Source organism: Apium graveolens, chromosome 10, assembly GCF_009905375.1.
Source record: "Apium graveolens cultivar Ventura chromosome 10, ASM990537v1, whole genome shotgun sequence".
In the NCBI taxonomy this organism is placed as follows: Eukaryota; Viridiplantae; Streptophyta; class Magnoliopsida; order Apiales; family Apiaceae; genus Apium; species Apium graveolens.
This window is the reverse complement of record NC_133656.1, coordinates 138,958,514-139,030,602: the sequence shown is the minus strand read 5'-3', so window position 1 is coordinate 139,030,602 and position 72,089 is coordinate 138,958,514. Positions and strand designations below refer to the sequence as shown.

General features: G+C 35.1%; 3 protein-coding genes, 1 long non-coding RNA gene and 1 pseudogene across 12 annotated transcripts; 2 read left to right on the top strand and 3 right to left on the bottom strand.

Moving 5' to 3' along the window:
- Positions 1–11,432: 11,432 nt before the first annotated feature.
- Positions 11,433–29,924, bottom strand: LOC141691060 (thaumatin-like protein 1; annotated as a pseudogene).
- A 360-nt stretch (positions 29,925–30,284) lies between these two features.
- Positions 30,285–33,336, top strand: LOC141689260 (transcription factor bHLH62-like). 2 transcript variants are annotated; one of them, XM_074493506.1, is made up of 8 exons: positions 30,285–31,349; positions 31,432–31,647; positions 31,746–31,811; positions 31,906–31,974; positions 32,050–32,121; positions 32,211–32,312; positions 32,488–32,539; positions 32,989–33,336. In XM_074493506.1, exons 1-8 carry the CDS (start codon positions 30,528–30,530, stop codon positions 33,024–33,026), a joined length of 1,437 nt encoding a protein of 478 aa, XP_074349607.1. In that variant the 5' UTR covers positions 30,285–30,527; the 3' UTR covers positions 33,027–33,336. The 2 variants fall into 2 exon arrangements, with proteins under 2 accessions (XP_074349607.1, XP_074349606.1); XM_074493505.1 differs by having other exon boundaries at positions 32,211–32,399.
- Positions 33,337–43,876: 10,540 nt separating this feature from the next.
- LOC141692390 (peptidyl-prolyl cis-trans isomerase FKBP15-1-like) lies at positions 43,877–47,636 on the bottom strand. The gene is made up of 6 exons (XM_074497207.1): positions 47,498–47,636; positions 47,354–47,403; positions 46,694–46,756; positions 46,116–46,206; positions 45,745–45,849; positions 43,877–44,132 (listed from the first exon to the last, which is right to left on the bottom strand). The coding sequence occupies exons 1-6, from the start codon at positions 47,553–47,555 to the stop codon at positions 44,029–44,031; spliced, it is 471 nt and encodes a 156-aa protein (XP_074353308.1). The 5' UTR covers positions 47,556–47,636; the 3' UTR covers positions 43,877–44,028.
- Positions 47,637–48,385: 749 nt separating this feature from the next.
- On the top strand, positions 48,386–49,554 carry LOC141691058 (uncharacterized). Its single transcript, XM_074495805.1, has 3 exons — positions 48,386–48,991; positions 49,117–49,216; positions 49,448–49,554. Exons 1-3 carry the CDS (start codon positions 48,386–48,388, stop codon positions 49,552–49,554), a joined length of 813 nt encoding a protein of 270 aa, XP_074351906.1.
- Positions 49,555–52,807: 3,253 nt separating this feature from the next.
- On the bottom strand, positions 52,808–60,817 carry LOC141690609 (uncharacterized). 8 transcript variants are annotated; one of them, XR_012562764.1, is made up of 8 exons: positions 60,504–60,658; positions 60,007–60,053; positions 57,402–57,459; positions 57,139–57,288; positions 56,890–57,048; positions 56,391–56,552; positions 56,253–56,321; positions 52,808–53,218 (listed from the first exon to the last, which is right to left on the bottom strand). It is a non-coding gene; the product is annotated as an uncharacterized LOC141690609 (long non-coding RNA). The 8 variants fall into 8 exon arrangements; XR_012562762.1 differs by adding an exon at positions 60,136–60,201 and having other exon boundaries at positions 56,890–57,288; positions 60,504–60,655; XR_012562763.1 differs by lacking the exon at positions 60,504–60,658 and adding exons at positions 60,136–60,201; positions 60,344–60,358 and having other exon boundaries at positions 56,890–57,288.
- Between the last annotated feature and the right edge of the window lie 11,272 nt (positions 60,818–72,089).

Genomic DNA, 72,089 nt, shown 5'->3' with positions numbered 1-72,089 from the left:
ATCGCACGCAGGACACACTCGATCTACCGGAACTTGGTCGTCATTCGCTAATTTTTTAATTAACGTCTCGCCCAACCATTCAATTTCGCAATGTAACTTATCAAGGAATTCTTCAGATATAAATGAACGAGTAGCTCCAGAATCAATTAATACTTTTGAATTTACGGAATTCACCAAAAGCGTACCTGCAATTACACTAGGACTCCGCATTGCTTCTTTCATTGTCACGTTGAAAGTTCTTGCTCTGGGTTAATTAGGCGGCGGTGGAGGAGGTAATGTCAACACTTTCGGAATACTGGCTGTCATTGCTGGTCCTTTATAATGCCTAGCGATATGCTCTTTCTTTCCACATTGGAAGCAAGTAATTTCGGTTGTTTTCCTGTTGGACATTCGTTAGAATAGTGCCCTTTCTGCTTACATTTAAAACATGTCACATCCGCTTTGATACATACACCGGTGTGTTTTCGTCCACAAGTTCTGCAGTACGGTACTGGAACTCTGACAATTCCCTGCTGGCTAGGGGCTTGGAAATGATTACATGTCTTCTAGATACCTTGTCCTATTCTTTTAAAATTCAAATTTGTCCGGGCTTGAAATCCTGGTTTCCTGCTGGATCGGTCTTGGAAACTTCACTGTCCTCTTTCCTTTTGAGATCTTTCGCTTTCTCCTTCAATGATCAAGGCTTTCTGGACTACAGCGGTATATGTTGTTAACTAAAAAACTGCAACTTGCCTACGGATCCACGGTCGTAACCCTTCTTGAAACCTTTGGACTCGTTTTTCTTCAGTATCAACTTGTTCTGGAACGAACCTAGCCAATTCAGTAAATTTGGCTTCATACTCTGTCACGGACATACTTCCATGCTTTAATTCCAAAAATTTAATCTGCATTTGATTTCTCACATAGCGAGGAAAATGTTTCTCTAAGAACAGCTCTTTAAACCTATCCCATGCAATAACATCTTCACCTTCTAAAGCCTTTTTAGATTCTCATCAATAATTCGCTTCTCCTTTCAACAAATAACTAGCAAAGCTAGTCTTCTGGTCTTCGCCTACCTTCACTAACGCAAATGCTTTCTCTATTTCTTTCAACCAAGTGGTAGCCTTAATAGGATCGGCTGACCCATCATATTCTGGAGGTTTAACCGACTGAAATTGTTTGAAGTAACAATAGGTATAGCTGGTGGTATCTGAGGCTCAGGACGAGGTGGCTGTTGTAACATTTATTGTTGAATCTGCTGCTGTTGTTGCTGCATCTGTTGTTGCATCATTACCATCTGTTGTTGCATCAGATGGAACATTTGGTTCAGGGTATCATTGGTTTGTTCTTCGAAATTGCTGTTAGAAGTCTCAGTCCTAGTCTTTCTCTTTGGTGCCATTTTCTGATAATAAAACAAGTGATGTCTCTTTAACAGTTTAATAATTAATTGACAGTAGATAAGAAAATAATTTATCCTGTATTAACAAAATTTAGATAATGGTTCCAAGAAAGAAAACAGTTTGCTTAATATAAAAACCAAAAATGTAAACAGCTAAATGAAATGTTTGTCTCTTTTTTTTCGAAAGAATTTAAAATATGAAAAGCTGTAAAATAATAAAGTAAAAGTAAATGTTGTAAAACTGTAAAGACTGAAATTTAAGTAAAGGAAATTTTGAAAAAGTTCATTTTATATATGACACCAGCCTCAGGTGTAAGTGCTTGGTACAAAAAGTCTCATTCTGCTGGTCATAACTGCAGCTACAAGTCAAACTAACTACTACCAGTCAAACTACTACTACAAGTCAAGCTACTACTACACACATACACACTACTCACTATGTCATACTAGGCTGCATCTATATACATCTGTCCTCTGAAGTCAATATCTCAGAACCCCGGCGGAATACGCCTCAGCTCATCCCTAAGTATCTGAACCAAAGTCTGCGCCAAACGGAATATCCTGTAAAACTTCGCAAAAAAAGGCGGCCCCTCATGTGTCAAATCATCCAGCTCCCAGGTAGCACTCATCAAAGCAGACTGTAACCTATGCCTCATCATGTAATTTGGCTGTAAGGCAGCTAACGGTCCTCGGTCTCTCTGATCAAATAAATGCATGATCTCCCTACACTGAGCTCTCCAGTACTCAACATCATATCTCATAACCCTGTACTCATGGTATGGTACCATATATGGCTGTGCAACCTGACCCACTGACTCCTGTGACGGAACCCTCGGCATCCTTGCACCCTACTGTGGTAACCCCAACTGTAAATCCACATCATGCTCGCCCATCCCCTCAACTGGGATCATCAGAAATATGTCTGGCTCTGGGGCATGTACTGGTATAGGAGGCAATACTGGTGGTGATGGAAGCTCTGGATCAATCCCCAGTATAAACTGATGCTCTACCGGTAGTGGGATCATCGGCTCAAAAAACTCCAATGGATCAAACATCTTTATAGGGTAATGGACTATCCCCTGTACTGGAGGTACTGGCTCCTGTGGCAATGGTGGTGGAGGTGGAAGAGGAGGAAACATGACCTCAGATACTGTTGGCACAACTAGTGCGACTGGCCCGGTAACTGTCCTCTCAGAAAAAGCCGAATAACCTGACGATGCCATCTGATAATATACCAAAGAAAGAAGAAAGGTCACTAAATCAATCCTAGAACTATTACCTTTCTATCCTAATCTTATCTAAGTCCTAACATTATTCTTCCTATTTGACTATTCCTATCCTATGTGATCTTCCTATCTTATCTTAACCCTAATGTTCTTGTTTTCAGGGACCAAACCTACAGCTCTGATGCCAAACCTGTAACGCCCTCCAGACCCGGGGTATAAGTCTAGGGGTTACTAGCTAATCACCAAACATGTACAATCTGATAAACAAATAATAAAGAAATGAATCTAAACATCTTAGCACTAACCAGGATCTTTTTAGGTTGAAGTATGAAAACAAGAACCACTAACTACTTTATTACAAACCAAATTCAAAATCTTACAAACTCTCTTTATTACAAATCATTGTCTAACCAGTTTTAAACTAAGTTCATCTTTTATTCAAACGCACACACTAACTATCTACAATTCACCTGTTCATGCAACTCAAAGCTTTCTTCCTGGATTGGAATCAACATCTTGGGTATGAGAGGATCCCGAGGCTTGACCCGCTTCTTTACCACTCGAGTCCTGATGGGTTTCATATTCCTTCTTAACTGAAAACAATAAGGTGAATAACAACAAAAAGGGGTGAGCCAAAAATTGCTCAACAAGTCCACAAAATATAAACAGTGTTTAAGTGGTTTAAATGAAACGGTAACCTGGGCATATCTCCAAAGATATAACCCCGCGAGAGTAGAAAGAAGGCCATTACTGGCGAGTACAAACGAACTAAACTGGACACAACTTCGCATCTATACCCTGCTGATCAGCCAGGATACAGTGCAGATCTATATCCCACTATATAGATCTCGCCGGGCACCCAGGCACTACGGCCCATCTCAAGGATCCGGTTATGTCCCGGTCCTTAGGATTAAGTAAACTTAACCCCCAAAAGTATCATTATCCAGTCCATGGAGTAGCAACCGGAACAATCGGTATGCTTTGATATATTCTAATCACCAGAATATATCAATATTTGTGAGTAATAATTGGAATATGAACAAATGAATTCAAATGAAAAAAAGAAATCAAGAATCGAAATGAAGTATGAACAAGAATTAAAAGAGTGCAAGCGTGATAAGAATCTGAAGAAATATCACTATTCTGAAATTAGAATAGGGGAAAAACTTGCCTTCTGCGCGACTCACTGCAATTGTGTCACCTTTGTCTATCACCGACTCAACCTGCCTTGATGGCTTAGCTTCTGTTAGAGAAATAGACTGGTTTAGTCATTTCATACTTCAATTACGTCTTGAACCGACTTCACATCGTTCTTATTGTCTATCCATGCGCTTATGACTGACTCGTATAATACATATTAGCAAGTAAGACTCGATTAACCACATAATACACATAAGCACATAATTATTTTTAATAGTTAAAATAATTTTTAGAATCAAAATCGACTCGCTGACCGCTCAACTGATCATTATCTGACTCGTTTCCTATTTTTCGGAATTTTTCGGACTCTTCTCGGCACGCGATTCGACTGATAATCCAACGAATAACAAATTCAACAAGTTTTCTAGAAGACATTAGGCTTTAATATTATTTTTAATAAAAAGAATTCATTTTTGTGAGTCAAGGGGCTTTCATTTCGCTCGAATCGGACTAACGGTCTAATTAATATCAATTAAATATGAATAATTCAATTTATTATTCAATATAAATAATTATTACTAATTTTTAAACCCTAAAATATTTTTTAAATAATTATTTAAGAAAAATCAGAATTAAAAATGATTTTTCTATAATTTTTGAAATTAAAATGAATTTATTATGATTTATTGAAAATTATTTGATTAATTATCAAAATAATTAATCATTTTTAAATAATTAATAATTAATTAATAATTAATTAATAATTAATAAATAAATAATAAATAATTGAGAAAATAATTAAATCTGATTTTTAGAAAATATTTCAAAATTATTTATAATATAAATTAATTAATTAAATAATTAATTAATCAATTTATAAAATAAATAAATCTGATTTTTATAATCAATAAAAATAAAAATTAAATCCAGAAACATTTGTTAGAAACAGAATCTCTGACAAAACGGATCAAAACCGGGTCAAACGGGTTGGGTTCCGGGTCATGAAGAACATGACCGGAAATTATTCAGAATCCGGCCACCGACCAGTATTCCGGCCAACCAAAAATCAGGCCGAAACAACATCGTTTGGTACGGTTTTTGAGTCCAAACCATTTCAAATCACTTCCACAACACAACCACACCGTTCAATCGCCGGAATCATCCCTGGATACTATTCTCCGATCAAACCGACTTAAAACTCCGGCCAAACTTTGAATTTCTTCATTTGTACATGAAACTTAACGTTCTATAGTGCAAATCAAAGCTTACAACACGTATAATCAAAGCCCTAACAATTCAGGAACCAAATATTCACCAAAATCACGAAGCTATGCTTTGAAAATTGAACATAAACCCTAATAATCGAATATTACTATCCAGGTATCGTTTGTTCAATTAAACACCATTAATCGATTGCAAATAACATCAGGAAGCTATATCAATCATCAAAACATCATAATAACCCTAGAATCAAAAAGCCCTAATTCAAACATAAACCCTAGAAATTGAAAATCAAAAACTACGAATTAAAACATGAAATTGATGCTAAAAACAGAAAGAACAGATCAAAACCTTCAATTTGGGTACTTGAATCACACGATTTGATGTTGTAATCAGTGAGAAATCACGGCTTGAATTCCTGACCCGACCCCGTTCTTCCCGACCCGATTTCAGAGAATTTTGTGAATTTTGCAGATTTTTAATGATTAATTATAATTAAATAAATAAATATTAGGCTATTTATAGTAGTAAAATTAATACTCCTAATAAAAATTAAGGCCCTAATTCTACACTTTTTTAAAATTAATAAGCCCCTAATTTTATAATTTTTGAGTATTAAAATTTAATTTATAAATATTTTATATATGCAATATATATGCCAAAATTTCGCAAAATTTGTGAATAATGAAAAATACAAAGAAATGGTATAAATAAAAGTCCTATAATTTTATAAAAATAAAAATGTGATTTTTGTGGGGTTTTTAACACCCAATGGGGCCCGGAAATGTCATTTTTCGCAAAACGAGAAAATTTATAAAATACCTAGATGTTCAAAATAATGCGATGGTAAAAGTCGTTTGATGAAAAATAAGGTCCATTGTTTTATTTGAAATACCTGCTTTAAAATCATGATTCGGGTCGTAAAACGTTTGAAATGAAAGCTATAAATGAAAAATAAAATACCTGAAAAATATCTTTAAAATACCGAGACGACACAGAATGCACGTAACACATGGCAATTAGGGTTTGACAGATAATTCCACGTAAATGACACATTAACACACATAATTTATTATAAATATGATATAGTACATACGTAAATTTCCCATACGTTACATCAACGGATGTTGATCTTTGCCTCTCGACGGATGATGCAGATTGTCTCTCAACGGATGATGCACTTGGTCTTTCGACGGATGTTGAATTATGTGCTCCATTAGTTATAGATTTTTCTGCATTATCCTTAGATATTATTTCTTGATCACTTTCATTATCACTATCATCACAAATCATCTCAATATTGTCAAATTTGAGGTTTTCATGGAAATCTCCATCTTGTAGTCCTTCAATCTTTTTATCATCAAACACAACATGTACAGATTCCATAACAATGTTGATTCTGAGATTGTAGACTCTGTATACTTTTCCAACTACATATCCAACAAAAATGCCATCATCTGCTTTGGCATCAAACTTTCCATTCTGGTCAGTTTGATTCCTCAGGATATAGCATTTACAGCCAAAGACATGAAGAAAGTTTAATGTTGGCTTCCTATTCTTGAACAATTGGTAGGGTGTCATGCATTTTGCTTGATTAACCAAAAAGATATTCTGAGTGTAGCATGCAGTATTTACAGCTTCTGACCAAAAGTATGTTGGTAACTTTGATTCTTCTAGCATTGTTCTTGCAGTTTCAATAAGAGATATGTTCTTCCTTTCCACCACTCCATTTTGTTGTGGGGTTCTTGCTGCTGAAAATTCATGCATGATCCCATTCTCTTCACAAAACAATCTCATCACAGAATTCTTGAACTCGGTTCCATTGTCACTCCTGATTCTTCTAACTTTGAAATCAGGATGATTGTTGACTTGTCTTATGTGATTGATGATGATTTCACTAGCTTTATCTTTGGATTTGAGAAAATATGTCCAATAGAACTTTGAGAAATCATCCACAATTACTAGGCAGTATCTTTTCTTTGAGATGGACGTCACATTGATGGTCCAAATAAATCCATGTGCAGTAGTTGTAAAGATTCTTCGATTGTTGAATCAAGCTTCTTTTTGAATGATTTCCTTTATGACAGGCATCACATAGTCCATCCTTTGAGAATTTCACTTAAGGAATGCCTCTTACCAAATATTTCCTGACTAGTTCATTCATAGTCTTGAAGTTAGGATGGGACAGCTTCTTGTGCCATAGCCAACTTTCATCTTGACTTGCCTTGCTGAAGAGACTAGTGACAGATTCCGCATTTGATGAGTTGAAGTCGGCTAGATACATATTTCCTTTTCTCACTCCAGTGAAAACCACTTTGTTGTTTTTCTTGTTGGTCACAACACAGGCTTCAGAATTGAATGTAACTGAGTTGCCCTTATCACAAAGCTGGCTGATACTCAACAGATTATGCTTGAGTCCATCCACTAGGGCAATTTCCTCAATGATGACGTTTTCTTTAGAAATCAAGCCATATCCCACAGTATAACCCTTGTTGTCATCTCCAAAAGTGATACTTGGGTCAGCTCTCTCCTTGAACTCAGTGAGCAGGGTAGAATCTCCAGTCATGTGCCTTGAGCACCCACTATCCAAATACCAAAGATTCTTTCTATTTCCCTGCACACAACAAAATCAAATCAAGTTGATTTTGGTACCCAAGTTTCCTTGGGTCCTGCTTTGTTAGCCCTTTTCTTAGGTTTCTTAGGCTTGTCCTCATTTGACTTAGGTATCTGAGATTCATCCTTAGTCATTTGCGTAGAACCTTTAAAACCATTCATCATTACAGAATTATCATGCACAGGCTGGTTAACATGGAAAGGCATATTTTGTGCAAACATGTTATTCCAGTAAGGCATGCTAAATGGCATTTGTGGCATACTAAATGCAGCATAGTAGGGATTTTGTGCAAATGGCATAATAGCAAATTGTGCATTCAAATTATGTGCAGGCATAACATTCACATGCATTGTAGGCATGTTAGGAAATGAAGGAGGTGCAGACATGGGTGTATGCATAGCAAGTTTGCAATTAACAGACAAATGATTAACACTACCACACTTCACACAGAATTTTCTAGGAGCATATTTATCAGGTGTGTAGTTGTTATGTTTGTTAATTCCTACTTTCCCATTTTTATTGTTTTTCCTTTTTGATTATGCTTAAACTCAATTTTCTCCAATCTATCATTCAATTCCTTGATTGACAATTGCCCTACATTGACTCTCTTGTTCTTTTTCACTTGACTTGTTTCTCCTGGAACAAAGTTCTTGGAAACTGATCCATATTTCTCATTTAACTTATCTAGCTAGGATTTGCTAACTGGCTTTCTTTCACTCAAAGGATGTGGTTCCTTGTCTTTCGATGGATAATTCTTTTGATCATTCGACGGATAACCTTCATTATCCGTCGAAGGCCCAAGAAATACTACAAAAACCCAATGAAAAAAATCCTAGGCCCAACTGGGGGTGGTCCCCGGACACGTGGCACTCACACAGGATAGCAACGGTCCCATATTACCAAAAATAGCATGGTAGCATCTCAGGCGTCCATATGTCATGACCTCAGGAAATCCCAACAACAAGGGTATAGTTGGGCCCGGCTTCCCATCTGGACCAATGAAGATCTGGTACCAAGTCCTGCTGAATGTTTATGCATGCCGCATCAGCACTATTTCTTTAATTTCGTTTTAAGTTTGTGTGCATTTAGTTGTGTCCCATTAATTTTTAAGATCATCAGATCATTTATGCTGATTTCTTTTCCTAGTTTCTAGTTTTTTTCATTTCCGTCTGATGAAAATTATTTCATTATCCCTCAACTCTGATGTGATTTTTATGATTTGGCTATGTTTATGCATTAAAAAACTTTTCCAAGAGATAATATTGATTTGTTTTTGTTTTTATTATTTGTAGAACTTAGGGTTTACTTCCGATTAATCCTCAACTTGATTGGGTTACCTACTATATTTTTTCCATCTTAGTCATATTAGTAATTAATTTGAAAGGCTTAATGACCTTTTGACCCCTAAAATATAGGTTGGTATACCCATCATCCCCATATGTATGAAATCATACATTGTGACCCCCAATGTATGAGATTTTGTACCATTTAACCATTTTTACTGTTACCGGTATAAATCGGAGGGGTAAAAAGACATTTACCCTCCTAGTTGTACCGTTATGGGTTAAAAGATATATTTCACATATCTTGAGGGTGAAAAAGTACACCATAATATATTTTAAGGGTTAACCGATATGTAGGTATATTTTATGAAATTTATATATAGTTTTTTGTATAAGCTAGTTTGGAGTTTGGAACAATAACAAAAAAATAAGAATTCCTAAAAGGTGATAGCACTTCTAAACAAGGGACCATCTAACAGATTAATTATATTTAATATATTCACCTAATTGTATAATTTAGAGTTTGATAACCTATTTTTCAAGTTGAGTTTGAATTTAATGGTCAAATAGTCATTTAATATGTTAATCAACGTTATTTGTTAATAAACTAATAGTTTATCACCATTTTCTTTCTTAACAAATCAACATGGCCTATAAATTCATCATACATTTTGCTCTTCCTGTCAAACAACCAAGTCTGCTTAGCCATCAGAAATAAGTATATAGACAAAAAATATCATACATACATATACCAACACATAGGGAAGGGAACTTGTGATGATAGAGGGTGATGATGTGGGTGTGGGTTAGGCCAAAAAATACCGAAAAGATGTTAAAAGTTAGGGTCTTTCTGGGAGTTCATATTGTTTACTCTATGGTAACACTAAGGTGCTTAAATATATGGCAAAATTTGCTAATTCAAATCCTATTAATCTCTGTGATGATTTTCTGCAAGTCATCCCTTTTTGCCATTACAAGATCCTTGGCGTTCCTTGTGTAAACTTATAGCTACCTTGAATTTAGAATATGTACTACTATGTTCCTATATATTAAAAAGCATTTCATAGTTATCTTAGGCTCGATGGCACCTATATTGATCCGACTAATTTTGTTCACAAATTTTTCTTTGAGTCCTTCCTCATTCCCCTCTCTCCCGAACAGAAAAAAAGGATAAGATAGATAGCAAGTAAAGAAGCCATATGATAAGATGTGGAAATGGGAAGGAGGTGCACTCGGAAAACAACACCTGGAGCAGATGCTGGACTTGGAATCTCAATTTTGGTGTCTCTGCTGGAAAGAGGTTCCTTCCTCTACAAATGTTTAGCATCTCACAGTAGTTCTTCGTATTATGTCCACTAGTACCGGCACATCCACCACCATTTGTCCTATTGCCTATGACATCGGGGCCTTCTTTCAAATTACTTGATAGTGTTTGACCATAGTACTACTTTTAACTTGTTTAATCTTTCGGTACTACTTTTTTGTATTTGTAACATTTACTTCTCATGTTGCCCGTTTTTATTATAGAAGGACCTATATGAGGAGTAAAAATGTGAATATGACCAAAGTTAGATGATCAAAAATATATATAAATTTTATAAAATAATTCGTACATATCTGTTAGGCCTTAAAGTATATTATAATGTAAATTTTCACCCTCGAGATATGTGAAGTGTACCTTCTAATCTATAACGGTATAATTCGGAGGGTAAATATCTTTTTTGCCCCTCCGATTTATACCGGTAACGGTAAAAATGATTAAAGGGTACGAAATATCATATATTGGGAGTTAAAAGGTATGACTTCGTACATTTGGGGTTGATGAGTATAACAAATTATACTTTAAGAGCCAAAAGGTTATTAAGCCTAATTTATAAACGTGAGTTTGTTTGTGTGTTTGTTAATATTTGCAGGGGCGGTAGAAGTCAAAATTAGTTTGTTATGCCTAAAATGTGTGACACAGGACCTCTTCGTGTACTTTTCCCTGCCTCTCCGATTCACCTCTTGCGGACTATGACAGTGACAATTTTCACTCGTGGCGGAAGTGCACTACCAGTTGCTTACATTATGAATGTTCCAGAGCAAGGACGTTGCAGGGATTCACTTAGGCACTCAGCAATGCTTGTTACTTGAAGATAATGAGAAGATTTTACTCGTAGAGTGAGGAACATTATTAACTGCTTCCGCGTATTTGACGAATTATGATTCAACAGATGAATATTGCTCACGGACAACTTAATACTAGGAAATTTCACCAAAAATAACAAGCAAAGTATTCAACTTGGAGTTTGGACAAACACTCAGGCAGAAACTGATACTGAAGACAAAAAAAATAAGACAAAAAAAAACCCTTAACCCTTTTTTAGTATATTTAGGTTCTTCACCAACACATGTTCTTCACCACTTAACCCTTTTTTCTCCTATATATTATCCACCTACGTCCTAGCATAAATTTTTTTCCGTATTATAAACAATAAACTAAGCTGTCATAAATAAAAAAGGAGTAAATCAATGAACAATTTAAACACCAAGTAGGCCAATGGCTAGATGTTTCTACTACAACTTGATAATTATTCCTAATCCAAAAGCAAAAAGATTACAAGAAAACAATGAAAGCCAAGGCAATGAAGAAAACTCGTAAAGTAGAATGTGAATAATTTCTTCATGATGAGTCGCTTGATCCTTGTCATCACCTTAGGTTCAGGTCCTGATCCAGAGCCAGATTCAAACCCTGATGTACCAGGACTTGGAGCACCGCTCATTGTACTTGGTTGTTGATCACCCGTGACTGATGAGCCGTCATCCTTTATTGTTGTCAGGGTGGCATCAACAAGAGCTGTTGGTGATGTTGGAATGGACGGACAGAACGTCATAGTGTAATCAGCCCCCGTGCAAGTAAACGTACTAGTTAAATCATCGTAAGCATAACTATAAGCTCTCGGACAAGCCATCTTAAACAGAGCCGCGTAAGTGTTAATATAGAGCATATAGGTCAGATATTCAGTTTATACAGCTGGATACAGGTGTCAAGTTAGTTACAAATAGTCAGTAGGAGAGTTAGATAGTGGAGAGGTTTTACTTTACATTTCCAGGTGTATATATTGAATCTTCGTTACAGAGTATGTAAGCTTTTCTCACTTCTGTTAACAAAACTTCATCTTCTCCAAATATATTTTAAGCTTCACTGCAAATATATGATCAATTTGCCTGATTCTATCATGGTATCAGAGCTTCAAATACGTTAAATCCTCCTCATTTCCGTATCTTATCATCATCTATCATCTTTACTATCATCTCTATCTTCATTATCTTAGATTTTCTGTAATTTTCACCGAAGTTAAAGCTCAACAATGGCAGCAAGTTACTCAACTGTTGCTCAAGGTTCAACTTCAACTGGATCTGGTACTTTAATTGACTGTAATCATCCCTATTATCTTAATTTATCAGATCATCCAGGTATACTTCTTGTTACCGTAACTCTCTCTGAACATAACTATAGTCAGTGGAGTAGATCGATGAAGATCGCCTTATCATCCAAACTCAAATTAGGATTTATTGATGGATCTTATGCTAAACATGCATCTAATTCAAACTTATTACTCTATTGGAATCGCTGCAATGATATTGTTACGTCTTGGATATTAAATATCGTTTCTCCTGAAATTTGTCAAAGTGTGATGTTTATGAATTGTGCAAAAGATATCTGGAATGATTTAGCTGCTAGATTTGCTCATGTTAATGTGCCTAAACTGTTTAATCTCAAGCATGAACTGGCTCATCTCACTCAGGGTACTATGTACATCTCTGCCTATTTTACTAAATTCAGATCTCTTAACGATGAATTAGAGTCTCTTTCTGAAATGCCTAAATGCTCCTGTGCTAAATGCACCTGTGATACTAATCAGCGATTGGCAAAATTTCTTAGAGCTAATCTGTTAGCTCAGTTTCTGATGGGATTAAATGAGACATTTACTGTTACCCGTGGTCATATACTGATGATTACACCAGCTCCTTCTTTAAGTGAAGCTTATGGTATACTCCTTCAAGAGGAGCAACAACTAGAAAAATTACCTGTTTCCACAGTTTTCTCTGAAAATTCTGCTATGGCTGTCAAGCAGTATAATCCTTATGGAAATAAGACCAATAAATCTGCTAAGAAACAAGTCTCGGATGCCTCTACTCTCTACTGTGACTATTGCCAAACTAATGGCCATACTCGAGAGAACTATTTCTGTCTAAATGGTTTTCCTGATTGGCACAAGTTTTATGGCAAGCCAAAGCCTGTTCCTAGACATCTCAGAGGCAAACCTCAAGTGAATGCAACTTCTGCTGACAAGTCTGTTGCTAATGTCCACTCTGCAGATTCCTCATCTATTTTTCAGCCTGGTACTTCTTCAGATAACTCAACTATTTTTTCTGATTCTCAATACAAGCAGATCTTGCAGATGATTCAAGCTAGTTTTAAAGATCTGAATAATTCTGGTCCTCCTGCTGTTGGTTGGGGTGCTTCTGCTAATACCGTGCATGCTGCAGGTATTCATCAGCACTTTGTTGGCTATACAAACTGTCAAAACACCGATTCAATGATGTGGATCATTGATTCTGGTGCTACTGACCACATCACTCTATTTTACACCTTTTAACTGATGTACAACCATTTCACCCTTCATTACATTTGCCCAATGGCAATTCTGTTGATATTACTCATGTTGGAAGAGTTGTTCTGACTTCTGATTTAATTCTTGATCATGTGTTGTGTGTTCCATCTTTCACCTATAATCTGTTGTCCACTTCCAAACTTTCTCAAGCTAATAAATGCATTATCTCATTTGATAATACTAGTTGTTTTATTCAGGACCCTTCTTTGAAGATAGTCAAAGAGATTGGTAAAGCTCAGGGGGGGGACTATATACTCTGCACCAATCGTATGTTAACAATGTGTTTCAGTGCAATGTTGCTTCTGATACTGAGCAAGATTTAGCTTTATGGCATGCTCGACTTGGACATCCAGCAGCTTCTACTATGAAGTATCTCTCTTATTTTTTGCCTTCTACCTCGTGTGATTTCTCACAATGTGATATGTGTCATTTGTCTAAACAAACAAGGTGTGTTTTTCACTCTTACTACGGTAATGTCTGACCTTGGTATTCTTCACCAGACCAGTTGCACCTACACCCCTCAACAGAATGGGGTTGTAGAACGAAAACACAGATCTCTACTTAATATTGCTAGAGCACTTCGCCTTCAGGCTAATCTGCCTTTGACTTTTTGGGGTGACTGTCTTTTGACAGCTACATATCTTCTCAATAGAAAACCAACCTCTGTCTTACAAGGTGCTACTCCCTATGAGATTCTATATCACCATAAGCCGATCTATTCTCATTTAAAGATTTTTGATTCATTATGTTTTGCCACTAATCTTAGTCCTCACAAAGATAAGTTTACTGATAGGTCTCTCAAGTGTGTCTTTCTTGGTTACCCAATTGGCACCAAGGCATATAGAGTGATGCATCTTGCTACCAAGAAAGTATTTCTATCTAGGGATGTTCTGTTTGTTGAATCTGTATTCCCTTTTCACACAATTACTAGTCAGTTTCATACACACTTGTTTCCTACTGATTCTCCTCTCATTTCTGAGGATCAGCTTTTATGTTCTTCCACTCCCACTCTTACTGAATCTCACATTTCATCTGCTCTTCCTGACTTCCCTGATGAGTCTCATACTTCATCTATTTCTGCTTCTGATTCTCCATCAAATCCTCCTCCAATTTCTTCCAATCTTCCATCTGGCAGACCTGTTAGACAAAGGAAGGCACCTGCCAAGTTTGCTGACTACACTAATCTTCCCTCACACATTCTTCCTTCTACATCTGCTAATACATATCATCTGTCTTATAGTTGTTTCACTGCTCCTTATCAGAGTTTCTTAACCAAAGTAGACCAAATCTATGAACCCAAGACCTATTATCAGGCTAGTAAATACAGTGTTTAGTGTGAAGCCATGGTTGTGGAATTAGCAGCCCTGGAAGCCAATCATACATGGGACGTTGTCCCTTTACCTCCTAATAAGAATATTGTGGGCTGAAAATGGCTCTACAAGGTTAAATATCATGCGGATGGTTCTGTTAATAGGTACAAAGCCAGGCTTGTAGCCAAAGGCTTCACACAAACTGAAGGCTTGGATTATTTCCAAACTTTTGCTCCTGTAGCAAAAATGACTACTGTGAGGGTTCTGTTAGCTCTTGTTGCGGCTAATAACTGGCCAGTAACTCAGATGGATGTTAAAAACGCTTTTCTGCATGGAGAGCTTCATGAGGAGGTGTATATGTCTTTACCTCCAGGCTATGTTGTGCCTGTCTCTGCCTATACTGGTGTGCCTTTGCTCCGTAAGCTACTCAAATCTCTGTATGGCTTGAAGCAAGCTCCTAGAATATGGTTTATTAAATTCTGCACTGTTCTAATTCAATTTGGGTTTAAGCAAGCTCACTCTGATCATAGTTTATTTGTGCTTCATCAAAAGACTTCTACCGTTGCCATTCTTGTGTACGTAGATGACATTTTAGTTACTGGTAATGACTCTCAGCTTATTATTTTGGTTAAAAATTATTTGGTCACTCATTTCAAAATTAAGGACTTAGGAGCTCTCAAGTATTTTCTTGGGATTGAAGCTGCAAGATCTGCTGAGGGCATTTACTTGAATCAACGGAAATACACTCTTGACATTATTCATGATGTTGGTTTTTCTCAAGCAAAATGTGGCGCCCTCCAAACCCGGGTCAGAAGTTTGGGGTCCACACACACACCTTAATTATAACCTGCTTATAACAATAATAAAGATAATAATAATATATGCAGTGACCCTACTTATCAACCACCACGGACCGCGACAGGTTAAAGTATGCACACAAGCCAACACACTAATATATTACAAACTGTTCAAATCCCAACTATTTCAAACTCACACTGAGTATCAAACATTATTACAAACTTTTACAAACTTAATTTATCCCAAAAGAAGCCTACTAGCTCAACTTCCTCAACCTGAACCCCTAGCTCTCGCGCTGGACTGGGGATCCTCGTTACCAACTGGTTCCTTTTTAACTGGAAAGAATATAAACAACATCGCACAAATGAGCTAACTAGCTCAGCAAGTCATAATAACAAAACTGAGAATAATGATCATCAGGTGACTATGATTATGATATCAAGTGAATATTGGATTATGATTTAGAATTGGATAATATACTTTTAATTTAAAAACCAAGGTTAGGCTGCTGATCAGTCACGCACTAACCCCGAGCAAGGCACACAGCATTGCTCTAACTACTGGATCCAAGGCACACATTGGCCTAACTTGACCATTATATGGTCTGACCACGAATCTGGTCCACAATTTTATAAAAACAATCCAATTCTAACATAATAACAGAATATGCAATAATTAACAATAACCAGAATCATTAACAACAATGAGTGTTTAACAATGAAAGGGTTTCAATCTTTGTAAGGATCAATAAAGTAGTTTAAAAGCTTGACTGCTGGGTGATGAAAGAATTGGATAACAAAAGAATCAATATTTCAGGGTTGCAAAGATTTGGGCTCTCAAAGCATAGGATACAGTGGTTGAATGTACAAGTAATTCAGTTCAGTGTTTGGGATTTTGTTTGCATGTATTTATGTAATAGTATCGTATATTTAAGGTTCGAGTTTAGGTTTACAATAATCAATGGTTTAGAAAGAATATGGTTCATGGCTCAAGAACAATAACTGAAATCAGGGTTTCGGTTTCCGTGCTTCAAAGCACTTGCAATGTCAACAAGACTATCAAGAATTTCAATATCTAGAGAAAGTTCAGAACACTTGCCTGGAATTAGCTTACTACTCTGTACTCGCTTCCGATCACAATCGTCTTACTCCTCAACTTATCTGTTTCCCTTTCCTACGCCTTGCCTCTTCTGCTCACATATCATAAGCATCTATCAATTATCGACTCACAAGATTCTATTCAATGCACACTTCTATCTACCCTTCGTTTTACCCAAATCCGATTAACGGATTGAAATCTATGCAATAACCAAGTAAATGTCGAGTATATAGACTGATAGTCAAACACCCAGTCACGTATAACACATAATACATCACGTAATCAAAGACATATCATTTATAAAGAGGTCTCGGTCATAAATGGGCTTTCTGGTATTTTAAAATAATTTTTAAAATATTTTTCGGAATTAAAACGGGTCGTTGGATCAATTTCGGGTTAATAAACAGGGTTCGGTTGGCCAATTCTGGCTCCGAAACAATTTTAGAATAATTATCGAGCCTTGAAAATAATTTAGAATAATATTTTAAAGCTCGAAACTATTTTTCAGAATTTTTAAATCATTTTTAATAATTAAATCTAATTAAATAATTAATTAAAAATCAATTAATAATTAATTAAATCAATTAATCAATTAATTTTCGAATTAATTGACTAATTAATCAATTAAAAATTAACTGAAATTAATTAAATAATTAATTCAGGTTTATTTGTGAATTAAAAATAATTTTCGAAATTAAAATAATAATTTTTAGAATTTTCAGAAATTAAAAACGAATTTTTATAATAAAAATAAATGAGAAATATGATTTTTAAATAATTTATAAACAGGAATCCAAAATATGCAAACTCGGGAAACCTGAGGGACTAAACTGTTTCTTCCCCAAAAGTCCAGGGGCCTGTTTGCAATTTTGCAAACCCCCGTCGTCGACTCGCCGGAGTGTGGCCGGAGAACACGATTCCGGTCACCTCAGGCCACCAAACTGTCCAGATCACAACTACACCTCACCAGAAACAAATTCATGCAATCAAATCATTATAATCATTCCTGAGTTGGCCGGAATTTGGCCAAGAACATCGCCGGTTTCCGGCGAACATCGAAAACTTTCAAAACACAACTCCCTTCTCTACAGACCTCGTTGATTCATGAAACTTATACGACTAGATTGCTAATTTTACAGAGAACACAACCCACTATAACACAACATCAATCTATCACAGAATAAGAAACCCCCAAATTTCAATTAAGAACATTCATACGGGTTATAAACCCTAATTTTAAAATTCGAAAATTAAACTCACTTTTGAGCATGTTATTGAACTCCAAATCAGACGTATGACATATGAAAATCATCAGGAAAACAAGCTCTACAACATGTAATCATCAAATCATACAAACAATCATCCGAACAAAAATTCATATTTTTAATAAATTTAATTCGAAAATAAATAAATTTCCAGAAAATAAACCTTTGATTCTGCAGTGAAACAAAGCTCAGAATCTGATAGAACACTTCAAATCCTTCGTTTTGGTTACTCAAGCTTTGAAAACAGAGATCGGTAACGCCTTCGTTTTGCTGTTTGATTCTTAGAACAGTTTATGAATATAAGATTTTTCTCTGTAAAATTATATATTTATCTGTCTGCAAATGATTTTGATACGAAATAAAATACGGTAAAAGGCTATTTATAATTACGGAAAATTAGTATCCCGTTGGATCATTCCGGATATAAAATGGTACGTTTATTTATAAAAACTGATCCAAACGGTATCGGTTTTCGGGATAGTTATCCAAATCAGTACAATTTGTACTGCGGTCTTGGTCTCAGCACCCAGTTACACGTACTACGAAGTGATAATTGGGATAGTTTAATAAAAAGCTCCCGTTTATCGAAAATACGGGTTTTATTAATTTACCGAAACGAATATTGTATCGAAAATGTTGTGCCGGGACCCGCGCAGGACAAACCGTACGCCGGATCGAAAAAGTCGAAACATGGAAAATGCTCGGAATATTACAATTAGGTTAGGAAGGAGTTCTCGGTAGAGTTTCGGGTTCCAAAAACATAACAACGGTTGACGTCGGTTGGTTCCCATTTTTATAAAATAGATTTTAATTACCCGGAAAAAGATTTCAAAAATTTCATATGATTCTTATAAATCTATAAATCAACATAAAAATAATTAGGAAGATATAACAATTATCTATATTTTATTTTGGACATATAAAAATTAAAATATTCAATTAACATTATTTTTGAATATCCAAGTACATATATCACTTAACAATTAACTCACAGAATAGATACTGAACACACATATTAATTATTTAATAGTAAAATAATTACACGCTATATCCCGGATATTACATCCTTCCCCCTTAAAAGGATTCTGTCCTCAGAATCTCCTAAGAAAACAAATGAGGGTACTTTTCTCTCATATCACTTTCTAACTCCCAGGTTGACTCTTCAACCTTTGGGTTTCTCCACAATATTCTTACTAACTTTATCACTTTATTTCTCAATATTTTCTCTCTTTCCTCTAAAATCTCTATTGGATTCTCTACATATGATAAGTCTGCCTGAAGCTCTATTGGCTCATATTCTATTACATGCCTGGAGTCTGGATTATATTTTTTGAGCATCGATACATGAAAAACATTGTGAATGTGCTCCATGTGCGGAGGTAACGCCAATTCATAAGCGACTTTGCCAACGCTCTTTAGGATCTCAAAAGGTCCGACATATCTTGGGCTTAGCTTCCCTTTCTTCCCAAACCTCGTTAGTCCTTTCCATGGTGATACTTTCAATAATACCAAGCTCCCTTCTTCAAATTCCATGTCTTTCCTTGACTGGTCTGCATACCTCCTCTGACGATTTTGTGCGGCTATTAATCTTTTATGGATAAGTTCAATAACTTCCTTTGTCTGCTGTACCAATTCAGGTCCGAGTATTTTGCGTTCTCCTACTTCGTCCCAATACAATGGAGATCTACATTTGCGTCCATAAAGGGCTTCATAAGGTGGCATCCCAATGCTGGCGTGATAACTGTTGTTATAAGCAAATTCTACCAGGGGTAAATGCTCGTCCCAACTTCCTTTGAAATCAATAGCACAAACACGTAGCATGTCCTCGATTGTCTGGATTGTTCTTTCACTTTGGCCGTCCGTCTGCGGGTGATAGGCCGTACTCATATTCAATTTTGTTCCCAAACATTCTTGAAAACTCTTCCAAAATCTTGAATTAAACCTTGGATCTCGATCAGATACGATAGACACTGGAACTCCATGACGAACTACAATTTCTTTTAGGTATATATGGACTAGCTTGTCGAGCGAAAATCTTTCATTTATAGGCAGAAAATGAGCTGACTTGGTAAGTCTATCCACTATAACCCAAATGGCATCATGATTAACCCTTGTCCTTGGTAATCCAACTATGAAATCCATGGCAATATGTTCCCACTTCCATTCTGGAATCTCCAATGGCTGTAGCAATCCGCTTGGTCTCTGATGCTCCGCTTTAACTCTCTGACAAGTATAACATTTGCTAACCCATTCCGTAATTTCCCTCTTCATATTTGGCCACCAATAATTCTTCTGTAAATCTCTGTACATTTTGGTATTCCCTGGATGGATGGAATATTTTGAGCTATGTGCCTCTTGTAAAATTTCATTCTTTAACTCCGTCACTGGTGGAATCCAAATTCTTGAAGAAAACCTAAGAATACCTTGATCATCTTGTTGCGTGCATAATTCCTCACCTACCAAACTATTTATATCTTGATCCATTACCTCTTTCTGGCATTTCTTTATTTTCTCCAATAACTCCGGTTGGAAAATCATACTGTATACTTTTGCTCCCTCGGGTTTGCAAATTCTAACCTCCAATTCTAATTTCTGAAATTCTTTATATATTTCTTCAGGTACAGATTACACATTTAACCTTTCCTTCCGACTTAACGCATCTGCTACAACGTTCGCCTTACCGGGATGATAATTAATCGAGTAATCATAATCCTTGATCAATTCTAACCATCTCCTTTGCCTCATATTAAGTTCCTTCTGGGTAAATATATATTTCAAACTTTTGTGATCCGTGAAAATCTCACACTTTTCTCCATACAAATAATGTCTCCAAATTTTTAAAGCAAAAACTATGGCTGCTAGCTCCAAATCATGAGTAGGGTATTTCTGTTCGTGTGGTTTTAATTGTCTTGACGCATAAGCAATCACCTTGTCGTGCTGCATAAGAACACATCCTAGTCCCTTATGAGAAGCATCGCTATAAATTACGAAATTCCCTTGATCGTCTGGAAGTGATAAAACAGGTGTCGTAATTAATCTCTGCTTCAATTCTTGAAAACTTTCTTCGCACTTGTCGTTCCATATAAACTTTTTATTCTTTCGTGTAAGCTTTGTTAATGATGTGGCAATCCTTGAGAATTCTGAACAAATCGACGATAATATCCCGCCAATCCTAAGAAACTTCTTACCTCAGTGGGTGTTCTCGGTCTCTCCCAATTCGTAATTGCTTCGATCTTTGCCGGGTCCACTTTGATCCCTTCATTACTGACTATGTGTCCTAAGAACTGAACTTCCTGTAGCCAAAACCCACACTTCGACAGTTTAGCATATAACTTCTTCTTCCTTAAAATCTCCAAAGTCGTTCTCACATGTTCCGCATGATCCTCTTTTGTCTTGGAATAGATTAAAATATCGTCTATAAACACAATAACAAACTTATCCAAATACTCTTTGAAAATTCTATTCATCAGGTCCATAAACGCTGCTGGGGCGTTGGTCAATCCAAAAGACATCACTAGAAATTCATAATGTCCATACCTTGTTCTGAAAGCTGTCTTTGGTATATCTTCTGGCTTGATCTTTAGTTGATGATATCCCGATCTTAAATCAATTTTGGAGAAATACTTGGCTCCCTTCAATTGGTCAAACAAATCATCGATTCTGGGTAACGGATACTTGTTCTTGATTGTCAGCTTATTGAGTTCCCTATAATCAATGCACAATCTCATGCTTCCATCTTTCTTCTTGACAAATAATACCGGGGCTCCCCACGGGGATACGCTGGGTCTAATTACTCCTTTCTCTAACAATTCTTGCAATTGCCTTGCTAGCTCTTTCATCTCTACAGGCGCCATTCTGTACGGGGCTTTGGACACCGGTTCTGTTCCAGGTTCTAAGTTGATCGCAAATTCAATTTCTCTATCTGGAGGAAGTCCTGGTAATTCGTCGGGAAATACGTCTGGAAATTCATTCACTACTGGAATATCTTCAAGTTTTGCTGGCTCCTGACTCCTATCGATTACATATGCTACGAAATGCTCACATCCTTGCCGTAATAACTTCTTGGCTTGAATCATTGTTAAGAACTTCTTTACTTGTTTCTGACCTTTGAACGTTACTATTCTTTCATCTGGCGTTTTCACCATTACTTTCTTATTCCGACAATCTATCTGAGCATCATGCTTAGATAACCAATCCATCCCTAATATTACATCAAATTCTCCTAACTTAAATGGTATCAAATCTACACAAAACTTACTATCAGAAATCTCAACCTCACAATTTTCACAAACTTGATTCACAGTTACACGTTCTTGATTTGCTAATTCCACAGTCATTATTTCATTTAAGCATTCAACTGGACAATTTAATTTACTAACAAAGTCTTGTGAAACAAATGATCGAGTCGCTCCCGAATCTATTAACACTTTGGCACATAAAGAATTCACATTAAGCGTACCTGACACGACATCCGTATCCTGGATAGCATCCTTCACTGACATATCAAAAACTCTAGCCCTTAGAGTCTCATTCACTGTTGGGGTAGATCCCATAATCCTCAATGCATTACTGACTGGGGCTGGTGTCTTGCAATCCCTGGCCATATGTCCTGGCTTCCCACATTTAAAGCATGTAAATCCAATGGCTGGAACCTTTACTGCTGGATTCCGGATAGGCTGATCCTTATTTGCTGGCTGATTTCGGCACTCCCTTGAATAGTGCCCTTTCTGGTTGCATTTGAAACATACCACATTCAACTTGTTACAAACTCCTCCATGCTTCTTTCCACAAATTTGATAATCTGGAAAAGTTAATCTCAACTGATTCGGCTGATTTACATTAGCTGGACGATTGCTCTGTCCTCCGTCTCCTACATTTTGTCTTCTGAAATTAAAATTTCTTCCTGGCTGGAACTTGCCCTTCTTAAAGTTTGGAAACTTCCCTGTTTGTGACTGACCCTCACTTCCCTCAACTTTCCTTTTCTTGCTTTCCTTATCTTTCTGGAACATCTCACTCTCTGTCTCTGCGATCATAGCCTTCTGTACTACTCCTGCATAAGTCTCCAATTCAAAAATAGCTACCTTCCCTCTGATCCATGGCTTCAAACCTTGCTGGAATCTCTTAGCTTTCTTTCTATCAGTATCAACATACGACGGCACATACCTTGACAATTCCTCAAACTTCCCCTCATAATCTGTTACCGACATATTCCCTTGCTTTAACTCTAAAAATTTCAACTCCATTTGATCCTGAACAAACTGAGGAAAATACTTTTCTAGAAACAATTCCTTGAACCTTTCCCAAGTAATAACATCCGTACCTTCCAATGTTTTCACCATCTCCCACCAATAGGTGGCTTCATTCTTCAGATAATAACTTGCAAACTCAACCTTCTGTTCCTCCTTCACTTTCACTAAGGCAAATGCCTTCTCTATTTCCTTTAACCAAATATTTGCTTCAATTGGCTCTAAGGAACCCTTGAATTCTGGTGGGTTTATTGCCTGAAAAGTTTTGAAGGTTACCTGGGGATTGGTCTGTCTTTGTTGTTGTTGTGCTAGGTGAACTGTTTGTTGAGCCAAGATTTGAAGAATCTGGGCTACTGCTGGGTCCATAGGTCCTGGGTTCACATTCGGGTTTATATCATCTTGATTGTTGTTGTTGTTGGTTTCTTCATTTCTGGTGTTGGTGCGGGTATTTCTTTTAGGAGGCATTTTCTGTAAAGAATCAATCAATTTATTTAGCTTTTAAATCAAATATTTGCATAAAAGAAAAGTTTTGTAAAACAGGAATATCTCTTTTTGAAAACAGTTGTAACTAAGTAAATTGCATGCTTCTTTACAGAATATAAACAGTTATGGAAAACAGGGTACATGGTATCACAGGGTATAACTGGTGCAATAAATAAGATGAGGTAAAACAGGTGCAATAAAATAAATGACAGTGCTGGAAAGGAAAAAGGTACTGATATATATATATATATCAAAAGTTTTAGGGTAGTACAAGCGTAAAGACGCTTCGAAAGTAAAAGCAAAAAGGGTATAACAACCTACTCACTAGTCAGCATAGCTAGTCTATAAATACAACTCAAAAGTCTACTGATACACACTACACACTACTGTACATACTACATAACCATAACAATCACTTCTCAGCATCTCCATCTCTGAATCTCTGACTCATGGCAAATCTGGACCTCCTATCTCCTCAAGCTCCTCTAGAACCCACTTAGCCCACTCGACTAGGAAATCAGGGGTGATGTCCTCATGTGTAGCCTCAGCAATCCTCACAGCAGCTGTTCTACGAAACGCCTGGAGCCTCTCTCTAAGTCGCCTCTCACCACTCCCCATCTATCTAGTACACATGATGTGCAATAACTCCTGGATCTGACCCTGTAGGAATCGCTGCTCCATAAGGCAAGCCTCAAACTGATGATATGGGACAGGATAGGAAGAGAACTGGAAAGGTACTCCCGTGACTGAATGACTAGTAAAGCCTGAATCCGCAGGTGGGGGTCCTCTAACAGGTGGCCTCATGCCTGGAGGTGGAATAGCCTGCAGTGGTACGGGCTGCAACACCGGTGGAGGTAGAATAGCCAATGTTAGTGGAACAACAGGATGTGGATCCGAAAACGGAACTCCAACTGAAGGCTCTGAATGATCAGCTGATACAGGAATAAAAGAGTCGGCCATCTCTGCTATCTGAAATCATATCGTAATATAAGAATCTCGCAAACTATACTAATACCTGATATACAGAAGCACTCACCCTCTCATCGTTCTCGCATCCTATGCCTTAATTCTAATCTTAACCCTCTACCCATTCCCGTTAACCTAGGCTTGTGTCAGTGACTTATAACCTGTAGCTCTGATACCAACCTGTGGCGCCCTCCAAACCCGGGTCAGAAGTTTGGGGTCCACACACACACCTTAATTATAACCTGCTTATAACAATAATAAAGATAATAATAATATATGCAGTGACCCTACTTATCAACCACCACGGACCGCGACAGGTTAAAGTATGCACACAAGCCAACACACTAATATATTACAAACTGTTCAAATCCCAACTATTTCAAACTCACACTGAGTATCAAACATTATTACAAACTTTTACAAACTTAATTTATCCCAAAAGAAGCCTACTAGCTCAACTTCCTCAACCTGAACCCCTAGCTCTCGCGCTGGACTGGGGATCCTCGTTACCAACTGGTTCCTTTTTAACTGGAAAGAATATAAACAACATCGCACAAATGAGCTAACTAGCTCAGCAAGTCATAATAACAAAACTGAGAATAATGATCATCAGGTGACTATGATTATGATATCAAGTGAATATTGGATTATGATTTAGAATTGGATAATATACTTTTAATTTAAAAACCAAGGTTAGGCTGCTGATCAGTCACGCACTAACCCCGAGCAAGGCACACAGCATTGCTCTAACTACTGGATCCAAGGCACACATTGGCCTAACTTGACCATTATATGGTCTGACCACGAATCTGGTCCACAATTTTATAAAAACAATCCAATTCTAACATAATAACAGAATATGCAATAATTAACAATAACCAGAATCATTAACAACAATGAGTGTTTAACAATGAAAGGGTTTCAATCTTTGTAAGGATCAATAAAGTAGTTTAAAAGCTTGACTGCTGGGTGATGAAAGAATTGGATAACAAAAGAATCAATATTTCAGGGTTGCAAAGATTTGGGCTCTCAAAGCATAGGATACAGTGGTTGAATGTACAAGTAATTCAGTTCAGTGTTTGGGATTTTGTTTGCATGTATTTATGTAATAGTATCGTATATTTAAGGTTCGAGTTTAGGTTTACAATAATCAATGGTTTAGAAAGAATATGGTTCATGGCTCAAGAACAATAACTGAAATCAGGGTTTCGGTTTCCGTGCTTCAAAGCACTTGCAATGTCAACAAGACTATCAAGAATTTCAATATCTAGAGAAAGTTCAGAACACTTGCCTGGAATTAGCTTACTACTCTGTACTCGCTTCCGATCACAATCGTCTTACTCCTCAACTTATCTGTTTCCCTTTCCTACGCCTTGCCTCTTCTGCTCACATATCATAAGCATCTATCAATTATCGACTCACAAGATTCTATTCAATGCACACTTCTATCTACCCTTCGTTTTACCCAAATCCGATTAACGGATTGAAATCTATGCAATAACCAAGTAAATGTCGAGTATATAGACTGATAGTCAAACACCCAGTCACGTATAACACATAATACATCACGTAATCAAAGACATATCATTTATAAAGAGGTCTCGGTCATAAATGGGCTTTCTGGTATTTTAAAATAATTTTTAAAATATTTTTCGGAATTAAAACGGGTCGTTGGATCAATTTCGGGTTAATAAACAGGGTTCGGTTGGCCAATTCTGGCTCCGAAACAATTTTAGAATAATTATCGAGCCTTGAAAATAATTTAGAATAATATTTTAAAGCTCGAAACTATTTTTCAGAATTTTTAAATCATTTTTAATAATTAAATCTAATTAAATAATTAATTAAAAATCAATTAATAATTAATTAAATCAATTAATCAATTAATTTTCGAATTAATTGACTAATTAATCAATTAAAAATTAACTGAAATTAATTAAATAATTAATTCAGGTTTATTTGTGAATTAAAAATAATTTTCGAAATTAAAATAATAATTTTTAGAATTTTCAGAAATTAAAAACGAATTTTTATAATAAAAATAAATGAGAAATATGATTTTTAAATAATTTATAAACAGGAATCCAAAATATGCAAACTCGGGAAACCTGAGGGACTAAACTGTTTCTTCCCCAAAAGTCCAGGGGCCTGTTTGCAATTTTGCAAACCCCCGCCGTCGACTCGCCGGAGTGTGGCCGGAGAACACGATTCCGGTCACCTCAGGCCACCAAACTGTCCAGATCACAACTACACCTCACCAGAAACAAATTCATGCAATCAAATCATTATAATCATTCCTGAGTTGGCCGGAATTTGGCCAAGAACATCGCCGGTTTCCGGCGAACATCGAAAACTTTCAAAACACAACTCCCTTCTCTACAGACCTCGTTGATTCATGAAACTTATACGACTAGATTGCTAATTTTACAGAGAACACAACCCACTATAACACAACATCAATCTATCACAGAATAAGAAACCCCCAAATTTCAATTAAGAACATTCATACGGGTTATAAACCCTAATTTTAAAATTCGAAAATTAAACTCACTTTTGAGCATGTTATTGAACTCCAAATCAGACGTATGACATATGAAAATCATCAGGAAAACAAGCTCTACAACATGCAATCATCAAATCATACAAACAATCATCCGAACAAAAATTCATATTTTTAATAAATTTAATTCGAAAATAAATAAATTTCCAGAAAATAAACCTTTGATTCTGCAGTGAAACAAAGCTCAGAATCTGATAGAACACTTCAAATCCTTCGTTTTGGTTACTCAAGCTTTGAAAACAGAGATCGGTAACGCCTTCGTTTTGCTGTTTGATTCTTAGAACAGTTTATGAATATAAGATTTTTCTCTGTAAAATTATATATTTATCTGTCTGCAAATGATTTTGATACGAAATAAAATACGGTAAAAGGCTATTTATAATTACGGAAAATTAGTATCCCGTTGGATCATTCCGGATATAAAATGGTACGTTTATTTATAAAAACTGATCCAAACGGTATCGGTTTTCGGGATAGTTATCCAAATCAGTACAATTTGTACTGCGGTCTTGGTCTCAGCACCCAGTTACACGTACTACGAAGTGATAATTGGGATAGTTTAATAAAAAGCTCCCGTTTATCGAAAATACGGGTTTTATTAATTTACCGAAACGAATATTGTATCGAAAATGTTGTGCCGGGACCCGCGCAGGACAAACCGTACGCCGGATCGAAAAAGTCGAAACATGGAAAATGCTCGGAATATTACAATTAGGTTAGGAAGGAGTTCTCGGTAGAGTTTCGGGTTCCAAAAACATAACAACGGTTGACGTCGGTTGGTTCCCATTTTTATAAAATAGATTTTAATTACCCGGAAAAAGATTTCAAAAATTTCATATGATTCTTATAAATCTATAAATCAACATAAAAATAATTAGGAAGATATAACAATTATCTATATTTTATTTTGGACATATAAAAATTAAAATATTCAATTAACATTATTTTTGAATATTCAAGTACATATATCACTTAACAATTAACTCACAGAATAGATACTGAACACACATATTAATTATTTAATAGTAAAATAATTACACGCTATATCCCGGATATTACACAAAAACTACTGTCATTCATATGGAACAACACCATACTCTTTTGATCAACAAGGACTCTCCATTACTTCCCAATGCTTCTTCTTATCGTCAGCTTGTAGGTCGTCTCATTTACCTCACCATCACTCGTCCTGATATTACTTACCCGGTACATGTTCTGTCTCAGTTCTTATATGCTCATAAAGTGTGTCATTTAGATGCTGCTTACAAAGTGGTTCGTTACCTTAAACACACTGTTGGCCAGGGCATCATTCTATCTGCTTCCAGTCCTTTTACTCTGACTGCTTACTCCGATGCTGACTGGGGTGCTTGCCCAACTACTCACCGTTCTTTGACTGGCTATTGTGTCACCTTTGGCTCCTCCCTTGTTTCCTGGAAGGCTAAGAAGCAGTCAACAGTTTCACGATCAACTGCGGAAGCAGAGTATCGTGTTATGGCCGATGTCTGTTGTGAAATTCAGTGGCTTCTTAATCTGTGTAAAGAGCTTGGTTGTCCTGATTTGACCCCTGTTACACTCTATTGTGATAATAAATCCACCCTATACATTGCTGCCAACCCTGTGTTCCATAAACGAACTAAGCATATTGATATTGATTGTTATATTGTTCGTTCTAAACTTCAACAAGGGCTCATTAAAACAGCTCATCTTGGTTCTGCTCATCAACCAACTGATCTTTTCACCAAGTCATTGTCTTCCTCCACACTCCAGTATCTGCTTTCCAAGATTGGGTTTGCAACCTGTTCCACCCTCAATCTTGAGGGGGGATGTTAATATAGAGCATATAGGTCAGATATTCAGTTTATACAGCTGTATATTAACTGGATACGGGTGTCAAGTTAGTTACAAATAGTCAGTAGGAGAGTTAGATAGTGGGGAGGTTTTACTTTACATTTTCAGGTGTATATATTGAATCTTCGTTATAGAGTTTGTAAACTTTTCTCACTTCTGTTAACAAAACTTCATCTTCTCCAAATATATCTTAAGCTTCACTGCAAATATATGATCAATTTGCCTGATTCTATCAGTAAGCTGATGGTTTGCAAGTAGTTGGAGTATTATTGGGACCAATACAACAATACTCCGGTTTCCCAAATGCTTCACAGGCACTCTTACATGCGTCCCCATTGCTTCGACTATCATTGCCACGTTGTATCCATCAACCAAGCTAACGTCATAAAAGTCTTGACTGCCCTGACTACCAGAGCCAAGTGTAAACTCAGCTAGTGTAGGCTGTAGCAGGGGGTGAAGCTCCAGCGCCATTGCATTCTACTTGACCCGAACCACAATCTGCTGTTGGCATGAACCTGGCCCTGTTCCTTTGAATTTGCAACCTGTTCGACCCCAGAACAGACCAGACCAGCCTGCTGGAGCTTGGAAGGACCGGGAAATTTGTTGGGGTAGCTCAAAACCAGAAGTTTCAAAAAAGGGGGGGAGTGTCTGCACTGGTCACTGTATAATCACATTTGTTTACGAATGTGAATGTTAATCTTTAAAGAAGTCATAATTAATTTAAGAATAATTGATACATAATACTCTTAACTCTTTTCTCGTAAATTTTGGTAAATATTAAAATTTTTGGATTAACCAGAGTAAGCATTACTCGTATAAATATACCTCATATATATCGTTTGTTTAAGTTATCGGATGACGCAATTACTTGACTAAAACCGGAAAGGAGTAGCCTGGTCAATTTCATAGAACGAAAAGAACAGCTTTATAGAAATATTTTAAAATCATTGGACTGAACATTGTTTCTCCTTTGATGTTCTATGGGCCCCTACATTTCATTTGCCCTTCCTGGTCAAACACTATTTGGCTGTGCGGCTATATAACGTCTATTCCTTTTGGTCTATAATTTTCCAGTTTTCACCTTGTCTCAATATCTACTTCTGATTTGCTTTTCTACACTTATCATGAATCAAATATCACAAATCTCATTCATTCACCAGCAATATCACTTTCTAAGATTGCAATCATTTTGAGCCCACTTTTCATATTTTTCATTCATTATTATTCCCCACACAAACTACTCTGTTTCCTCTGTTTTCTTCACATACATTATATGCATTTTATAGATTATAGTTGTATTCAACTCCACACCTACACATGTAGTTAAAATCCTCTTCCCAACATATCATCATCTGGGTTCTCATAATTCATCATTATTTCAGATATCCTGTTTCAAAAATCAATTTTTGAAAAAAATTAGTTTTTTCCGCAACATGGAAAATGTTTATTTTTTTCCACCACCACAACACCAGTTCCAAACTTCACCAACACAACTGCAAATGGCCAACAGCTCTCACATTTCAGATTTTCAGAAAACAACTGAACCTTATTCTCTATTTGGGTCATCTTTGAGCTCTATGGTATCTTCCCCTATAACCAACAACTCTGCCACTGACACTTATGCAGCCAGAGATTTGACTGGAAAATTAGGCACCATTTGCAACTCTACCAACACTTCATCATCATACAACACACCTATAGAATCTCCATCAAATTTACAAGTGCCAACTATGAATTATTTTGTGAAAGCAAATTTACCAAATTCACTGTACATGAGCCCTGTTTTGCCTGCATTTCCCACTGATCCCGAATTCACTGAGAGAGCTGCTAAATTTTCTTGCTTTGGAAGCAAGAGTTTTAATGGCAGAACAAGTCAAATTGGACTAAACAATACTGAATTTCAGTATAGATCCAGTGGATTATCATTGGGAAATTCAAAACTACCTAGAGTTTCTAGTAGCCCATCTTTACAAGTACTTGGATCTCACATGGGTATCCAAGAAGACAAGAATGCAAGTCAACTCCTGATGGACATGAGGCTTAACAATGTCAACGCTTCAGATTTAGATAAAAATATCAGCAATTTATCATGGTCTTGTGCCAATTCTAAAGAACAGTCCTCTGTTTCTGTACAAAACACTAGTGGCGAAAATGTGTCAAGTACTCTGATGGGATCAAATTCAACAAAAAGAAAAGGATTTCCAAAAGGAAGAGGCGAGGAAGCTGCATCAACACAATGTACTAATTTTGCAAAGGTATGTAATTTACTTTTTTGCATTTTTCCCCGTGTTTACGCTTTATATATTCTTGAATTTGACTGAGAAATCAATGATATAGGAAGCAGGAGGCGATGATGACAATAATGTAAATAGATCAAAGATGAAAAACTGCATTGCAAATAAGAATGATGTTGCTAAGCCAGAAGAGGTCAAAGGAGATTTTTCAGATGAACAAACGAATAACAACGAGAAGCCTGTTGAGCCACTGAAGGACTACATTCATGTTAGGGCACGAAGGGGTCAAGCCACTGATAGCCATAGTTTAGCCGAAAGAGTAAGAAATACATAACTAGCTCAATCCATGGTTGCGTTCTCACACATTACCATCGTGCTAAAAGTTGTGAGTTGGTCTTTGTGACATAATTTGATCAGGTTAGAAGAGAAAAGATTAGTAAAAGAATGAAGACACTTGAAGATCTTGTACCAGGTTGTAATAAGGTAAGGCATAAAACACATCCTCTGAACTTGGTTATACTATAGTCATCAATTATCGTATGTTAGTTATGTTTAACAATTTACAATGCGATCACAGGTGACTGGAAAAGCACCCATGCTTGATGAAATCATAAATTATGTACAATCACTGCAGCGTCAGGTTGAGGTAAATCTACTGAAATCACTTCATTTTTTTATGGGATATTAAAAGAAGTTATGATCATTTGAAGTTCTTTTGCAGTTTCTCTCTATGAAATTAGCTGCGGTTAATCCAAGACTAGATATTAACATGGGAAGTCTTCTTTCCAAGAGTGTGAGTGCCTACTAAAATCTCAATGTAAGAGCACATCTGTATTCCACACATTTAAATCTTAAATTAGTCTGTATCGTAATGCATTTCAGGCTGTCCAACAAAATGGTGCTATCCTACGTCAAAGTTACCCAGTACATTCTTCGTCGTTAAGGTACTATGGCCACCACCACCAGAGCCAACAAATTCATCAGGTACGTAAAACAGTGGAGTCAATAGATACTGCATTTCGCAGAAACCTTGGAATGCATATAGATAGACATGGAGAAAGCCTTTCTCGGGTAAACTATGTAAAATATTTTTAATAGTGTCCTAAATCATAAATTTTCGGGGGCTTATCACTAACTGTAAACTTGTTACATTGTTCAGTTTCCTTCACTGTCTGAAGATGATCTGCAAAGCATTGTTCAGATGGATTTTGGTAAGATTATTGTCAAATTATCAAGCATTTACACTAAAGAAGCTAATTAGCAAACTGTATTGAATCAATAAGAACATAAACTGTATGAAGATCAAGTAGATCTAGAATCTTATTTACATCATTGCATTATCTCTCTGTAAACTATTTCTGTAAATCTTTCTCTCCCTCTTCTCCTCTCAATCTCTCTGCACAACTCTCTCTCTCTACATTTTGTAACTAACTTTTCATAACTGAATTTGGCGCCTTCATCTTTCTATTTAAAGTGACTGCATCTGTGTTGATTTTGTTTTGGGCCTGTTGTTTTCCTTGGGCTTGCTGATTACCTTGGGCCTGTTCTGAGACTGTATATTCTATAACAATTATGAGTTCCAAAAGTAAAAAAGCAAAAATATCTTACAAATATTATTCAATTGCAATTGGCCTAAATGATTGTCATTTGGTTATTGCAGCCTCAAACCAGACACCCGACATGAAACTTGAGCTTTGATCAGTCATCGCCATTTAATGGTTCGGAATTCTCGAGAAGACATTTTTATATATACGGATACATCAAGATTTTAAGAGATAGTAATTATTTTTTCAAAAAAGACATGTATTATGGACGAAGTGGGTACATATTTTTCTACCAGTTTTTCACCAGGTTAAGAAGCTAACCATAAATTTCTGGCCACCTCGTATGCGAAATGGGCACCTGCTAAGCGAATTTTACTTCGTTTTGATTGGTTCATGTATATTAATAATAGTGAATCCCATGTATACATTAAAATTTCACCAATTAAAATAAGCTAAACTTGTTTCCCGATTAGCATGTGTTCACCCTAAAAAAACAGAATCAAAATTTTAAACATTAGCTGACACAGAAACTTGTGTTCTCTTTTTTACTGTGGTAGTAGGAAAAAAATAAATATATATATATATAGGCAAATGTTTAATTACAAACCAATATTATAATACAAACTACAAACCAATGAGACTCACATGTTTAATCACTTTTCCATTTGTTTTTAATTTTACTTTTCCCGTTAGTTGGTTAATTTTTTAAAAAAAATAATTTCACCGTATTTTTATTCATCTCCCACTCATCAATTTACATAACATATTTGCTATATTTTGACGACAAATCAGTATTTAAACTTACCCGAATCAGTAAACTGAAATTAGTACTAATTCCAAAACCAGTACTTTTAGCTATTCTCGTAGACATAATTAGTGATTTATCGTCGAAACATATCAAATATGGTATTCATGCTGATTGTTGGATGATGTAGAAAAATATAGTGAAGTTAGATTTTAAAAAGAGTTCACTAATTGACTGGAAAAATTCAATTAAAAATGGAGGGAATTATGTGTAGTTGTGTGTGGGAGGTGTAGTTTGTAGTTTGTATTTTAATTTAGTTTGTATTGGAGTAAGACTCTATATATATGGGTCCCCTTCCCCAGCCATGGTTGGTTGGAGTTTTTTGGAGTTTTTTCAGAGCCAACCCTTACGCAATGGTTCATTGCGGAAGGCTACCCTTCCGCAATGAATCATTGCGGAAGGGTATTAAATTACCTTTTTACCCTGGCTTCCGCTATGATTCATTGCGGAAGGACTGAAAATACCCTTTTGCCCTTAATACTTCCGCAATGATTCATTGCGAAAGTCGTGTACAGATATACCCTGCTAACCAATTGTTAGCAGTTTTATCAATTAAAATTTGTTCTTGAGCGTTTTTTGGGCGATTCCGTGCGATCCTAGGGCGATTTCGAGCTTTTCTAAGGCAATTGCAACTGATTCTTTTGTGTTCTTCTTCCTTGATTCAAAGGTTCGTTATTCTTCTTCCATTTTCTTCTCTTGTATACGCACAAACACACACGAGATGTATGTATATATACACACATACACAGTACACACACAAGATGTTCTTGATTATACACACATGATAATCTTGATTATTTGTATTGATTTTGTTCTTTTTTAGTCGAATTGTATGATAATTTTATTCTTTTTTAGTTCGAATTGTAGCATGATTTGATACTTTTTAGATGGAATTATATGTTCTTGATTCTTTCTGATTAATTAATTTGAATTAGGGTTAGTATTAATTAGGAATTTTTAATTTTTTATTTCAAATTAATTAATTTTTATTTCGAATTATATGTTAAAATTTGGCATATTCGAGGGTGATTTTTTTTTACTGAAGTAGTGATTTTGGGACATATTCGAGGTAATTGAGTTTCGGGTTTTGGGTTGTGTTTGTTTTTGTGGTTGTGGTGATTATATGTTGCTCCGAGTTTTAAGTGAATATGAATGTAAGAGAGGTGAAAGGAATGATTTTTTTTATTGAAGCAGTGATTTTGAGACAGATTCGAGGTAATTGAGTTTTCGGGTTTTGCTTGGTTTCGGGGTTTGGGTAGTGTTCATTTTTGTGTTTGCAGTTGTGGTGAATTTTTGTTGCTCTGAATTTTAAGTACGAGGTGAAAGGAAAGATTTTTTGAATGTAGTAGTGGTTTTGGGATAGATTCGTGGTAATTGAGTTTTCGGGTTTTGCTTGTGTTCTGTGGACAAGGTGTTTTATTGAATTTGTTTATTTGGTAAAAATGGATATCAAGTCACTGGCCTTACAACAGTCCTGGAAGTATTTGTTGAGTAATTGGATTAGAGTTGTATGAGGGGTGGATATAGACTTCATATAAATTTAGTTATGGTTTCATGGAGTCCAATCTATGGGGACAATAATGATTTAATTAGTAATTCCTTGACATGATAAAAGAACTTTCGAGCGTAATCTTTTAACTTTAAAGTTGTATTGCTTTGGAATGATTTTTGACATTGTATTCTGTTCCTGGGAAATTGAAAAGAAATGTCCAAGAAAGCATACATATTTGTGGTAGATTTTGTTTTATCGTTCTGTTAGTTGGTTTCTTAAATATTAGCTATGAACCAGTTATTCAATTGCTAAGTCTGTTACTTAGAATCACTGTTTCTGTTACTAATGGATGATTGAAATGTAGAAATAAGAGTGTACAAATGGAGTAAACTAGAGAGAAATAGTTGTCGATAAATAGACTAGAGATACATAAACCCTAGGTTCAGAGATATAGGGTAACTATGGTGGTAATCATTATTACTACACTGCAAAGGACTACCAAGAAGAACAAAGCATAGTTGATTGACTACACATGCTTCTGTTATAGTGTTCTAAGCATGGTTTTACCCTTTATGTACTCCCATTAGTTGGAGGATGATTGAGGAGCCTACTTTTCTTTTGAGGGAATTCAAAAGCCTATTAGTAACCCTGAACCAATTAATTAATTAAAGTAGTGAAGGTCGCATGCCTAATTTTTCAAGAAAAATCATCAGTTTATGTACATCACACTCGAGCTCTATTAGGTAAAGTGATATTCATAGTTACCGCAGAAATTTGGATTAAATATATGAGTTAGGCATACTTGTTTAATTGGGGCTAATTAGAATGACTAAATATGATTAGAATAATTAATTTGAATTTAAAGTAATAATTTGAAATAAAGATTAGGTCATTTTAATTTTTTAATTTGAAATAAATTAGTTAAGAAATGAATTTAGGTTTAATTTTGAGTTGTGAATTTCATTCGAATAATTAGGTTAATATTTAAAATTAATGATAAATGGTTTGGAATAGTTATGAATAATTATTAGGTTAATTTAAATTAATAATTTCAATTAAGGATATTTCTTAGTATTTAAATATATATTTGTTTAAATACTTGTTTAATTGGGGCTAATGAAAATGACTAAATATGATTAGAATAATTAATTTGAATTTGAAATAAGGATATATTTATAGATATCCTTGTTTACACTTATTTAATTGCAAATTACTTATTTAATTGTTAATTAATTGTTCATAATCTATCCTTGTTTAATTACTTGTTTATTTGCAGTTATTTGTTTAGTTGCTTGTTATTTTGCCCTTATTTGTGCATTATAATATCAAACTGAAATAATTCTTGTTTTGAAAATTGCAGATAAAATGAATATGGAATGCGGGCCTATGGATCGATCATTGCTGACCATGCAGGATGATCACATTAGTACTCTTATATGGCATGGGGGTGAGAGGGAGACGCTCGATGTTAGATAGTTGACTGCTAACATGGGTAACTGGGTATTGGATGAGGAGCAGATACATTTGCTTACAGGCTGGGGTTTCGGGGTGTTTGTTAACCCCTTGGTTGTTCCGCAGAATGATATTCGCTTGATCACTGCACTGGTGGAGAGGTGGAGGCCAGAGACTAACTCATTTCACTTCACATTCGGTGAGATGACCATTACACTGGAGGATGTTTACATGATCTTGGGGCTGCCTATTACTGGCTGTGCTGTTACCCATACGGAGCTTGATAATCCGAAACCGTATTGGGTGACCAACTGGGAGGATTTGAGGATGACTGAGAAGGAGCGGGCTGATATGTATGGTTGAGGCGGGGTGACTCTTCACAAGTTACGCACGAGATATGGTTCTAGGCCAGAGGGGGAGCAGAGTCCAAAGTTTCTTCAGCAGGATCCTATAGTTTACACCCGGGCATATCTTCTGTTTCTGATTGGAGGTATATTATTTCCTACCTCATCTCGGGATGTGGTGCACCCCCGATATCTACAGCTTATACAGGACACTGATCATATTATCGATTATGTTTGGGGGGCTGCTGTTCTGAGCTACTTGTATAGATGCTTGTCGAAGGCTGTGCATAAGTCTTCAGGCAGTCTGAACGGGTGTGCTATGTTGCTGATGTTGTGGGCTTGGGAGAGGGTATTGCCTGGCCGTCCGGAGATTGCACCGCGTACGAGGTTTGTGTTGCCGAGGGCTACAGCGTGGGCTAGACCGGTAGCTAACAGGAGGAGTAACCCTCACCATCATATAGGAGGTTATCGGGGAGATTTTGATAGCTTTCAGATGAGTTGGTTGACATGGCAGCCATATCGGAGGTTTTATAGGAGGATTGATTATAGTGCCGATGATTATGATACTGACATGATGGATATGTTGCATACGGCACTCGGTCGCATACCGATGATTCATTTTAAGATGGTGGAGTATGTCATGCCGGATAGGGTTCTGAGACAGTTCGGTATGCTGCAGCATATTCCTGAGGAGCCGGTGGATCACAGTTTTCTACGTGTGGAGAGGTTATCCCGTATGCAACGGGGTAACCATACTGTTTTGTTGAGACAGTTTATATCGGAGTGGGATTCTTTTGCTGACACGGGTATACCAATTGTTACAGAGGGGGCTTATGTACCGATGACAGAGTACATGTACTGGTATAGGAGGGTGAGTAAATTGAAGATAGCACCGTTTGTAGCTGAGCATGCCACTAAGATACGGCCTCGTGATTGGTATAACCAGCAGAATATGGTTGATGCGGTATATTTTATAACTCTTCCTTAACTCTTGCAATTTTACCCCTTAAATTGATTAAATCTTGCATTTTTAGGAATAAAATGCCTAATAATTTCATATTTAGGACTTAAAAAAGAATTAATGCATTTTACCCCTTAGATTGATTAAATCTTGCATTTTTAGGAATAAAATGCCTAATAATTTCATATTTAGGCATTAAAAAAAGAATTAATGCATTTTACCCCTTTAATTGATTAAATCTTGTATTTTTAGGAATAAAATGCCTAATAATTTCATATTTAGGACTTAAAAAAAGAATTAATGCATTTTACCCCTTAGATTGATTAAATCTTGCATTTTTAGGAATAAAATGCCTAATAATTTCATATTTAGGACTTAAAAAAAGAATTAATGCATTTTACCCCTTAAATTGATTAAATCTAGCATTTTTAGGAATAAAATGCCAAATTATTTCATATTTAGGACTTAAAAAAGAATTAATACATTTTACCCCTTAGATTGATTACATCTTGCATTTTTAGGAATAAAATGCCTAATAATTTCTTATTTAGGACTTAAAAAAAGAATTAATGCAGTTTACCCCTTAGATTGATTAAATCTTGCATTTTTAGGAATAAAATGTCTAATTATTTCATATTTAGGACTTAAAAAAATTATTGCATTTTACCCTTTAAATTGATTAAATCTTGCATTTTTAGGAATAAAATACCTAATTATTTATCATTTTTTTTATATTTTAGTTGGAGAGTGTTATGAGGTTGGCTCAGGTGGTACACAGTCATGATGTTGGAGACTGGTTTAATGAGGCAGTTCCTGATTTTTTGACTCGATGATCAACCCAAACCAAACCTCTAACTCTATTTTCTTCATCCAAATCAACTCGATAGAAAAAGTTTCCAAAACTTTTTTCTTTCAATTATCGTAGCAATGCCATCCCACTCCCCGCATCACCGGAATCGAACACCCGTCGTCGAATATCACGAATTACGTTACGAACATCTTGATTAGAAAATCCAAGTTTTTCCACACCACCCCATGTTTCAGCAAGAAATCTCATCGCTTTAGCGGTTTCAATGCCCGATTTATCAAATAACTCAAGCAATGCTCGGGTAACCGGATCTATATTTTTGGACCTTTGCATAAATTGTACTTTATCCGAGGTTACCATATCATGATCATGCTCTAATTTAACCAAAATTTACTTCCCATTTATCATTTTAACTCTATGAGTGACACACATTCGAGCACTAAAATTTGTTCTCGAAATTACATCTCTAATCCTTCTTTTTTCCTTTCTTTTATCATCAACATCCAATTTCGTACTAGAACCTAGTCTTCCACCTTTACGATAAATATACAAACGAGAGGAGATACCATTACCTCGTGAATGTCTATGAGTACTCCTAATAATAATCTCAAATCCAACACTTCTACCATAATCTCTATAAAAAATTTCGGCTTCATCCAAAGTGTTAAAAAACATACCAACGCAAGGCACAACACTATTCATATTTGATTTTGAAAAACCGTAACCTTTTTTGTCAAAACTCATATCATCATCATCAACATCATCATCACTTATATTCATTTTCTCTTCTCTACAAAAATCATCATCATTCATTTTTCCTTTTCCCTTACAATCTCCCTCTTCTTTTTTATGATATTTCTCTTTTTTCATATACTCAATATCATCATCATCCATATTCTTTTTTTCCATATACTCAATATCATCATCATCCATATCCAAATTTTTCTTACATTTATAATTATCAACATTTATCAATTCATTAACATCATCTACAATAAGTTTACGATAAACCGGATTTTTCCCAACGGGTGTAAAATAATCAAAATCGTCATGCTCACTAGATGAACTTGAATAATTAAATAAATGAGATGCCATTAAAAATAGTAAAGAAAAACTAACCTCTTTTTGGCTCCAAATTGAAAAATGATAGAGAAAAATGGTGAAATTGGGTTTACAAAGCAAAAAAACGAAGCTGGTAAGGCAAATTTAATGCACACTTTCGCAATGAATCATTGCGGAAGGTGTATTTAATGCTTCAGCCAACCCACGTGCTAAAACGCGCAGAAACTGTCAAAACATTAATTCCTTCCGCAATGAATCATTGCGGAAGCAAAAGCTTACGCTATGGTTCATTGCGGAAGCAGTTTTGATAATTGTTTATTTTTTGATTTTTTTTTTGGTGAAGAAAATAATTAATAAAAAATTTTTAAAATTCATAATAACATTCATGTTACTTGTCAATATTACATAAATTTTTTATATCAAAAAATTAATTTTTTTTGTAATTATTATTGTATATTTTGCCTTTTTTGATGAAAATAATACATTAAATATTTTAAAAAATGTCTAAACATATAATACTTAATTTTAATTTGTTTTTTATAATATATAGGTATGTGAATAAATAAATAAATATTATTTTGTTGAGAAAATATATTAAGCACTTGATAAGTATGAATGGAGTACAATGTCTATTAGTAAGTTATATCATTTCATTTGAAATTTCTAATATTGAATGTTTCATGTTATCTTCAACACTTAAATCTCCATTATTAAATTTGATGATAAATAAATTTGAATTTATAGTCTTATGTTTGATTTTTATTTTTATTTTAAATAAAGTACTTAATAAAATTTAAGAAAGAGATTTATATTGAATTAAACATTGAATAAAAATTAAAATAAAAAAAAGAACCACTTCCCTTACTTACCATCATATTAGTTCGAGGGACGTATAATTCAATATAAATCTCTTTCTTAAATTTTATTAAGTACTTTATTTTTAAAAAATAACTTAATTGTTTTAAAATATAAATATTATTTTTGTTTTAAATTATAAATATATTTAAATCAGAAACACATTTAAAGCACATATTATTTAAACAAATAATTAAAAAAAATAAAATGCTTCCGCATTGTATCAATGCGGCTTCCGCAATGGATCATAGCGGATGTCCTCCGCATTGTTTCATTGTGGAAGTTTCTGCATTGTTTCATAGCGGAAGTCTTCCGCATTGTTTCATTGCGGAAGTCTTTTTCTGTTGGCTCCCACCACGTGGAACCAACCGTGGTTGTGGAATTTTACCCTATATATATATATATAGGCAAGTGCTCAAATACAAACCAATATTAGAATACAAACCAATGAGACCCACATGTTTAATCACTTTCCCCTTCGTTTTTAATTTTACTTTTCCCGTTAGTTGGTTAATTTTTTTAAAAATATAATTTCACTGTATTTTTATTCATCTCCCACTCATCGATTTGCATAGCATATTTGCTATATTTTAACGACAAATCAGTATTTAAACTTACCCGAATCAGTAAACTGAAATCAGATCAGTAAACTGAAATCAGTACTAATTCCAGAACCAGTACTTTTAATGATTCTCGTAGACATAATTAGTAATTTATCGATGAAACATATCAAATATGGTATTCATATTGATTGTTGGATGATGTAGAAAAATATAGTGAAGTTAGATTTTAAAAAGAGTTCACTAATTGACGGGAAAAATTCAATTAAAAATAGAGAGAATTATGTGTAGTTATGTGTGGCAGGTGTAGTTTGTAGTTTGTAGTTTGTATTTTAATTTAGTTTGTATTTTAATTTAGTTTGTATTGGAGTAAAACTCTATATATATATAGGGAGTTGCTCAAATGAGAACCCCACTATTATGAGATATGAGATCCAATCTTATCCACACATTTTATATATATATATATATATATATATATATATATATATTGATTAAATCTTATCCACACATAAACATTTTAAGTTCTATTTTTTATTTTTAATCTCTATCATCTAACCACCTCATTCCCTACCACCTGACCTCCTTCCTCCGCCATCACCACCGGCCGCCGTCGTTGCCGGAAAAAACCGGCTGCCACCGTTGTCGAAAAAGTACCAGACCTCTCTCTCTCCCCTCTTCTCCCACACCCTCCCTTCTCCTGCCTCCACCATCTCCTTCAACTTCAACGCCATCCTTCACCACTACGCCACCAGAAACTTTGGCGACACAGCTCCGCCATCATCAACATCTCTAATCAGCCTCGAATTTCAAATGTCTCGCAAGCCAAAATTCAGATTTGGTGCTTCAGTTAAATTGTCGACTACTTGCGGACGAAGAGATTGACTTGCAAGGATCCTGTAGGTGATGGAGATGTTATTAAAGCTCTGTTCGAGTTTCAAAACGGAGGCGATTTGGTGATTTTCAATTCAGATCTGAGAATTCTTAGTGAACCAGTTTAATATCTGGTGATTTTCTAGTTGAAAGCAATGATTAGCTAAAGACGGAGATATATGATTATGATTTGATGGTCATGATACTTTGGTTTACTGGATTATGTGTTTGATTTTAGTAATTTTTTTTCGACGGTGGTGATTTTTTTGATTCTGGTGGTAGGTGCATGGCTGGACAGAGTTGTAGTATGGTGGTTGTGGTGGTGATTTTGGTCGGAGTTGGTGATCGTGGCCGGATTTGACGGGAAGAAAGTGGATTAATGTGGTGGTTTCTAGTTTCCGGCAGTGATTTATCATTATTCGGCGGTGATTTTTCATTATCCGGTGGTGATTTTTGATTTAACAGTGGTGATTTTATATTTGACGGTGGTGATTTTCTGATGGTCGCCGGAGGTGATGGTGGCCGGAAAATGGTTGTCACCGGAGGTGGTGGTTGATGGGTGGTTGAATTAGATAGAAGATGGAGCAATATTAAAATTTATAAATATTAAATCAATGGTGAGAGATGAATATGTTGAATTTGAACGAGTGGGTAGGATTAAATCTCATATCTCATAATAGTAGGGTTCTCATTGGAGTGAGACCTATATATATATGTATGTAAATTACTCTTTCGGTTGTTATGAACTTAAATGAAGTGAAAATAACAATGAACGGGGTAGTTGGTAAAATCTGAGTTACCGGCTTGGGTAGTTTGTTATGTTATGTCCCTGGAGTCATGTCTGTCCTCAACATTTTTGTCCGTGAAGAGATTCAGTGCCATGATTGAGTTTGTTATCCCCTGTTTGTTATTGTTCCCTACCTTTTTTTGAGAACACAATGTCCATATAGAAATTTAATGTCAGTGCCATGATATCAGGACTGTTTCAGCTGGGAAGTTCTTAAGAATGGATAGTTACTAGGAACTTGGGTGAATCCTCAGAAGCTGATCTCGTTGCTTTCACCGAGAAATAGCTGAGATTCCTGGAGGAAGTTCATTTATGCAAAAGTCGTCCTCAGAATCAGGTCTTGCAGAGATTACCAAGAACGCGAAGATACTGCCTGTGCTATATTTTCTCTGAAACTGTTTGTTTGATAGTGTATTACCACTGTTGAATAGGCCTTGGTATGTCTCATTCTCTTGTATGTGCTCACACTCCATTCTCCAGCACAACTTTCTCACTAAACAAACGGGCATTATTTATTTTCTCTTCCTGTATTTGTTTAGATATTGAAGGATATGTGAACTGGAAGACACCATTCTTTATTTCCGCCCTGATTCCACTGGTCTTACCTACTAACCTTGCAGAATCTTCCACATACTTCTTCCCTTCCCCCAAAAGTTGATCTCTAGGACCCTAACAAAGTAACAGTTTCTTATCCTTAATACTGAGTATAACATATTTGACATACTAGTTTTTAGCTCAGAACTACTTCCAGACATCAAGACAGCCATGTGCTAATTTAGCCTAAGATATTTGGTTCAGATGCTCTCTGGCGGAGTAATCAAGAACCAATCTGAAGCAATTATCTTAGCTTCTTCCATATTCTTTCAAACATACATCCGGAGGGAAGATACCCTTACCAAATTGTCTAAATGCGGGTCTCAATGGCAGAAGAAAAAATGTTCCAGTTCATATATTAAAGAATAAAATTACTAAATGCTCCTGAGAGAATTGAAAAACACCAATTCATGCATCAGAAGGGAAATTCTATTTCGTACTTTTATCAAATGGCTCAAGGTACAAATCCATACTTTATCAAATGATTCAAGGTACAAACAAACTGTGTCAGAATACAAAAAAATTAACCACCAGGAAACCTTAACGTCAAAAGTATTCTATGATCATAGTTCCTCATCTTCCTCTTCAACTTCATCATTTGCATTGCCTGTTGATGGCTTTCCATTGACAGAGATGAGCTCGGTGTCGAATATGAGTGTTGCGCCACCTGCAGACCGTAAACAAATTTGTTAGAAGGGTGATATTAAAGAACAAACTAAACATGCCGAATTTAGAACTACTTCTACAGTTAAAACTTGGTCCTTCATGCAGACGCTTTATCAGGATTTAACTAGACTGTTGGTATAATCTAAAGCAACAATTTTAAAAAAATGCAACCATGTTTTCGGTTCGAAATTCCAGGAGTCAGATATTTTACCACTATGAAGTAGTGAATGATGGTACTAGTAGTTTTAGCAAAGACAACATAATCTACAATTCTACATTTCTTATTTACATATATATCATTACTCTTATCATATACTATACCAACTAAAACACTTAAATATTTTTATACAAAGAAATATTATTATAAGTTGGTTGATGGAATTTGGAAAGAATACTTAGGATTAATGCTTCAGGGTAAAGACGATAAAAATATTATACAACATGTTTGACACGGTGGAGAGCCTATTTGACTTTGCTGGAATACAAGTTCAATTGTCCGTATCCGAGAAGTCTACTGAAGAAAGAATGAGAAACAAAAGACTTACCATTCTAGCAGTCTTACTTGAAGAATCAAAATAACATCAAAATTTGTTTAAGTTGGGTATACAATTGCACATTAACTCAAAGATGGGCAGACAAATCTAAGGTTGTTAATTAGGGTGCTTTTTAGTTTTTGGATTTAAAAATTCTCCCATTCAAATTTTACCATATGAGGTCTCGCTTCTATTATTGAAGGAGGCTACGGAAATTATAATTTAGCAGGAAGATTCAGATTCATCATTTCTCCCTCGTACAAAAGTTCATACCCAGTGCGCATGAGGTCCTACGTCAGGTTTCTATGGAAGGTCACAAAGACCCAGCAATATTACAAAGAGCCACTGCTTTTCACAGGGTACATGTGGCTTCTCGTCAGACATACGCGAGAGCTGTACAATGTTATGTCTTTGACGAGAGATTCTTTTACACAAAAACCTTGACCAAGAATATTCCAATGAGTTGATAGATCAAACTTCTAATATTAATAGTTCGGTTCATGTACCAGCAGCTGACCGCCTGTGTCCAGTTCAAACTTCAAAGTGGTTGCTCACCTAGGGGTGACATTATCATTTCAAACTTCAAATACAGGGGCATAGTCTAGGTGCTCGATAGAACTTGTAGTTCAAGTACCAGTTGTAAACATATATGTAAAATGTATTAAATTAATTAAATAAATAATCATTCCCGATATGTTGATAACAAGAAATCAAGACTGGAGGTAGGGGTGAGCCAACCCTAGTGAAAAAACTCAGTTTTGTGCATTCATTCCAGCATCATGTATTTTCTTAATATTGCTCACAGACATTCTGCATTTGTCTTTTCACATTCAGGCACCCATACAATTCAACTCCCTGATACTGTATAACTGTTCATGTGCAGCCAGCTGAATAAGATATTCCAGAAAACAAGATTTATATTTAACCTGTCTTTATGTGTATAAATAAGATTTTTACTAATAAAGTTAACCACTTCAAATTGCAGTGTTAATGTACTGAGCATTTTGATATTTCCCCCCTCTTTTTGTGATCCTATGTACAACTATAGTCAAAAGTAGTTATAATAAGAATAATCATCACCTGGGATGGTGGGTGGGGAACCTTGTGCTCCATAACCAAGTTTAGCAGGTATCTTCAGCTTTCTCTTTTCACCTACGCACATACCTAATAGTCCCTGGTCCCATCCTGAAAACAAGGAGCGTGTTACACATTGACAATTAAAGATATCAACATAACAGTAATAACAAACAATGGTGTGGATGACACAGTGAATCATATAACACTTATGATGAAGAAGGAGAACGCAAAACTGATGTCATTAGAAACTTCTTTCAAAAAATAAAAAATAATGTCAGTTGCATCTTAGCAGCACTTCTAGATAAATCATCCCTTTACCTGTGTCTAAAAAGAACAAAAGAAAATAAGTATCCAAAAAATAGATAACCACATGCCTTTAATCACTTGACCAGTACCAAGCTCGAATTCAATGGGGTCACCCCTTTCAAAGCTGGAGTCAAACACAGTTCCATCAGTGAGTTTCCCCTACAAAAATAAGTAACAAATCAACATTCTGATAACTATAATTAGTTCAAACAGCTTCCTTGCCAAAACTTGTTGGCAGAAGACAGGAATTTTTTATCATTTCTTCTTCTTTATTACTAAAGTTTAGGAATAATTAAGCTACGATGCATAACTAGATGTTAAACAGCTCCAGGTAGCGATAAGAAACTGAAAATTTAGATGCATATCAAATACACGGGCACAGAGAGCACATAATATTGGGGTGGAAACAGGCAACAGTATATCATTCAGTCAGCAATTATGCTTCCAATTCTAGCAGATTTACAACCCAAATAAACCAAAATATCATACAACCGTGACCTAGCTAGTAGCTACCAATTAGGAGTATGTTCAACAAAAAACCCCTGAAGATTTTGAATTTAGGTAACTATATTATTTACAGCGTCGATGTTGAACCTTACATGACTGATAAATTACATGATGAAGTTAAGGTGCCAGAATCTTTTACCCGGTAATGTACTCCGATTTTATCACCCTTGTGAGCCTTGAATTCACAAGACTGAGGCTTAAACTGCAGCAACAAAAGGACAACAATAAGTAAAAAAGGAGGAGATAAAATAACAGTACTGTTGAATGCATATCATTAATAAAATATCATTCAATATATGGTGGAATTAAAAGCAGACTCGCAAGTAGCAAATCAAAATTTTCATCTTCAAAAGCATATCTACACCACAAATGCGAAAATGAAAATAATGTAAACTAGTATATTTATTTCCCATTTCTCATTTGGTACAACAGATTAAGTGCTCCCATAACATGACTATCAATCCTTGAGCTCTAAACAAGTTGTAGATACAAACCAACACAATCATAAACACTCTCCATCCCTCTAATCCCAATCAAATCTCTTCAGTCATAGTATTAATATTCTTGGATATAATCATATAAATCACTAAAACCAAAATTATAAATAAAAGTCAATAACAAACTAAAATAGTATGTACAACACTCCTTCATGCAATCATAATTAACCAAATCACATATCAAATACTAATACCGCCTACTATAACATAAAACCAACAACCAAGTAAAGATCTCACACATAATAAACTCATAAAATCAAAATATCAAATAATTTAAAAAACAATATTAAAAATATAATCACCTTGACCCCGATCTGAAGTTCAGTAACATCCTTCGACTTGGTTGCATAAACTGAAAATCAAATGTAACAACACACTAAATTAAAAAAAAAAAAAAAGAATATAACAAGAACCAAATACATATGTGTCGTGTAAGTAGTAGGCACCTAAAACCGTAGTAGCAAGAACCAAAACAAGAACAAGAGCTGCAAAACGCATCTCCATCCAAATATATGTATGTATGTATAATGTTTGTATAATGTGTAAACAAACTCGATGTACATATAGTTGAACATGAACATGTGTGTGTCTTTTCCAATGAGATTCGGACACATCAGCAGTGAAGCAATTTTTATTGGTTCATTTATTTATTCCTTTTTCTTTAATTTCTATTAACGTGTAAATGGAAATTGTTAAGCATATCAAAAAAAAAGATCAATCAAGTTACAAAATATTACAAATGTGCAAGATATATACGAGACCTACGGTCGGATTTCGTATTTTTTTAAATATCATTAACATTTTTGGAATAAATACCGGGGGTTTTAACCAACTTTGTAATTAAATATTTTTATTGTTTTGGATAGAGTTATTAGTTTGTATACAATTTTTCCTTTAATATTTGTAGTAAGACTGTTAGAGCAATTCTAACGGTTTAGCTACTTGAAGTCTTAAAGTCAAATATAAGAAATATGGAGAAAAAAACTACTCCAAATATCCTAGTGATTCCTTAAATCACTAACAACATTCACATCCGGTTTTGTATATCAATCCCTATATTCTTACTATAAATGGAAATTCCCTAAAATTATCTCTAAAGTTTGTTTATCAAAACAAATTCACCTAAATCCCACACCCCATCCTTATCCCCGTACTCTTTTAATATATACTTCGTTCTCTCTCCTTTTTAATTTCAAATTTGAGATCAAATATAACATCACTTTAAAATCTTCTGCTTCTTCACCTTCAATTGTCTTTAACGAAAACTTATCTTTATCATACTTCCAAATCTTATTTGCAAAAAGGAAATTCTTACTACTTCTCACAAATCTCAAATGGTTCGATCATTGTTTCGTAAAATATTAGCATATTTTTCATCAGAAGATGATAGTGACGTCGAAATTGAGGAGGCTTATGGGCATATATCAAATTATCATGAAACTATGCAACGTCGTAAGTTTATTCGGCGTGATCATAACATGGGGAACGAACGCCTATTTCGTGATTATTTTGCAGAGAATCCGGTGTATCCATCAAATCTATTTCGAAGAAGATTTTTTATGAGTCGTCCGTTATTTATTCGTGTTTTAAGAGAGGTAGAGTCATTTGAGCCGTATTTTGTGCAGAGAAGAGATAATGCTGGACGACTTGGTTTATCTTCTATGCAAAAAGTAACAGCGACACTTAGAATGCTTGCCTATGTGGTTACAGGAAATTTTATGGATGAGTACATTCGTATAGGTGAAACCACTGCAATGGAGAATCTTAAAAAATTCACCGAGACTATAGTTAGTGTGTTCTCCAATGAGTATTTGAGGTCACTTAATGCTAATGATATTATCCGATTACTTGATGTTGCTGAACAACAAGGATTTTCGGGTATGCTTGGAAGCATTGACTGCATGCACTGGAAGTGGAAAAACTGCCCACCGCTTGGAAAGGTATGTACTCTGGCCATATCAGGAAACCAACTATTATTTTAGAAGTTGTTGCTTCATATGATCTCTGGATTTGGCACTCGTTTTTTGGTATGCCCGGTTCACATAATGACATTAACGTGCTTAAGAGATCTTTCGTTTTCACTGAACTTGCTCAAGGCCGTGCTCCTCCGGTAAATTACACAGTTAATGGAAATAACTATACGATGGGGTATTACCTTGCAGATGGTATTTATCCGAAATGACAAACTTTTGTGAAAACAATTCCATCACCACAAGGGAACAAAAAGAAAATTTTTGTGAAGGCACAAGAAGCCGCAAGAAAAGATGTTGAACGCGTATTTGGGGTACTATAACAATGATTTACTATAATATGTGGGCCTTCTCGGATGTTCAAAGTAAAAGAGCTAACAAATATAATGAAAACATGTGTAATTTTACATAATATGATTATTGAAGATGAGTGTGATGACAGTGAAAATCTCCACGTTGAGTATGAACAACTTAATGAAGACCCCCTGGAAATGGAAACAAATTATCATGTTGAGCTTACAAACTTCATTTAGCGTCATCATTTTATTAGGGACAGTTCTGCACACCAGCAGTTTCAAGAAGATCTAATTGAACACCAGTGGTTATTATATTCCCAGCGTTAATATTTTTGCCATCTCTGTAATGTTGATTTTAATATGTAGGTCTTCATTTTAATATGTAGTTGTGTTTGTTTGGTTCACTGGTTTTTATCTCAGTTTCAGTTTTAAGAATGTCCATGTTTGAGTTTTATCTCAGTTTCCTTGGCAACTGTAGTACTGCAAATGGCTTTATAACTTTAAACTCTGCATCTGCATCTGTGTATAATATTCCAACTAATTTTAATAAATGTATGTACATGTATTGAGGCACCAACTGCTAAACTAAAAAACAAAGTACAAAGTGCTCAGTATTGATCTCGACTGCCAGTTTGACATAGTTGTTATTTAACTTAAAAGTTTGAGGAGCAGTATCTATCATCTTGACAAAGCATAATTGCAGACAAATAAAGCCATCTTGAAAGTTCGAGAAAACCAAAACCAGGCTATATATGTATCGCTAAATCTAAAATTTTCTTAGCCATCTGCAAAATCCACTTAGGTTGGTTCTTTAGCAGGTGTAAACAATGCTCAAATTGGAAGCTGCATTTTTCTAGTGATAGGTACATTGCTTTAGCCTCGTCAAACTTGCACATAAACAAACAAAATATTGATATCAAAATGACATAGATAATCAAAGTTAGTGCAGACAAAACTTGCACATAAACAAAACTTGTAGATATGAGTTACCTTGTTATGTTCAGTCATGCCGCTTAGATTTAATTGACAAACTTGAGCTAATTTTCCATAAAACTTATTTGTTGCCTTTTGAATAACTGACCATCGATGTATTAAAGATTTTATTGTTGATCATTTGTGGCTTCCTTATACTGCTGAAAGTAATTATAGATTTTTTCCCGGAGTTGGGAGTGCTTCTGGTCAGTTCCTTGAACGGCATCAATACTATAATTTAACCAAGCAGAAACAAGTAACTTATCTTCTCTAGGGGTAAAATTCGCTCCCCTTGCCGATTTCCTACTACTACTGATTTCTTCATTAGGAGGAAATGGTGGAGAGTCGTCAGGGGTTTTAGGGGAGATTTCGTTTTGCCAAACATAAGTGGAATCGAGTTGATGATCTTCGCTTAAAATACTTGTAAAATATCCATGTTCCTTTTCTTGTGTATCCATCCTTTCTTCACAAATTTTGTATCTAATTTAGAAATTTAATATTCTATTAACTAGATATATCAATCAATGATGCAAAATCATATAATTAGTAGACAATATCACAACTGATTCCATACCAAAAAACTAAACTCATATCATACCAGTAGATACAATTAAAGATAAATAGGGGAAGATAATTAAGAAAAAAACTTTAAGAGAAAAGGAAGTTGTAGATGGTGATGAATCCAATAGGTTCAATCACTGATGATTCACGACTCTGAAGGACATCCAGAGAGCATGAGAAGTGAAATTAGGTATGAAAATATATATATATATATATATATATATATATATATATATATATATATATATACAAAAGAAAAGAAAGATATGGCGGGTCTTTGTGAGATGAAAGTGGCGGGAATGGGAGGTTGTGCAGATGCGGTCTGTATTTTGAGTTCCCAAATATGGGGACTTATTTTTGGTCCCTATAATTAGTCCCTATTTTGGGGATCCAGATGGAGGCAGTTTTTGGAGTGAATATCAATATAAATCCCTAAATTATAGAGATGGGGTGAATATACGAAACCGGAAGTGAATGCTCTAAAATCTATTAAGATCTTCTTCCCATTCCTTATATTAAACTAATCTCTCTCATCTTCTAACTTTTATTTTATAATATATATTTGAAAGAGAAAAAATGTTTAAAATAACAATTTTTTGGTGCAAATGACTGAAAATACCCATCCGGGAAGTGGATGGCTGAAAATACCAATTTGGATACGCATTTGCCATTTGGGTATCCTGTTTTGTACTAGATACGTATTTATCAAATGGGTATCCAATTTTTTTTTAAAGATACGCATTTCTCAATGGTAATACCCAAACTACAAATACGTATCTCTTGTAATTTTCTTAGATACCCAATTATCAAATGCTTATTACACTTACCCAATTACAAAATGCGTAATCAAAACGATATTTTCAGCCATGTGTTCTAAAAATGGGTATTTTCAGCTATTGCACCCAAAAAATGGGTATTTTCAGCTATTACACCCAAAAAATGGGTATTTTTAAACATCACCCTTCTAAAGAAACACTTTCACTTTCTTTACTTTATGTAATAATATTACTTTTTAATGATTAAATATTGTATAAAGAATGAATATAGGGAATATTGTTGGATTTGAAAATAGTTATTGATGTTTTAAGCTAAAATCCAATATTTTATATTAAATTTAGGGAATGAACTAAGAAACTGTCGGTAATAAGATAACTGTTATATTTTTTACCATAGCCAAAAAGTTAAGAAAGAGTAAAAAAGGTCAAAAGAATTAGCCAATCAGAAACTAGGCAATGCAGGCTTTTCCTAAAAGGCAAGGCACCACCTTAACTCTCCCATTTAAGCACCAATCCTAATCGGTTTGGTAAAAATGGGGAATCCGGAAGATCGGTCGAGCTACCGATATAGGATTAATTAAAAATCGGAAATTAATCGGAGTAAAAATCGGATGTATTATAATATTAAATTATATTTAATATATTATTATTATTATATTAATTATTTATTGACAAATATATATTTATTATATCATAATTTCTATAATTATTTATTTTTAAATTAATATAGTATTTTAATTTTAATAAATAATTATATATACTCCAATAAAGAAAAATTCATAAGAATAAATCGGATTTTAAAGATCGAATTGGTCGGATATTTTGTAGGGGATTAATAGGTTGAATTGAGGATTTATCGAGGATTTTTAGAACATTGATCCCAATGAACCAAAAGAACCCACTCCTTTCATTCAGAGATTAGGGTAAATATTATACACACAAACTCTCTGTATGTGTATGTAATATGTGTATGTAATATGTATTCACGATGACCACATTTCATGTCTAGATTTGATCTGATTTCTTGTTGCTTAAACGATTGAGAGTACTAATATTGTAATGGCGTTGCATTATTCTTGCTGATCAAGTTATTTCCTAGTGTTAATTAGTTATAATTTGATTAGTAACTACAATGATGATTATAATGATAAGAAACTAGAATCTGTTTTTACATTTGCATCTCTATCAAACTAGGTTTGTTTTTACCTTTCATTATTCAAGTGAGTGCAAAAACAAACCAGATTATGTATGTGTTTGTGTCTACATATCCTATCTATCTGCGTGTAAGATGCATGTGATGTTGCTACTAATGGTGTTACTACGAATTTTAAAGAAAAAATGGTATATAACTAATAACTCTTGTGAACAATCATCTGGGAAATGATTCGTGCGCTAGGTCAGATTGGAGGTGGTCTCGGTCGGATTGGAGATTGTCTCGGTCGGATTGGAGGTGGCCCCAGTCGGATTCAAGGTGGTCCCGGTCGGATTGGAGGTGATATGCGAAGGCATTTGAAGCCCCTTTCTATCCTTGATGAGAGCAGGTAACAAACAAACGCGCCAAACTTCATTATTGTTGTTAAAGGTTCTTCATCCTAACATCAACAATAACTTGTCAGTACAGTATAGTATAACATGTGTATCTATTATAGACTATCCTAGAACAAATCACCAACAAAGAATAGTTATATTATATATGATTATCCAAAAAAACTTCCGACAAACAAGATTAATTTGCCTGATAATATTCTTCTAAACAGGTTACCGTTTTTTACAAAAAGAAGACATGATGCAAGGGTCCCTCCAGAAGATACCAAGCCTCTGGTCGGAAAAAAGGTGATTACTACTGGGGAACTTGTAAAGGCATGGCTCACTAATGTAAGAGATGTTGGGAGGGGAAAATGTGAATTCTGTTCCTGTGCTTCATGTTTCCGTGAGATGTATCAGGCAAGTTACCCAGTCTCTTGATTCGTTATCTAATTAAATCTGTCATAGAATTTAAATATAAGTTCAAGTACTTATTTCGGAAAATCTGCAGGAACCTCCGTATTCCTCTATTGTACAAGGCAAAGTGGTCATTAAAGAATCACTTCTGGATAGGCTCTAATATCGTAGAGGATTATAATATATTAATATAACCATAATAACAGACCATTTTTAATCAATACCATAGACAGAGAATAACATATAAGATTATAGTTACAGATCATACAAATCTATGAGTATATGCTTAGAAATTTTCTAGAGTTTTCAAAAAATTGTATCTCACAATAAAAACCAAATGCTTTACCTTAAACTACTTCCTCTTTGATTGTTGGACCGTAGGGCCTTGGTATCTATCTATTCGAATAAATGTATATGAACCAAATATTTTTCCATTTTATCTCGGTACTAATTGGTTTATTAATTACAGGATTCTTATAATCCTTTTAAATTGCCAGCTCCAGGATTATTTGGTAACCCTAATTTCTTTCTTTATTGTACTGAAGCTTAATATAGTTACTTTAGTGTGCCTGTTCTGTTTGTCTTAATATTTACTCTCCCCTGTAGTCAAAGCTCTTACGTCTGTAGTTTTTTTTTATGTGTGTACTACTTTTTTATCATCACACTGTCAACACCAGAGGTCTTTTCCGAAACAGTTACTCTTTACTCATAAGAGTGGATGCAAGGGTTTGGGTACATATATCCATCCTCATACTCTGCTCTTGGACAGGAAGGGTATGCATGATTTGGTTGTTAAAGAAAGTAGCCAAAGCAAAATTTTATTCAACAATTTTTATATTTTCCCAGCCAACGCCCTTCTCATCCCATGACCTCCTAAATCAGTAAATCTAACAGCAAAATAAAGAAATAAAATAACTAAACATCTACCCCTAAAATAGGTTTATATTCTGACCCAGAGTGCAATGTCCTAATAAATGTCTCTAATGCTAATCAAAAAGCTCCCACCTAGGGCTAGAAGTGACTGAATTTGCTGTCACATTTCAAGCACAGTAGTACATAGATCTTAAACTACCATACATTAGCTAACAGATACCTTTTATCTTTAATTAAAAAGTGACTAATGTCTAAGTTGAAGTTGCTACCACAACTCAAAGGAAGAAGTTGAACAAAATTTCACTTTACCTAGGAAAATCCATTACTATTAACTAATTGAAGCAACTACATAAATAAACTCTCACACACAGAAACAGATTAAAGTATGTATATATAAGAAAAATAAATTAAAAAAAAATCATTCAAAATCCAGGCAGCTTAAAACAAATTGCTCCGAATTACATACTTGGGAGACTTATTTCAGTACACGGTCATAAAACGTCATTACATTAAAAAAAAAATTGCGAGCTAGAAGCATAAACTATATCCTAAGTTTTGCACTCCGTTTTTTTGTTAGTGTTGATTTTGCATACATAGGCCTATGTAGAAATGAACTGCCTGCTAAGACGTATTTCGTTCCAACCTTCAGAACTAACTTCAAGATTTCAACTTGAAACACCTCCACTCCCCTCGGTGAATTAAATTAATGTGTCCAACTAAATGCCAGAGTACTTATTGAATTGATTAAGGTTTCTTATCTGTATATGACAGAACATAACTATTTCAGCTTTGTTTAGTAACTTCAAAGATTATTCTAAATATTGTATGACTCCGACTCACTTTAAGCATGTCTTTTACTTGTGTTATCAAACTAGGAAGATAAAAGGTATATGCTTTAAGGATATCTTATTTAGAGGGCCATGGGTTCATCCACGGCTTATGGGTTGGGGAAATGATTTATGGCAAACCAGTATTTCTGGAGAACTTTGTGGAAGCAAATATTTCTTAAGAGCGGCTATTTTGCGCACTAGAACTCCATGTTCGTAAATTGCCCCCTGATGTTACTATATTTCTCAAGCGGCAGTGGTTTGACCAAAATGAAACTGATGCCCCTGACAGGAATATCTGATTTTCTGGATTCGACAAGTTCTCAAATATGCTACTGAAGGGGACAACATTCTTATTAAAAAATTACTTCAGAACAGTGGTTCAATTGGCTGAGCCTGTTTTAGCAAGTCTAGCAAAGATTGTACTAAAAAAGAATCTCGGGGACCTTCATGATAGTGAAAACTTTCGAGGGATTTTGGAAAAGAAGTCTCTATGACTTTAAAGAAATCAGAAAAACAGGATATATCATCAAAAGTACCGAAAGAACTCACCTTTTTATTCATAGAAGAGTGAAAAAATTGATATGACTGGCTCATCTATAACATCTGAAAGCCAGTTTCATTTCTGACAAGTAAAGTAAATCGTAAATAACAGGTCCATCTTTATTTTGAATGTCGTAGTGATCCCATTTTTTTTTGTAGTTGGTTCCGTCTACTTCCCACAAGTCAAATGAAAGCAAGAAGCATGAGGAAGCAGGCCATTTGTTGCTACAATCCGAATGAATCTTATTGGATTGTAATTGTTTTGAACTGACTCCTATTTTAGCTGAGCAATGCTACTTTAAACGTCCCACTTGCCAGTACCATTGTGACCCTTAAACCCAACCCAATTCTATATAGATGTGCTGCTTTAAATTGTTTTTATTACATATAACATACACACTAGCTAAAAAAAATGACTTACAGCTCATTAATACAGCTATACCTGTCTTCGTTGAAGGCCATGTTCTAGGTCAGACTGCAGGGTCATTAAGCCATATTGAAGGCCGGGTATCTGCAGTAATATCGGGAGTTAACTTACAGCAGATATGTGTGTCTCTAAAGTATGAATTGTAAACATTACCTCTTTAAAATAAATCAGCATTTAGACCAGCTGAAGTACAAATGTTCATTACTTAAATGAATAATTGGAAATAACTGACATCATGCACAAATGTATCTCGATCATCCACTGCCCTTTCATCTTGTACATCGGATGCTCCTTAATTAATGCCATGCACCGCTCCTGTTTAACATAAAATAGCATAAATTTATATAAATAGATTATAGAGATGATGGAAAGAAATACATAAGCTAGTTACTGCGTTTAATAACTATGGACTCCAACAAAGTCCAGCCTGGAGGTGACTAAATCTTAGGTTGCAATAAAACCAAAATTTTAAAGCTACTCAATCGTGCATCGAGTTTCTGTCTGACAAAAATATTATATTTGGCTAATGAAGTAGTGCTATAAATATAATTTGTAACAGTGGACAAGGAAAACACAATGTACAGAGAAAAAACCAGATGCAGAATAATTCAATATGGTAATATAAGCTAATATTGGTCAAGTGATTATTTACCACAGGACCTTTGTTGCTGATGGGTATCCTTGCAGCTCCAACTCAATAACTTTAAGAAGTGAAAACGCCTCAAGCATGGTCTTCTTTTCCAACTGACATGCTATTTATAGAAACTGATATCTGGCCAGCTGACTAGTCAGATGACCAATAAACTGCACACTATTGCATACAAGTGGTGGACTTAGAGGAACAAATATTACCCTACGTTTAAAAAACTTCATCTACGATACAACAACATAAACAACCTACACTTCCATTATCATCATTTAATAACAATGTCAAATTGTCAATAATGAACTGCAACTTCTGTTGGCAATCATTAACATCACTAAACAAGGTATATGATGAAGCAACACAAACCGCTTTTTGCCGATAAGTGTTGTATTCTTGGTGCATGACCTTCAAATCGTTATCACCAAAGTGATCAATGAGTGAAATAATAGTACCATCGTCTATTATAAATCGATGGCCAGTGGCCACCTACTTCAGATTATAAGAAATATTATTTTTACCTTGCAGGATGTACGTGTCTTGCAACTGAGCCAGCTCCCATCAAAGATCAGGTATTGTCTGAAACGAATGTTCTTAGTAATATTAAACAAATCATCAAGCACACTAATTTATAGAGAAAAATTTCAAATGCTATGTATCATGCATCGAACTCTAATGTAAGACCATAATGGCATTGAACATTTTATAAAACAATTGGAACTCAGAAACACCGACAGAATGAAAAGATAATTGCAAAGCATTTGTTCCATTGAAAAGGAATCATCTCCTCAGCAAACATAGAACAGCATAAGTAAAAGTTTTTTGAGTTCCGATATTTGTACTTTAAATGAAGAGTAACATGATTGTACCTGGAATTGAATATTTAATACAAAATTGGAACTCAGAAACACTGAAAGTTTGAAAAGATAAATGCAAAGCATTTGTCCATAAAAAGGGAATCATCTCCTCAGCAAACATAGAACAGCTCAACAGCATCAGCGAAGGTTTTTTGGGTTCCTATATTAATACTGCTATATAGGGGAGGCACTGGAGAGTAACATGATTTTACCTATGGAAGTTACTGCAAGAAAAATTTGTTCATTTGGCAAGAAAGGATGTTCATTTGATTTCAATTCTGAATTATTTTTATACTTTGTATTACCATTGTCTTGGTGGATCAAGAAATGTCCTGATTCTCTTCATTGATGCTCTCTTTGATCTTTCGTTTTGAGGGGTATGCCCCTAGATCGTGCACTTAGTTTTTCTGATGAAAACTTCTTAATTTAGCAAAAGAAAAAAAGTTTATAGCTTTCCAAGCTAATCAAATAAAAACACTAGCAAAAAAAAGGAATCGGTTCAAAACTTAAAAAATTTGCATGTGTTTTACGATAAAAAGACGGATCTTTACCGGGAGCCTATCTCTAATTTTAGGCAAACCATTGTTATAATTAGAGTTAAATGCAAAATGTGTACCTGAATTTTAACAAAAATGCGAAGTGTGTACTGATTTTAAGAAAATGCAATTTGTGTACTCCAAATTTGAAAAATACTGCAGTTTGTGTATTTCCGGTAGTTGCTTGCTAACGGAGAAAAAGAAAAATGTGACGTGATGGTGTCTAAATCAACCGCATACGAATTGATCAAGGTTCAATTACACATGAAAAAAAATCAATTTAGTACTATATAATATATATTTACATACACTAATGAATAAACAATATAAAGTTAAAAGACCAGATTTAGTAGATGAACAAGTGTATTAGTATTACACTTATATAATGGAAACATTATAAACAAATTTAGTATCTTAATTTAATTAAAAAGCTACATATAATAGGCAAACATTACTACAAAATAAAAGAAAAGAATTATTTAGAACAAATATTTAAACAAGATAAAGCTTAGAAAATTATATAATGAGCTAATAGTAAATAATTTAAAATAAATGAAGACAATTACAAGTAAATGAATTAATTCAAAACAAATTAAAACACATGGATAATTACAAAGTTTGAGCAAATTAAAACATATTATATGTCAATAAAAGGCATGTTTGGCTCCTTACATACCTATAAGCCCCAAAACAGCTTACTCACCAGTGTATTAAGTAATTTATTAATTTATTTTGATATTTTACTTTTTTATTAGTATTAATTTTAAAACATAAGTTTTTAACCTATTAATCAAAAGGATTATATAACCTATTAATATTTTATAACTTTTAAGTCACTTATTTATTTTAAATCACAAATTACTTATTTTAAAAATTTCTAAACCAGCATAAAATATCGAAAAGGCACCGCATCTTATATTGCATAATTGACAAGACCAGTTAAGGACTTAAGGTGCATATAAATTATAAAATATTATAAAGATTTCAAATTGGTACTCAAAATAAATATTAAATGTTACCTGTCATGACCAGCTATTAATTAACTAATAATAATGGACACCCTGCATTCACATTAATTCAATCAATTAAAACATTTTAAATTGCCAAGTCACCAATGTCACATCATTTAGGACAAAATTTTAATATCCAATTTGATATCTCTAGCACTACTCATAAATTCTAACCCATTAAATTATAGCTTTGGAAGTGGTTGACTTTTCTAAATATCAAATTTTGACTCATACTCTTTTAAAAATTATAATTTTAAAAAACTATAAGAATAACTTTCAAAATAAATTAAATATAATATCTGATAATACAATAGATATAAATTTCAGTCAACCAATTTTACATGCCAACACATACACTATAAAAACTAAAATGATTACTATATATGCACAAAGTTAGAGGTTAGAAGTGTGAAGTTTGAACACTCAGAGTTTATTGAATTTTACTACTTTGCCTTATTTATTGACGGACAACTAACAGCAGTAACGGAAAATATACAAAATGCAGTGTTTTTGAAATTCTAGGTAAGCAAATCTCATTTCCAAAAGGTCAAGTACACACTCTGCAGAAAAGGTAAACATTAGGTACACATTATGCATTTTACTCTTATAATTATTAGTTTTGTAGCTTGACTGCAAATTCAGTATCAACACTAGCAATGCAGGTACCATTGTCAAATTTTAACAATGAATAATTTCAAAACTGATAGCAATGAGGTGGCTTACCAATGTCAAATTTTAACAGCAGCAGATCTCCAACTCCGACAAACCCCCTGTAGTAAAAGTGGAGGGCATCAATGTTGAAACTAGCACAGAATATGCATAAATCAGTTTGAGGTTTTGAAAAAAGAATACATTTTTATGGATTTTCAACGCCAATCAGGGTAAAAAGACGCCAAAAATCATATTTTTACTTGAAACCTGCATATATATGTATGTTTGTATGTATGCGTGTAAAGAAAATTAGTAGAGGGTAGTTTACAATTTAAAGATTTGATGTTTAACAGAATAAACTCAGTTCGTGTCAAAATATGAATCAAATATTTTATCGGATAATGCTTACCGGAACTCAAGATTTCAGCAAATTAACAGAAAATTAACAGAAAAGAGGGATGCTAGGAACAAATCAACAGCATCCATAAACAAAAAGAATCATAATCAATTGGAAAAAAACAAGAGTTGCATCAAATATGAACACTAGCAAAAAAAAGGAGGAAACCTACAAAAGTTGCATGTGTTTCGCCACAAAAGACAGATCTTTACAGGGAGCCTAACTCTAATTTTAAGCAAGCCATCATTATAATTAATAGATTGGTAGCTTGACTGCAAATCCAGTATCAACACTAGCATAAATACATACAAAATGAATAATTTTAAAGCTGATAGATATGTAGGTGGCTTACCAATGTTCCATTTTAACAGCAGTAGATCTCCAATTCCAACAAACACCCCACCCCACAAAAACTAGCACAAATCAAAGTGAGGTTTCCCAAAAAAAAATCATCTTTGTGGATTTTCAATAAAAAGACACCAAAAATCATAATTTACTTGAAACCCATATATATATACTAGTCTATAACTGATTATAATATTTATAATTTTATTATTTTGTTTTTTCGTAAAACTAAATTATAAAAATAATGGTTATATATTATTGAAATTAATAAAATTAAAATATTTACGTATTATTTTTTATGTATTATATATTATTAAAGGATTCAAAATTTCAATAATTAAAATTTTAAAAAGTTTTTTTTATTCTGCAATCTATATGGCGGGTGTAGGGCCTATAAGAAAGTGGGAGTCTTGAATATAAGTGTATACGGAAGATTTGCTATTGTTTTCTAATTTTTCCTTGATTTAATAAATATTTTATTATATTATAATTTGAATTAATAAAATTAATTTTGGAAGTGTTTGATTTCCTACTAAGAAAGAAGTTGAATGCTCTTAGATATCAAGCTGGATTATAATTCATAGAGTTTGTAGTTATATGAGATACATGATTTATTTATTTTGATTAAATAATATTTGTTTAAACTTTTTTGGAAGGTGTTAACATATTTTTTAGGAAGGTGGTAACCAACCGAACAAACGAAACCATGTTTCGCTTATAATAGTATATATATATATATATATATATATATATATATATATGAGGAAAGTTCAACGGAGACCCATTTTTAGATGGAGACCCGGAGACCAATTATAGACCGTTATATTAAGATGGATCTGATGGATCAGATATTTTTATTTCTTTTAACAAGACATTTGCACACATACACATACATCTATAATAATTAATACATCTGTTTAACATCACAATGGTTTTTATATTAGATTTAAATAATCTCTTTACCATCAACTTGTAATATATCATCTTTAATGCAAGACAAGATTTTGAGTTAAATACACTGACATGTCAAGATCTTTTTTCTAGTCCTGCATGTCAAATAAACGTGTTCTGCAAATAAAAATTTAATTTTCCTTTTTGTTTTTGGTAAGGATCAGAAGATATAACTAATGATCACAGAAGGGTATTCGGGGCAACCACTTGTGCTGCACTTCACTCTCTCCACCACCTTGTTTTATATATTATGTTCTGCATGCCTCATTATAATTTATCTAGATTTCAGTGATGGTTGAAAATTGTTGATATATGGTTTTGCATGAGTAGTTTAGTTGTATGTGAAATTATGCTAATTATATTATATTTTTTGGCATTTTGCAAGTATGCTCTGTTAGATATATTTGATAATATCATGGCTAATATGATTTATGTTTAGTTTTCAGATCTTACTTAAACAGGATAAATCAGTACTTACTGGAAGTCAGGACTTAAGGATATCAGTACTTATATTATCAGGAGATAATCATCAGAAGATGGATATCAGAACTTAAGTACTGAAGGTCGTTCAGATAAGGACAACAACTGATTAAATGAAAGAAGATCGAGATAAACATAAGAAGAGATATGCATGAAGAAGGAATTCTATGAAGAATAGAATACTTGGAAGAAAAGATATCTGATTGATATATTTTATGAAGCAGAATTATATTCCATATCAATTAGCGATTATCTTGTAACTGTGTAGTATATAAACACAGACATAGGGTTTACACTATAAGTGTTATCATATTCGAGAAGATTATTCATTGTAACCCTAGCAGCTCTCGTGATATTTGTTCATCACTGAGAGGTAACAGTTCCATACTGTAACAGAGTTTATTGTTTCAATAAAGTTTGTTTTCTGTTACTTGAGTTATTAAAGTTCGATTTGATTGTACTATATACTGTATTCACCCCCTCTACAGTGTGTGTGACCTAACAAGTGGTATTAGAGCCTATCTGTTAACGCACAAACAGTTTAAGATCCAAACACAATCATGTCTGAAACAGAAACTCCAACTAAGTCCACCAAAACTGAAGAACCTCCTAAGACACAAATTCAAAGCCGATATGAGACCATCAGAGTTCCCATATTGAGACCATCTGAATATCCCATATGGAAGGTGAGGATGACCATGTTTCTGGAAGCAACAGATCTAGAATATCTTGATAGAATCAAGGAAGGGCCTCACAAACCAACCAAGCTCGCGGTTGCAGTTGCAGGTGAAGTGGCAAAGACTGTACCAAAGGAGAAGAGTGATTACACTGCTAAAGATATCGCATCAATTGCTAAGGATGCTAAGGTACGACACTTACTGCATAGTGCCATTGATAATATAATGTCAAACAGAGTAATAAACTGCAAGACTGCAAAGGAGATATGGGATGCCCTGGAAATAAGGTGTCAGGGAACTGATACGATTAAGAAGAACAAAAAGACAATACTCACTCAAGAGTATGAACACTTTGACTCAAAGGCTAATGAGTCATTGACTGATTTATATGATAGATTTGTCAAACTCTTGAATGATCTGTCACTGGTTGATAAGGAGTATGATCTTGAAGATTCAAACCTTAAATTCCTGTTAGCTCTTCGTGAATGCTGGGATTTGAAGGCAACAACAATAAGAGACAACTACAATCTTGATGAAACAACTCTTGATGAAATTTATGGAATGCTCAAGACTCATGAACTTGAGATGGAACAAAGAAGCAAGAGGAAAGGTGGAAAGTCAAGGATAGTTGCTCTTAAGGCTGAAGAAGAATCCCCCAAGGCAGCTACCTCAAGGAAAGACAAGGATAAAGCTCTCTTCATAAAGTCTGATAACGAGTCATCAAGTTCTGAAAGTGATGATGACTCAGAATCTGAAAGCTTGCCTGAGACGGATGCTGATGAGGAGATGATGAAGCTGTGTGCTCTTATGGTGAAAGGGATCACAAAGATTGCATACAGGAAGTTCAGGAAGGGAAAGAAGTTTTCCAGGAAAGGCACAAGTTCTGATAAGAAGAATTTCAGAAGATCTGAAAGCAGAGGAGGAAAGTCTGACAGAGGAGATTATACAAATGTCAAATGCTACAACTGTGGTGAGAAAGACCACATATCTCCTGATTGTAAGAAAGTTAAGAGTGACAAAGGCAAGGCTCTTGTCACAAAGAAGAAAAGCTGGACAGACACCTCAGATTCTGAAAGTGAGGAGAATTATGCCTTGATGGCAAATGCTGATAAGGCAAGTGCTGAAAGCAGTTCTGAAGCTGCTGAATCAAAGGTACCTCAAACTACTTATGCTTTTCATACTGATGATATTAATGAGTTGAGAAGATATCTTAAAACCATGTTTGTTAGTTATAGAGATCAAACTTTAACATGTGAAAGATTAACTTCAGAAAATCTTGCTTTTAAGAAAAGAAATGATTTCTTAGAAAATGAGTTAGTTATGTTCCATTAAACTCAGAAAGATAGAAATGATGCTTTTTATGTTAGGGATGAAGTGCTAAAAATGAATGAATCTCTAAAAACTGAGTTAGAAAAGGAAAGAGAGGTTATCAGGATTGGACTAACTCTGGAAGAACAACTCAGAATTTGTTAAGTAGTGAAAACTGGAAAGAGGGCTTAGGTTATGGAGAGGATAAGAATGATAAAGGAACTGAAGGTATTAAGCCTGTAGTTGTTAAACAAAAGCCAAAGTTAAAACCTGTCAAGTTTGTAGCTGTAAAGTCTGATAATGAGAAATCTGAAGTTAAAAATGAATTAACTTCTGACAAACTAAAACAGGAAAAGACAGCTGAAGTAAACGTAGGCTTAATGACTAAGAAGCAGCTTAAGCATAAGCTGAAAGATGTTAAGAATGCAAACAAGGTAAAGTCACCTAGAAAAAATAGGAATGGAAAGGAAGGTGTGAATAAAAGCAATGATTATAAGCCTGTTCCTGAAGCTCCTAGGAAAACATGCCATAACTTTGGAAGTTCTAACCATCTGGCTTCTTTTTGCAGGAAGAATAAGAACATAAACTCCTTACCTTCAAAGTCAAGAGTTAAGAGTCAGTCTGTTAGATATAAGCCACAAAATCCTTGTTTTCATTATGGCAGTTTATGGCATTCCATTTATACTTGTAAGGAATATCATAGTTTGTACTATGATTATTATCAAATAAAACCTTCTTTAAAGAAAGTTTCCATTGTTCCTTCTAGTGTAAGTTCTAATTCAAAGTCTGATAGTGTAAATTCTGATAAGAAAAATGTTAACATAAACTCTGATGCTAAGTCCGCTGCAAATGTTAACAAACTTAATAAGGCCAAAGGATCCAAGCATGTCTGGGTCCTTAAAACTAATCATTAGTGATCTTTGTGATTGCAGGGCAACAGGAAAAACATCCTAGTTCTGGACAGTGGATGTTCAGGACATATGACTGGAAATAAAGCCCTGCTATCGGACTTTGTGGAGAAAGCTGGCCCAAGTGTTTCTTATGGAGATGGCAATATTGGAAAAACATTGGGATACGGAAATATCAATCTTGGGAATGTCATCATTAAAGAAGTAGCTCTGGTCTCAGGACTTAAACACAATCTGCTGAGTATAAGTCAAATCTGTGACAGAGGTTATCATGTTGATTTCTTTGAAGAACACTGTGAAGTTGTAAGTAAATCTACAAGCAAAGTTGTTCTGAAAGGATACATGCGTGGTAACATTTATGAAGCTAAGCTTTCAACAAGTACTGATGGTTCTGCAATTTGTCTGATGAGTAGAGCATCAATTGAAAAAAGCTGGAATTGGCACAAGAAACTCTCTCATTTAAATTTCAACAATATAAATGAATTAGTCAAGAAAGATCTTGTGAGAGGATTGCCCAAGTCAGTATTTGCTCCTGATGGCCTTTGTGATTTTTGTCAGAAGGCTAAACAAAGAAAATCCTCATTCAAGAGCAAGACTGAATCATCAATTCTTGAGCCTTATCACCTACTACATGTTGATCTATTTGGCCCAGTAAATGTCATGTCTATTGCAAAGAAGAAATATGCTTTGGTCATAGTGGATGAGTTCACCAGATACACATGGGTGTATTTCTTGCACACAAAAAGTGAAACTGCATCTATCTTGATTGATCATGTCAGGCAACTGGATAAATTGGTCAAAGACTCAGTAAAGATAATAAGGAGTGATAATGGTACTGAGTTCAAGAATTTGATAATGGAAGAGTTCTGCAAAAACCATGAAATCAAGCAGGAATTTTCTGCTCCTGGAACTCCACAGCAGAATGGAGTTGTTGAAAGGAAGAATATAACTCTCATTGAAGCTGCACGTACAATGCTTGATGAAGAAAAGCTTCCAACCTATTTCTGGGCTGAAGCTGTGCAAACTGCTTGTTTTACTCAGAATGCAACACTCATTAACAAGCAAGGAAAGACACCATATGAGATGGTGAAGAAAAAGAAGCCAAATCTGAAGTATTTTCATGTGTTAGTCCTTTAACAATATAGCAAGAATTACAGAAGGGGGGTTGAATAGAATTCTTGAACCTTTTTCTTGAAATAAAAAAGTTCAACTCGATTATGGATATATTTGTTTTGATTAGCACAATGCAGAATGTAAACTTGAATGAATCAAAATATAAGTAATTAAAAACAAGAGTCTTTAAAAACTTTCTGGTGGATTTAAACAATTCCACCAGAGATATATTTAATATATCGAGAGGACTCTGTGTGCAGAAATGCTCACAGCTGCTTACAAAATAGAACTGCTAAGACACAGAAAATGCTAAAGATAGTGCTTACAAAGATTTCTCTGTTGTTGTTTCTTAGCTATCTCAGTTATTTTTCTATTTGCTACTCTCTTGATTTATATATTACCAAGATTACAAAGTCAAAAGAACTGAACAAATATAAAATCTAACAGTCTTGATCTTTGCTGCTTTTCGTCCTCTATTACCCAGTTAATGGGCTTCCACAGTGTATTTGTATCCAACTCAACGGCTGTGTGTCAGCTTTCACTGTTCAATTGATGTTTGAATCTTGATATGATCATCTGTCGACTTTCAGATCATCCGTCGATGACTTAATTGATCATCCGTCGACTGCTATGTTAAACATCCGTTGATAGTCATTTGATCATCCGTCGAAGCTTTGTTAAGCATCCGTTGGTAGCTATTTTGGTCATCCGTCGAAGCTTTGTTAATCATCCGTTGGTAGCTATTTTGGCACTTGACTTCATTTCACTTATACAGAATTACAAGACATTGCTTATGTACAGTTAATCAACCTATTCTGTATATCTAGTTAAAGTCAACATGACTTATATGCTACTACAGATTCTATACAAAGGTGCATACAACACTGTGCTACAAACTTATTATTACATAAGCTACTCACTCGATGGATAATAAGTTAATCATCCGTCGGGACTATAATGAGTTATCCGTCGGGACTATAATTCTTATCCGTCGAGTGCTACATTATTTCACTAAGTAAAATCTACTTAGATGTTTTGTTTAGGTAATCATCAAGTACTCAACATATTCACAACAATCTCCCCCAATTTATGTCTACTGGAATTGTAGCCATAAATTAAGAGATACTTGATGATAACAAAACATCCTAAACATATATCTTTAAAGATAAGTAGATAATCTAAAAATGCTTCAATTTAAACAAAAATGTACAAGGTTTGGCTCACAGTCAGTTCAAGATGCTCCTCTAGTCTGAGCAGATTTTTCTAGTTTCTTGAAGGTCTGGATCTTCTTCCAAACTTTCTGTTGTTTTCTTCAATTTGATTCTGGAGCTGTCTGTGGAATTCTAATTCATCAGATTCTGAGAGATATAACATTTCTTGCATTTCCAAGAGAGTCTCATTGCTAGAGATACTCAATTGGTCTTCTAATCTGAAGAATCTTCTCACACCCTTGTCATCCATGAATTCCATCAGCCAGTAGGGCCTTAGATGCACTCTTCTCCCTGTGTATGGGATGATAAGAGTTTTGGGTAGTGCATCTTTGGCTCTAACACTCCTTAGCTCTTCAATCTTCTTCAATACTAATCTTCTTGCAGTTACATTGAACCCAAAGTTTTTCTTGAAGGATGAATAGACTTTGATCAACACAGCTTGGCTTTCTTGAAGTATCCTGTGAAGAGGCCACTGAATCTCCCTTCCCCCTTTGTACTTGAATACCAACCTTTCAGGTAGGTTTCTGTATACATCAATTGCCCTTACCTCATCCAGCTCCTCCAGATAAAGGTTTAGATCTGAGAATTCTTTGATGTCACACAAGTACAAGTAGTCTCCCCTATCGACCTTGGGTTGAGCTTTGACTACTGACTTGGATTTGAGAGGTGACAACTTCACTTTCTTGACTGCCCTTGATTTTGTCCTTCTTGGCTTAGTAAGAATTGGCAAGTTGAAGTCAGGAATTGGTAATTTATCCCACTCTATTGGCTCATCCTTTGGCACAATAGGCTCTCCATGTATGTTCCTGTAGGGGTCCACCACCCTTATGTCTTCAAATACCACAGAGGGCTTTGATGCTTGAGTTTCAGCTTGAGTGGATTCCTTTGGAAATTGATCTTCCAATTCCTTGTCAACAATATCCAACTTTCTTTTTGTTCTTTTAGCCAGTTCTTTCTTTCTTGGGGATTTCTTCTGTTCTTCAATCTTCTTCTCTGATTCAGTAGCTTGAGATGGTTGAGAGGGAATTTGTTGAGAAGAATTCACAGCCTGTAGCTTGGCCAAGATAGCAAACTGTTCTTTCTTTTGTTTAGACTTCTTTGCATCTAGAGCAGCTTGCCTCTTTTCCTTCTTCAATCTGGCTTTTTCTTCTTCCTTTGCATGAGCAAATTGTGGATGTCCAGCTACCACACAAATTTCCTTCCCATTTCTGAATATCTTTGCAATTCTCTTTCTTGAGGCTGAATCAGCTGGATCTTTATAGAGGAGAATAGATCTTGACAAAAGCTTCTTTTCATCAGGCTTGGGTGTCTCATACACAGAATCCATAGGGTTCTTCAAAGATAACTTTGGATAGTTTGCCCTTGGTTTAAGAATTATCTCAGCCTTTGTAGTCTTGATGCAGGAAGATTGTCCTTTCTCCAGATAGTTCATGCTCATCTCATTCATATTGATTGGCTTGACATGAGAGTGATAGATGGCTGACTGATCTGGTTCCTTGACTAATTGAAACTTTTTCTGTATTTTCTCATCAATCTTTTTCCAGTTGATCAGAGTCAACTCTCCTTTATCAGCATCTTTCAAATTTGCTGCTGCTGCATTTATAAGATCTATACCATCTGCAACTGGTGGCTTGGAGATAGTAATTGAAGGTACAATTACTTTGCTGATTTGAACTAGAAGTTTCTCCCCCTCAGTTGGTCCTTTCTCCCCTTACTTGATTCTCTCTCCCCCTTTTTATTATCATCAAGTGGAGGAGTTAGGCCTTGTGCTTTAGCCAGTTGCATAAGAAGATTTGTCTGAGTCTATTGATTTTGAAGAAGTAGAGCCACTGAATTCTCAATAACCTGAACTCTGTTCTCCAGCTTGGCTATCTTCTTGTCAGAATCTGATTCTCTCCTTAATCTTAGTAATAGATCATGCATGGTACCATATGGCATTATTGAATCCAGCTTCTCAGAGTTATATGTCTTTAAGTCAGCTATATCCTTTTTCAGTTCATCCACACTGAGATTCTGTCTTGAGTGTTGGATCTTCATTAAATGTAAAAAGTCTAGGTGAGCTTGAAGAACAACCTTGGTACCAGCATCTGAAGCTTCCTGAAGGGCCTGCTGAATAGTTATTACTTGTTTTACCAAAGACACCTCAAATTGCCCTGGTGAAAATTCCTTTTCCCATGCCCATTTAGGTAAACTTAAAGCAGAACTTGGGCCTTCAGCTCCCCCTAAGTTCATGATTCCATCCAAAGAACCAGAGTCATCATCATCAGAATTTACTCCAAATTCTTCAGATGGCTCTCCAGCTTGAGAAGGCATTCTGTTCACAACAGCTTTATCTCTTTGAAGAGATTCTGTGGTGTGCACTAAATTCAAAGTCTGCTCTGCCTCCACATTACCCTGAGCAGCCAACAGTTGATAGGCTGAAACAGGGTGAGTAAAAGTGTCAGCATCCAAGGAAATGTTATCAATTACAGCTTTGTAATGTTGCTGAAATTGTCTTTCCTTTTCAGCATCATCCACAATCATTGACTCACTAGCAATGGCTGGTTCCATCCTTATTTCTCCAGTACCTGCCTTTCTCTCATATTCTCTCTTTTGTTGCATCAGGGTCTCACCCTGGCTCCCCACCCTCACACCCTCACCTTCACCTACTAAGGTGGGACTCCTCTCACTCACTTTTGCCAATCCTGAATGAATGGATTGCTGAGATTCACTCTTTTCCTCTCCTTTTGCCTGGGAGCAACCCAACCTCTCACTCAATGAACTCTCCTCTCTCAGTCCTAAGAGTGATTGTATTACCACCAAATCTTCTGCACTTGAAATTATTGAAGTTTGAAGTTGTGCAGAGACACTCGACGGATAAGTGATATCCGTTGGGTGAGTGGTAAAGCTATCCAACGGATAACTGCTGTTAAGCTTATCCGTCGGGATACAATCACTACTCGACGGATGAGCAATATCCATCGAGAGAGTAGAAATGAATGAGGTGGGAAGAGAAACTATTGTTGACTCTGTGTTGATTGAAGTTATTTGAGGCACATATGTCACAATAGAATCAGAAAGAATTGGCAAGTGAGCCAACAAATCATCTAAAAGATGATGCTCACTTGCACTAGATTTTGGCTTCCCCAACAGAGTTAAAGAAGGGGAATCAGGAATTGAAGTGTTTATCATGTCCACTTCCAGTGAGTTAGTTGGTGAGTATTGTGTTTCTGTGGCTTCTATTATGAGAGATTTTGGCTGTGACTCCACATTTATTAGAGACACATCAATCTGAATTTGAGAAGGTGCAGGGACTGTGTCTTTAGCACCAGTTTGCACTAAGTGTGTGCCCTGTGCATCCCCAGTTGTTTTGGATTTCTTCTTTCTAGTGTAAGTTTGGTGTGATCTTGTGTCCCTAACCCTCTTGGCCTGTGCTCTTGGATGAGAGCTTTGTTCAATAGCCACATCCTTTTGGGAGGATGCAGCTAGAAGTGAGCTTTTGTCCTTTTTAAGCACTACAGTTTGTTGGGAAACTGCAGTGTGGCTAGGCTGGGATTCACTCAACTCTCCAACCTTATCCTTGGGGTTTCTTTGATGTTCACCCCTTCCCTCACCTATCTTACCCTCCTTCACACTCCCCTCTTTGGCTTTGGTAGATTTTTCAAATGGTACCTTTTGAGAGATACCAGAGGGAGTTTTCCTTGATTTGGATTTAGAAATTGCAGTTGTTTTGGCAGCTTTGGTAGGCAACTGTTTGGTCATTGTCACAGTTGCCATAGCTATGCCTGAAGTCAAAGAAATAGAAGAGATTGGAGTAATTGAGGGTCTGGATAAACTTACCTCACTTACCTGAGGTGTCAGCATTACAGGAAAATAGAACATTGGCACATTCTTGTGATGGTTGGCTCTGTTCAAGTCTGCAATGATTCTTCTCTTTTGAACCCAACAAGCTAATTTGTTGTTTGGGTTCTCAAGTTCAATCTCTTGACAAAGATGGTTAGCCAAAAGCATAAAAAATCTAGCATAGTAAATATTCTTTCCTCTTTTGGCTAAGTCACCTAGTTTAAAACCTAACTCATACACAACAAGGTCACTGAAATTGTAATATTTGTCTGTAACTAGCATGTATAGCATGTTAAGCATGGAAATGTTCACAGAATCAAAATTACTGATTTTTCCAGAAAAGACTTTAGTTACTACATCACACAAGTAACTCCATTCCTTCCTAAGACCTAGTCTTCTAATTTCACTTAGTTTTGCAGTAGGAAGTGCATAATGAATGGAATTGAGCATATTGACAATATCAGTGTCAGTGTGTGGTGCAGTTACATTATCATCAGGAATCTTGAAACATGCTTTTATGACATCACTATTGATACAGAAATCATTACCTTTGATGGTTAGAGTGATGGTTTTGTCAGTAGAGTTATAGATTGCTGTTGTCCACATCTCCTCAACAACTTCACAATAAATTGTGGGTGATTCCAATATGGCAAAACTTAACTTGCAGTTGTTCACGAAGTCCATCATCTTATGATAGTCTTCAGATTGCTGAACCCCCTTATTGACCAAGGCAGTGAAGTTGTTCTTCTCATAGATGAACCCAATCTGTGAGTTGTATTGCTCTACGGGTGCCATTGTTAGAGAAGAAAAGCTTGAAGAGAAAGGGGATTTTTGCTTGAGAGAGAATGAAGTAACACAGTTGAATTTGAGAATGATAAAAGAAAATGATTAGAATGAAATAAGCTTTTATACTTTACTCAAAATCAACTGATAAAAATAATAA

What these genes read in the sequence shown, in the direction of transcription:
- LOC141689260 (XM_074493505.1), top strand. Translation starts at nt 30,528, where the DNA reads ATGGAAAATGTTTATTTTTTTCCACCACCACAACACCAGTTCCAAACT. An exon ending in AATGTACTAATTTTGCAAAG is followed by an intron (nt 31,350 to 31,431) that starts GTATGTAATTTA and finishes TCAATGATATAG; the next exon opens with GAAGCAGGAGGCGATGATGA. An exon ending in GCCATAGTTTAGCCGAAAGA is followed by an intron (nt 31,648 to 31,745) that starts GTAAGAAATACA and finishes TAATTTGATCAG; the next exon opens with GTTAGAAGAGAAAAGATTAG.
- LOC141691058 (XM_074495805.1), top strand. Translation starts at nt 48,386, where the DNA reads ATGGTTCGATCATTGTTTCGTAAAATATTAGCATATTTTTCATCAGAA. An exon ending in ACTGCCCACCGCTTGGAAAG is followed by an intron (nt 48,992 to 49,116) that starts GTATGTACTCTG and finishes AACGTGCTTAAG; the next exon opens with AGATCTTTCGTTTTCACTGA. An exon ending in GGGGTATTACCTTGCAGATG is followed by an intron (nt 49,217 to 49,447) that starts GTATTTATCCGA and finishes TGATTATTGAAG; the next exon opens with ATGAGTGTGATGACAGTGAA.
- LOC141692390 (XM_074497207.1), bottom strand. Translation starts at nt 47,555, where the DNA reads ATGGAGATGCGTTTTGCAGCTCTTGTTCTTGTTTTGGTTCTTGCTACT. An exon ending in AACTTCAGATCGGGGTCAAG is followed by an intron (nt 46,757 to 47,353) that starts GTGATTATATTT and finishes TTGTTGCTGCAG; the next exon opens with TTTAAGCCTCAGTCTTGTGA. An exon ending in AAATCGGAGTACATTACCGG is followed by an intron (nt 46,207 to 46,693) that starts GTAAAAGATTCT and finishes TTATTTTTGTAG; the next exon opens with GGGAAACTCACTGATGGAAC.